The 71,588-nt window shown below is 38.6% G+C and overlaps 7 protein-coding genes across 11 annotated transcripts in view; 6 read left to right on the top strand and 1 right to left on the bottom strand.

The window, feature by feature from the left end:
- Positions 1-1,124, top strand: part of LOC104238614 (plant-specific TFIIB-related protein 1) — a 4,218-nt gene extending 3,094 nt beyond the window's left edge. Inside the window, exons 3-4 of one of the 2 annotated variants that reach the window (XM_009793022.2) lie at positions 31-628; positions 734-1,124. In XM_009793022.2, coding sequence (XP_009791324.1) covers positions 31-603 — 573 coding nt within the window. In that variant the 3' untranslated portion in view covers positions 604-628; positions 734-1,124. Of the gene's footprint in view, positions 1-30 lie in introns of both variants that reach the window. The other variant, XM_009793020.2, reaches the window with a different exon arrangement.
- A 12,368-nt stretch (positions 1,125-13,492) lies between these two features.
- LOC104238612 (F-box protein At5g49610-like) lies at positions 13,493-16,163 on the top strand. 3 transcript variants are annotated; one of them, XM_009793019.2, is made up of 2 exons: positions 13,493-13,537; positions 14,829-16,163. In XM_009793019.2, exon 2 carries the CDS (start codon positions 14,843-14,845, stop codon positions 15,923-15,925), a length of 1,083 nt encoding a protein of 360 aa, XP_009791321.1. In that variant the 5' UTR covers positions 13,493-13,537; positions 14,829-14,842; the 3' UTR covers positions 15,926-16,163. The 3 variants fall into 3 exon arrangements, with proteins under 3 accessions (XP_009791321.1, XP_009791315.1, XP_009791318.1); XM_009793013.2 differs by lacking the exon at positions 13,493-13,537 and adding an exon at positions 13,550-13,897; XM_009793016.2 differs by lacking the exon at positions 13,493-13,537 and adding an exon at positions 13,551-14,324.
- Positions 16,164-32,018: 15,855 nt separating this feature from the next.
- On the bottom strand, positions 32,019-35,279 carry LOC138885208 (uncharacterized). Its single transcript, XM_070166118.1, has 3 exons — positions 34,766-35,279; positions 33,127-34,162; positions 32,019-32,505 (listed from the first exon to the last, which is right to left on the bottom strand). Exons 1-3 carry the CDS (start codon positions 35,277-35,279, stop codon positions 32,019-32,021), a joined length of 2,037 nt encoding a protein of 678 aa, XP_070022219.1.
- A 3,637-nt stretch (positions 35,280-38,916) lies between these two features.
- On the top strand, positions 38,917-42,693 carry LOC104245614 (F-box protein At5g49610-like). 2 transcript variants are annotated; one of them, XM_009801234.2, is made up of 3 exons: positions 38,917-39,038; positions 40,602-40,743; positions 41,403-42,693. In XM_009801234.2, exons 2-3 carry the CDS (start codon positions 40,606-40,608, stop codon positions 42,564-42,566), a joined length of 1,302 nt encoding a protein of 433 aa, XP_009799536.1. In that variant the 5' UTR covers positions 38,917-39,038; positions 40,602-40,605; the 3' UTR covers positions 42,567-42,693. The 2 variants fall into 2 exon arrangements, with proteins under 2 accessions (XP_009799536.1, XP_070023539.1); XM_070167438.1 differs by lacking the exon at positions 38,917-39,038 and having other exon boundaries at positions 40,623-40,739.
- A 621-nt stretch (positions 42,694-43,314) lies between these two features.
- LOC104245615 (proline-rich receptor-like protein kinase PERK5) lies at positions 43,315-47,966 on the top strand. Its single transcript, XM_009801235.2, has 9 exons — positions 43,315-43,495; positions 43,725-44,507; positions 44,959-45,408; positions 45,759-45,845; positions 45,926-45,996; positions 46,089-46,165; positions 46,906-47,050; positions 47,172-47,330; positions 47,523-47,966. Exons 2-9 carry the CDS (start codon positions 43,808-43,810, stop codon positions 47,772-47,774), a joined length of 1,941 nt encoding a protein of 646 aa, XP_009799537.1. The 5' UTR covers positions 43,315-43,495; positions 43,725-43,807; the 3' UTR covers positions 47,775-47,966.
- Positions 47,967-49,922: 1,956 nt separating this feature from the next.
- LOC104245616 (uncharacterized) lies at positions 49,923-50,834 on the top strand. The gene is made up of 2 exons (XM_009801236.2): positions 49,923-50,147; positions 50,238-50,834. Exons 1-2 carry the CDS (start codon positions 49,923-49,925, stop codon positions 50,832-50,834), a joined length of 822 nt encoding a protein of 273 aa, XP_009799538.1.
- A 324-nt stretch (positions 50,835-51,158) lies between these two features.
- On the top strand, positions 51,159-51,875 carry LOC138885207 (uncharacterized). Its single transcript, XM_070166117.1, has 2 exons — positions 51,159-51,635; positions 51,723-51,875. Exons 1-2 carry the CDS (start codon positions 51,159-51,161, stop codon positions 51,873-51,875), a joined length of 630 nt encoding a protein of 209 aa, XP_070022218.1.
- Positions 51,876-71,588: the final 19,713 nt, after the last annotated feature.

Raw genomic sequence — 71,588 nt, 5'->3', positions numbered from 1 at the left:
TGGCTTCATCTTGCACGACAATTGCCTTAGGAGCTGGCAACTCACATTGGTGAGGTAATCATCAATAAATGCTTTTGCACACGAAGGAATCCTATTAGCATCTCCGCTGCTGCTATATATTTGGCCTGTCAACTGGAAGACAAGCGGAAAACCCAGGCTGAAATATGTAAAGTGACTGGACTCACTGAGGTTACTCTTCGTAAGGTTTACAAGGAGCTTTTGGAGAACTGGGATGATCTCCTACCATCAAGCTATAAACCTGTCGTTCCACCAGAGAAGGCTTTTCCTACAGCTACCATTGCTACAGGCCGTTCATCGACACCTAGAGTTGATTTAGTTGAAGGAACTTCGTCTGAGAGGGACAAGCCTGCTAAACTAGGCGATTCATTAGATATATCCCCCCAGATCAGAGGCATGGAGGACCCCCATAGCAAAGATAATGTCCATACAACTCAAATATCTTGGCCACCACCATTTTGGAAGGCTCAAGTTCCTGTTGAAAGTGGCGTTACAACAGCTACAGAGAAGAGTCAAAGTGCTACTCAAGAAATGGAGATCGATTTATTATTCAAGTCTCAGGAAGATGCACCATTGCATCAGTAGAAAAAACTGCTTCTAGTTCTTTGAGGTTAGCCAGTTTTCTTGTCAGTTGCAGCTTCAGCCTTCAGTATCACCTGGCTTTAATCCAATGCTCAAGATGTACCATCACAAAAGGTTGCCTCTAACCCTGCAGATAGAGGAGCCACTAAGTCAGCATAAAGAGGCATATGTGGTCGGATAAACAGATAAGCAGCTGCTTTGGGAAGAGGACAAGAGGGAGGAATAAGGAATTGTTCATACAAAAATACCTCCGAGTAAATTTCAGTCGGTACTCTCCTGGAGCTTTGAGCGGCCAGTTCCTTAAAGGGGCATTTTTCTGCATACTCGACAAGTCTGATTTTGCCTTCTACTTATCGTAATCCTTTCTAATAAGCCACCGTTAGAATGATAATGACATTAGCATTCTACTCTGTTCCAATTTGTCGCTATTTAGTTGTAGACTGTGTGCACCCTATAGTAAGTAGTTAATGATTTAAGACTACCAAGTTAATGATCAATTAAAATGGCCAAGAAACTTTTTATTCTCTCACGCATTTGGCTTGGAATATTCTCTGGTACCCAAGTATCGACTGCAGCTGGTGATATTTTCTTTCATCTTTACGTATGCTTCTTCATTCATGGTATAAAAGTGGAGAAAGGAAATCTTAGATACTCCCTTTACATGATTTTATTTGCCATATTGGACCTTAGGTAAGAAATTCGCTTGCTTTGAAAGTTTCTAAGAAACACAGTAAGGGGAAAGGAAAGATTTGGTGATACTTCAATGTGATACAAGATTGTTTGGTTTTAAGGACACGTGATTTCACCTAATATCAATTGACGATATGAAAATCAATGATAGAAATTAACAATGAGATAAAGCAAACCAGTGTTGAAACGTAATTTAGCCCTCGAGCTTGAATGCCCTCAAACTGGTCGGTGCCCGAATAATTAAGAAATAAGCAAGCTGATGAACAAGAATATAAGCTAGACAGACAATATTGTATTGCTTTGAAATGCGTGAATGTAAAGTGATTACAAAATGATTAGAACCCTCTTTATATAGTAGAGGAATCCTATCTATGGTACAATTCTAATTGCGGAAGTAAATCCCATGATTAGCCTAAACAACCGCCCTTGATTTGATCAGTTCCGAGATTACCGCCATGATCTTCGACCAGTCATGGATATCTCGCCTTTCCGTTATTATGCAGTCATCGATCTTGCCCGCTGTCTGTCCCATTTGGCCTCGATCTCAACAAGCATCTCGAATCCCGAACTCGGTACCCAGTCTTCGTGGCTTGGTGCCTAGTCTTCGATCCTTCACCCCGGTCCCGATAAATCAGTAAAATCAGATGGGCCCGATTTTAGCCGTATACAAATAGTCCTCTCGTTTTTTGGAGTGTAATGACAAGAAATGAATTGAGGCTTCGAATTTGCCCTCGATTTACCATGAGGTAAGCATCGTGACGTAAGCGGCAGAGGCGACCGAAACGTCCCGTTGGTTCGTATATCGAGGCATTAAATGCATGTCAGTTACTGTCGGCCATTATCGATTCTGAACCGTCATCTTCATCCTACAAATGCACTTTCCTTCTCTTTGCCCAAACTTTACTCTTAATCTTTGCTCTCATTTTCAAAGCTTTTTACATCCTTTAAGTTTTTCCGTTCTGCATAATCTCCAGGTTTTGTTATCAATTTTCTCTCAAAACACCAAGTATTATTCTCTTCTTCTTTCTTTAAACTCAAACCCAAAATGGCGAAAACATCCAAAACTGTGCCGTAGAAAGAAAAAGCTTCCCCGTCTTAGCCGACCGACGAACAACCAGCGGCAGAGCCACTCCCTGGAGAATTTTTTCCTCCGCCGTGTATCCTTGACTCCAATTTCAAAGTTGAAAAGACCTCCTCGGTTCTGGGCCGATGTGAGCCGATGTCGAGGTACATATGCACAATCATCGGTGGCCTTTTAAAGCAAGTTAAAAAGGACTGTAACTAGGTAGACAAGCACGTGGTGGTGCCCTCGCCCGAAGAGTCAATCACTACGCATGCAAAGGGTTTTCAGTGTTTACACCTACCCTTTCACATTTGGTCCCCCTAGATCCAATCAATGTGGACTTCTGCAAGAGGTACGAGGTCACCCTCGGCCAGATTCATCCTTCTTTTTGGAGGATAGTGACACTACTTCGATTTTTTGTGAGCAAAGTCGAGGGGCTTCCTTTCACCCTCAATCATCCCATTCGTCTGTATAGCCCCTGACTTTATCGAGGTGGGCTAACAAAACTTCAACGTCGGTCTACGAAGGCGGTCTTCTTGAGCACGGATGAGGACAAAGACCGGGGTTGGATGGGCCGATTTGTCCGAGTGAAGACCTCGGACCTGATCCTAGCCGAGAGCATATAAAACGTGAGTATAATTCCACCTTTTAACTTCTGTTTATTATCTTCTCTTTTTTCATCCTTTCTTACCGGTGTTTTACTTGGTGCAACTGTTGCTTGGATGTCGGGTGCTACTCCCAATCTAGAGAATTGGGTCAGGAACTTGGTATCAACGTCTACACATGCTGAGCGTGTATGGCGTGAATTGTCGAAGGGCCGATGGGAGGACCAAAACCATGGTAAGTTGTCACATATCTCGACAACCTTGATCGTTCTCTGAATTTCTCCTCATACTTGTTTTTCTTTTACAGGTCTCGGGAAGGATGTGCCGATGAGGCCTCCATTTGGCAAGGAGGAGACTTTGCCCCCGGTACCGAAACCGGTGAAGTATAAGAAGAGAAAAAGGGTCTCAACCTCCAAGGATCCAAAGCCCAAGAAAAATTTGGCTCATAAGCCAAAGAAAGACACCGTCACCCTGCCTGTAGAGGTAGTTCAACGACTAAGGGAGGAAGAAGAAGAAAATGAAGACGACAGCTCCGAGCTGGTGGGCCAAGTGAAGAGGAATACCGAGGCCCCAAAGACCTCTGAGTCGGTAAGGGTTGAAGAGATTCCGCCTCGAACCGAGGGGGTCTTGGAAGAGGACTCGGGCAAAGTCCCCAAGTTGTTGGAGACCGAAGATGTCTCCCACCAAAATAAGCAGTCGGCGGGTATGTCCGAAGGGGCTGGTTCCGAGGCCCTTCGAAATGAAGAGAACGCCCCAAGTGACTCACTTGGGACAATAGAAATCAGAGGCTCCCCGCCGCTTCCTTCACTCTCAGAAGGGGAAATTCGAGAGGCTCAGTTCATGAAGGCCCCTTAGGTAGAAGGCGCCCTCGGAGGGTAGGACCTTTTCGAAGTTTTTTTTGCTGGGGTAGACAATGTCGCTGGCTTGAATGACTTTAAAATACCGAGGAGGTTCTTGGGAGAATCTTCCTCGAGTTTCAGACTGACCAGCCAATTTTCGGCCCCCGGTGTCAATTCCGAGTGCAAATGGACTATTATTATTACGCTCCCGAAGGATGTACGAGTTTTTGCCCTTTAAGGTCTAGTCACCGAGGGACATGAAGCTCTGATAGATGAGGTGGGAGCACCGTGTCTCTTCAATGAGGCCCAGCAAGCTTTGAATCGGGTAAGCCCTAACTTTCTTTGTTAACATCGGTCTTCATACTTGTGTTTTTCTCTCCTTGACTAATTCTTTTCCTTCTGTTTGTGCAAGCCTCAGTACTTCATCATGAGGCTTTGTTTAAGTCTCGAAGAGAGTTGAGCCGATATGAGGCTGAAATTCAAGGGCTTACCGAGGAGAAAAATGCTCTCAGGCTTCTCGGTGAGCTAAAAGAAAAAGAAATAAAAGGCCTCCAAGCTGAGCTGGTCGTGGCCTAGAAAGAACAAAGTGAACTGACCGAACGGGTAAACAAAGTCTTAGACTCTTATGATCTCGATTTGGGAGTGATGGCTAATGATTCGATCTCACAGGTCCAGCGGCTGCATGAAACGATCATGCAACTCCGAGGAGAGGTAGATGAGGTGAAGGCGGAGACTACATTATGGAAGCAAAAGGTGGACCGCCTTGCCTCAGAAAAAGAGGCAGCTCGAGCTCAGTTATCCTCAACCGAAAGCCAACTCCAAGGCATGGAAGAGAAGAACTTAGAACAAGTCAAGAAAATTGAGGAGCTACAGGCTCGGTTGGACACAGAGATTGCAGCGGCGAAATCTAAGGCCGAGACGGCTAAGGCCGATGCTGAGGCAATCGTGGTTGTCTACCAATCTGACGCCAAGGCCGCTCAAACTCGAGCAAAAGAAGTTGTCGATGCTGCTCAGATTCGAGCATACTCGGTTGCCAAGCATGTCGGGTGCCAATCTCGAAGAGAGACTCTTGAGGAGATTCACGCTCGCGGCTTTGACCTTGCTATTGAGATCGAGAATGCAAAAGAGCTTAAGGCTGAAGCCAAAGCATTGCTCTCTTCTGGTGATGATGATTCCGGGAGTGGAGAAGGCTCTGAGGACAAAAATGCTGCTTCTGGAGAAGATTAAGTGTTTAGGGTATTTTTGGAAATTCCGATCGGGCCGTGTTGCCCTTGTAAATAACTTTTTGATATATAAAAGGTCTTTTCTTTCCGTTTCCTTTCTTCTTTACTCTATTTTATTTATGCCTTACGAAATTGCATTCATAGGTTAGAGGTTCAGGCGATTTGGGCCGAAACTAACTAATGTCGAGTCTTGCTCGAACTCGAAGTAGGATAACCTTTAGGTAGTAATTAAGTGAGGATGATCTCTCGAACTCAAAAATAACATGGCCCTTAGGCCTTTTGAATTAGGCTGGTGTGACCTTGAAAGAATGGCTTTTTTCCCTTGTTGGCTAAAAAAATTAACCATATAGAAATTTGTTATGCCTTAGCATGAAATAAGGTTGTTCGAACAGTCTGGTACCCTTTAGGGTTTACGAGGGTTGATGTTATCGAAACCCTTTATAATTTTGCTGAGGGTAGCCCTTTTAACCGGTTTTGTGAAGATATTAGAAAGCCTGTTTCATTACAGAATTCGGACGTCTCCGAACCGTGTTAGTTTGGCTGTAGCCTTTAACTTGGATTTTGCCTCTTGGGTTTGTTTCCCGATTACACTTCGAACTTGTTCGAACTGTCAGTCCCCGAGTGGGGTGGCCGTGGCCTATAAAAACAAGGGTTGCCTTTTTATGGTCTTATGATCTCGAGATTTTAGCAGTTCGATTACATTGATTTTTTGGACGGTAGTCCCCGAGTACAGGGTAAGTTGTTTGAACTTCAGTTGTGATCGGCCCTTAAGCCTGTTTCCACAACAGACCAAAAGTATGAAATTGTAAAGTAAAAATTTCTCTGATGCATGAAATATTTGGCAAGGAAAAATACTTCTCTCAATAGATTATACATGAGTACATGCTTGCCTTTAAGGCTCGAGTAATCTACATGGAATTGGTTCATTTGACCATTTGGCCCTTACAAAGCTTTACCTATCGATACCCTGTCGGTACGAAGTATCTTCCTAGTAACAAAGTCGGCATCCGAGGGTGATGCCCCTTCATTATTCGAGGTTGATTGTAATAAAGCCTCGGATACTGTTGAATTGCTCTAAATTAGCACGAACAATGGTTTCCTTATTAAAGAGTGCAACGCGTGCTTTCAAACCTAAGGACTTTGTGATGAAGAATCCCTTGATGTCTTCGGTTGAACACCTGCAATTGGTTATTATAAAATTTAGATGAAAATGGAGAAGGTCGTACCTTAGCAGTAGTATCGTTTGAGGAGTGATACGTTTCAATTGTTTGGTAATTGCTTGCTGTCCATCGTGCCAAGTTTGTAGGATCCCTTCCCGACGATGTCAAGGACCTGATACGGTCCCTCCCATTTTGGGCCAAGTTTCCCTTTGTTTGGGTCTCGATTATTGAGGGTGACCTTTCTCAGAACTAAGTCCCCGGTTTTAAAGTGTCGAAGATTGGCTCTTCGGTTGTAATACCTCTCGATCCGTTGTTTCTGTGCGGCCATTCGAACGAGGGTGGATTACCATTTTTCATCTAGTATTTCGTGGCTCATATTCATAGCCTCGTAATTTGACTCTTTCATTGCATACCAAAACCTGAAGCTAGGTTCCCCGACTTCGACCGGGATCAGAGCTTCGGCATCGTAGACTAAAGAGAACAGTGTTACCCCTGTACTGGATTTCGACATTGTTCGATATGCCCAAAAGACCTTGGGTAATATTTCTCTCCATTTTCCTTTAGCTTCGTTCAATCTTTTCTTCAGATTTTGGATGACGGTCTTGTTTGTTGATTAGGCCTGTCCGTTCCCACTAGGATGATACGGCGTTGATAGGATCCTTTTTATTTTGTGGTCTTCGAAAAACTTTGTCACTTTGCTACCGATGAATTGCTTTCCATTTTTGCATACGATCTCGATAGGCATTCCAAATCGGTATATAATGTGGTCCTAGATGAAATCTATGACTTTTTTTCTCTGACTTTCTCGAAGGCATGTGCTTCAATCCACTTAGAGAAATAGTCAGTCATAAACAGAATGAATTTTGCTTTACCTGGGGCAGATGGTAGAGGGCCGACGATATCTATCCCCCATTTTATGAATGTCCATAGGGATAGGACCGAGTAGAGTTGCTCTCCGGGCTGGTGGATCATCGGCGCATACCTTTGACACTAGTCGCACTTTCGAACAAATTCTTTAGTTTCCATTTCCATATCGGCCCAGTAGTATCCTGCTCTGATGACTTTGTGAACTAATGACTCGACACCAGAATGATTTCCACAAGTTCCCTCATGAATTTCCCGTAGAATGTAGTCGGTGTCTCCTGGTCCCAAATATTTTGCTAATGGTCCATTAAATGTTCTCCTATATAATGTTACATCATCGGCCAATGTGAACCGTGCGACCTTAGTGCGTAGAGTCCTCGATTCTTTAGGATCCGATGGAAACTTCCCGTTCTTTAGGTATTCGATGTACTTATTCCTCCAATTCTAGGTTAGACTTGTGGAGTTTATTTCGGCGTGTCCTTCTTCGATTACTAACCTCAAAAGTTGTACGACAGTCCCCGAGCTAAGTTCATTATCTTAGATCGATGACCCCAAATTTAAAAGGGCATCGGCCTCACTATTTTGTTCTCGAGGTATGTGTTATAGGGTCCATTCTTTAAATCGATTTAGAGACACTTGCAGTTTTTCCAAGTACCTCTGCATTCGATCTTCTCGAACCTCGAAAGTTCTATTGACTTGATTTACCACAAGTTGGGAGTCGTACTTGGCCTCGATGACCTTCGCTCCCAAGCTCTTAGCTAACTCTAGACCTGCAATCATGGCCTCATACTCAACCTCATTGTTAATTAATTTCGAAGTTTTGATAGACTGTCTAATTGTATTACCTGTGGGTGGCTTTAAAATAATGCCTAGCCCGGAATCCTTCACGTTCAAAGCGTCGTCCGTGAAGAGTGTCCATACCCCTGATGATGTACCCGATTTTAATAATAGTTCCTTTTCAACCTTTGGTACGAGGGCTGGCGTAAAGTCAGCCACGAAATCCGCCAACATTTGAGTCTTGATGGTCGTTCGGGGTTGATACTCGATATCATACCCGCTGATCTCGACGGCCCATTTGGCCAATCGACCCAAGAGTTCGGGCTTATGTAAAATGTTGCGAAGGGGGTAGGTGGTTAAAACAAAAATTGGGTGACATTGAAAATATGGTTTTAATTTTCTAGAGGTGCTTATTAAAGCAAGCGCTAATTTTTCTAAGTGTAGGTATCGAGTCTCGACTTCACCTAGGGTTCGACTAGCATAATAAATAGGAAATTGTGTACCTTGCTCTTCTCGAACTAAGACCCCACTTACCTCTATCTCTGAGACTGCCAAGTATAAGTAAAGTTGCTCGTCAGCCTTTAGGGTGTGAAGCAATGGTGGGCTCGACGGGTATCGTTTGAGTTTCTCCAAGGCCTGTTGACATTTTGGGGTCTATGTGAAATTGCTCTTTTACTTAAGCAATGAGAAGAACCAGTGGCTCCTATCTGAGGACCTCGAAATAAATCGACTCAGGGCGACTATGCGTCCTGTTAACCTTTGTACAACCTTGACATTATCAACAACTATGATGTTTTCGATTGCCTTGATTTTATCAGGGTTGATTTCGATTCCCTGATTCGATACCATAAAGCCGAGGAACTTGCCCGAACCAACCCCGAATGCGCATTTCTCCTGGTTAAGCTTCATGTTGTACTTTCTCCGTATGTCGAAGGTCTCCTACAAATATTTCAAATGGTCCTCTGCTCACAGGGACTTAACTAGCATATCATCAATATAAACCTCCATTGATTTATCTATTTGTTCTTCGAACATTCGATTTACTAGGCGTTGATAAATAGCACCAGCATTTTTTAGTCCGAACGACATTATATTATAGCAAGAAGTGCCGTATTTAGTGATGAATGAAGTCTTTTCCTGATCCTCCGGGTTCATTTGTATTTGATTGTACTCGGAGTAGGCATCAAGAAAACTAAGGATCTCGTGGCCGGCCGTGGCATCGATCATGCGATCGATATTCGACAAAGGAAAAGAATCTTTAGGGCATGCCTTGTTTAAATCCTTATAGTCTACGCACATTCTTAGTTTATTTCCTTTTTTAGGGACTACGACTACATTTGCTAGTCATTCGGGATACTTTACCTCCTGAATGGACCATATTTTGAGAAGTTTGGTTACTTCGTCCTTGATGAAAGCATGTTTAACCTCGGACTGGGGTCCCTTTTTTTGCTTTACCGTTGACTTTGTTGCATCAGAATCGTTATGGATTATGAAGTTTCGAGGTAACATATAATCATCATCCTCGAAAGTTTCCTGCTCCTCCGATTGGGCCGAGGCTGGCGACTGTGGTTGCTATTTGACTTCTTGTTTTCCCTTTGACTCCGATTTCTTTGTTGATGAAAGCACCGATACTGGTACTACTTCATCGATTCCAAACATTTCTTTAGCGAGGGTTGTTTACCGTACACCGTTTTGATTCCTTCTGATGTTGGGAACTTCAGGACCTGATGAAGCGTCGAGGATACTGCCCTCATGTTATGGATCCAAGCCCTTCTGAGCAACGCATTGTACCTCATGTCGCCTTCGATCACATGGAACTTTGTTTCTCGGATGGTCCCAGCTACATTTACTGGCAAAATGATTTCCCCTTTCGTGGTTTCACTTGCCATGTTGAAGCCGTTAAGTACCCGAGCTGCGGGCACGATTTGATCTTGGGAGGCCAAGTTTATCTATGACCCTTGATATAATAATATTTTCTGATCTACCTGGATCAATTAACACACATTTAACTTGAATTTTATTTATAAGGATAAATATTACCAGTGCCATTGTGAGGTTGTTCGATCCCTCTTGCATCATCGTTGTTGAAAGACAAGGTTTCTTCTGGCAAGTAGTACCGAGTTCGCTTCTCCCTCGTGATTGTCACCTTGGTGCGTTTAAATATTGGTCCTTGAGGGATATCGACCCCACCAATGATCATGTGAATTACATGCTAAGCCTCTTCCTGCTCATTCTGTTTGTTTGAATCTCTATTTTTGAAGTGGTTCTTGGCTCGATCTCTTAGGAATTCTCGAATGTGACACTCGTTGAATAAATGAGCTACCTCTTCCCTCAGCTGTCTACAATCTTCGGTTTTGTGACCATGGGTACCATGGTATTTGGATATTTGATTCGGGTTCCTTTGAGCTGGGTCAGTCTGTAGGGGCCTGGGCCATCTAGTATTCTTGATCTGTCCAATGGCCGATACACTACCCGATGCATCGATGCTGAAGTTATATTTTGATAGTTGCGGCGCTTCTGTGGGCTCGACATGTTTATTGAAGCCACTTTTACTCATGAGCCCCCGGGAGCTCTGTCCTCGATCATTGCTTCAATCATTTCGAACGAGGTTATGTCCTGGGCCGTCGCTTCTACGATCTGCGATGTATGGTTGATACCGATCTCTGTTCGATCGGGGTTCTCTGTCGATGTCCGTTTGAATTCTGCCGACGGGCCTATTTGGTAAACGGAACTGGAAGGGATTCCCAATTGATCATCCTCGACCTTGCTCTTCGATTGGTATCGATTATATACATCGGCACAGGTTACAACTGGATATTCAATTAAATTTTGCTTTAGTTATCGTGATGCTATCGAGCTTCGTTCGTTCAAACCTTGAGTTAAAGCTTGAACAACCCAATAATTTATACATGGGTGTAGGTCCATGAATTCCATATGGAACCGAGATACGAATTCCCTTAGCATTTCGTTGTCCTCTTGTCTCACTTTGAAGAGGTCCGACTTCCTAGTCGTTACATTTACTGCTCCGGCGTGTGCCTTTACGAACGAATCTGCAAGCATGGCGAAGGAATCGATGGAATTGGGCGGCAGATTGTGGTACCATATCATCGCTCATTTCGATAAAGTCTCTATAAACTTTTTCAACAAAAACAGATTCAATCTCATCGTCTTCTGAGTCATTCCCCTTCATTGCGCAGGTACAAGAAGTAACATGCTCATTAGGGTCAATGGTCCCATTGTATTTTGGAAATTTTTGGCATGCAGAATTTTTTCGGGATGGGCTTCAGAGCGCACTTGGAGGGAAAGGTTTCTGCACGAACTTCTTTGAATCCAAACCCTTTAGAATCGGTGGCACCTCTGGTATTTGATCGACCCAAGAGTTGTATGTTTCTACCTTTTTATCATTTGCCTCGATTTTCTTTTCTCCTGATTCAATCCGTTTAGTGAGCTCCTCGAGCATCTTCATAATAGCGGGGTTAGTCCCCGATTCAATGGCGTTCGATTTCTCTGGTACAAGTTCGGCTCTATGAACAACTTCTTGTGATGTCTCGAGCTCAATTCTGCTTGGTGCTCGATTCTAATTTTGGAGTTGCACTATCGCAGCTTGTTGAGTCTGTAGCATTTCGAATATCATTCGAAGGCTAATTCCGCCCTCTTCGCCGCTTTGTGCATTCTGATCGACTGCTCGGGCATCTCTGCGGACACTATTTCCAAGGTCGACGCCCAAATTCCCATTAATGGCAATATGGGAGCTGACATCGACTGGGTTTACGGCAGGTGGTCCGTCGAGTTTGACTAGAGGTACTCCATTTCCCGAGCCGACTATGTTTTCATTCTCGCCATGAAGACCAAGGTCGTTGTCTGTGTGAGTGGGTGCTACTTGAGAGTTTGACATGTTGATTCTTGAAATCAAAGACACTTATGAGAACAAGCGTAAAGCAGTGTGTGGTGTGGGAATTAATACCAGGCAATCACTATTATCCTTAGCCTCACGATGGGCGCCAAACTGTTTACCCTTAAAATTGGATAACAATTAAACTTATAATGTGGTTTTTAAGGACACGTGATTTCACCTAATACCAATTAACGAATATTGAAATCAATGATAGAAATTAACAATGAGATAAAGCAAACCAGTGTTGAAACGTAATTCATCCCTCGAGCTTGAATGCCCTCACACTGGTCGGTGCCCGAATACTTAAGAAATAAGCAAGCTGACGAACAAGAATATAAGCTAGAAAATATTGTATTACTTTGATATGCGTGAATGTAAAGTGATTACAAAATGATTAGAACCCTCTTTATATAATAGAGGAATCATATCTATGGTACAATTCTAATTGCGGAAGTAAATCCTATGGTTAGCCTAAATAACCGCCCTTGATTTGATCAGTTTGAGATTACCGCTATGCTCTTCGACCAGTCAAGGACATCTCACCTTTCCGTTATTATGCAGACATCGATCTTGCCCGTTGTCTGTCCCATTTGGCCTCGATCATTACTGGCATCGATCTCAACAGGCATCTCGAATCCCGAACTCGGTATCCAGTCTTCGTGCCTCAATGCCCAGTCTTCGATCCTTCACCCCGGTCCCGGTAAATCAGTAAAATCGGGTGGGCCCGATTTTAGCCGTATACAAAGATAATTGGTTGCTCTATCTATGAGTAATCATTTAATGCTTTGCGAAGAGAATTTTCAGTTGTTAAAAACTTCTATCGTGCTCCCGTTTTTTTCGCTACCATCTTCCGTGGATGCGCCCTTCACTTTCCCCTCAAAATTAGCCCAACAATTCTTATCAAAATTGACGCCAATTTAATTGGGCGAAGTGCACAAGTTTTTTAAGCCTACTATTTAAAATATATTCGCAATTTGTAATATATTTAAAAAATTATCCAATTCACCAAACTTCAGTATCATGAATTTTTGAGTTGCTAATTTTAGGACTTAGTGTCCTAAATTTTTGAGCTACTAATTTGAAATTCAAGATTAGGCGTTCAATATTTCTGAACTGCTAATTTAAAATTCAAGACATAAGATTCAAATTTCTGGACAGGACACGGTGTCCTGAAATTTGAACCTTGAGGTTTAAACTTTAGGACGTCGTGTCTTGAAGTTTAAGCGAATGGCTAATCTTTAAATATAATGTAAACTGTGGATATATTTTAAAGTTTAAACAACTTTATAGCCTGTTTGGCCAAGCTTTTTTTGGGCCAAAAGCACTATTGGCCAAATATTGAGGTGTTTGGCCAAGCTTTTGGAAAGAAAAAAATGCTTTTGAGGAGAAGCAGAAACAGTTTTTGAGAAACAGAAAAAAGTAGCTTATCTCCGAAAGTACTTTTCTGAGAAGTACTTTTGAGAAAAATACACTTAAAAATAGTTTTTAAAAGCTTGGCCAAACACTAATTACTGCTCAAAAGTGTTTTTCAAATTAATTAGCCAAACACAAACTACTTCTCACCAAAAGTACTTTTAAAAAAAATACTTTTCAAAATAAGTTGATTTTAGAAGCTTGGTCAAACAGGCTATAAAGGTAGGCTATAAAGTAGTTACCTGGTGTCATTTTCACAATTTAATTGATGAGGAAAATTCAATTTTGGAGAAAAGAAAAAAAAGGAAAATGAAAAAAGAACTCGAAGAGTCAACTCTAGTCTTCTTCAAAAGCCAATATAAAGAGTCCACAGGGTAGAAGTACCGACGCGATAGCAGAATTATTAAGGTATATTTTCTTCTTATCGCTCTCTTTTCCCGTTGATTTACTTTAATTGCACGTTTATCATTAATCGTAATCTTCAATAATGATCATTCAACTGTTCGCTCAATGTATATCAGTACTAAGAATCTAGGGTTTTATATGCTTATACGTAATTTGGGGTTTTCGTTTCGATCAGCTATTATATGGTTGTTTTGATTTGCTCGTAAGAGAGTTTGCTGTAACTTCATAATTGATTGATCCTATCTTATTCTGCGAAATTGGGGTTCGGGTTTTGTATACTCTAATTTTCGCAACTTGTCTGCTCCTTTTCGTGGAGTAGTCATATTTGTCTTTATTGCTGAATTATTTATGAATATATGTCAGGTAATTGTTAAGATTTAATAATTTATGCGCTGAGTTTCGCTAACAGAAGGCATTAAATGAAATTCTTTAAGAAAGAAATGGTCGTTTGGGCAATTAACTGTTATCCCTTCTTGTTTGATTTTTCCAAGACTGCTTTTTTCTTTTCTCCATCATTTGTTATTCTGCTAGCATATATTTTTCATTTTAAGTCCTGATTTAAAGAAAGGTTTACGGCTATAATCCTATTATACATAGTTTTCTCCATCTTTTATTGTTATCTTGGCTGAGTTGTTTGGAGTTGGTAGGATTAAGAATGTATTCTACAACTTTGGTTTAGAAACCCAGCAGGAAGAGTTGGAGGCATTGTGGTTATCATTAGTGATAGGAGATTGGGAAAAACTAAAAGAAGACTGATGTTGCATTGTCCTAACCTTTCAGTGACTAAACTGTAATTCCTGCTTTTTTTTTTCTGGATGCTTCTTATGACTTTGTGGTGAAATTTGATAATTCTTTAGTATTTTTGTCCCCCCTGTAGTACTGTGTAGGTTTTGTCTTAGCATTTGCTGTACCAGAAAACGTATGCTTCTATGGTATAAGTTTCTGCATCTGAATAGGAAACAATTTTACTGCCTGAGATAGGGTCTGTTCCAGGTAAAACTAAACAAGAAGAAACATGTAAACTGGTTGTTGTATCTAGAAAAAGAACATGTTAAAGATTCTTTGTGGGAGATTTCATTTGCTTAATAGAAAAATAAGAGCACAACTGTAAATCTCCCAAAAAGAATCTTTAACATGTTTTTTTTAATTCTTATAAAAAAAGGAACATGTTAAAGATTCTTTGTGGGAGATTTCATTTGCTTAATAGAAAAATGAAACTAGTAGTTGCAAACTTTCTGAAGTGATTATTCGAATAATGTGTTCTATCATTAATTTGAGTATTGCTGTTTGACAGTGGAGCGTGCAATAATGGATCGTGGAAAAAGGCCAGGCCGGTCGCTTGCTGCACGGAATAATCAGATTTATATGGATCTTAAGGACATTGTCAGGGAACATGCCCTTCCCTTCCTGCCTGCCAAATCACTTTTCAGATTCACCACTGTTTGTAGGGACTGGAGACTCCAGATTTCCTCTCCATTTTTCGCCCACAATCAGTCACTTTCCTGTCGCAGTACATCAGGCCTCTTTCTCCAGACTCCTGGTGGTTCTCCTTCTCTCTTACCCATCGGCGCAAACTTTTGTGGGGTTCCAGATCCATTCCTTAGGTTTTTGCCTGAGCCTGTCGACATCAGGTCCTCCTCTAATGGACTGCTTTGCTGCCAAGGTCATGGAGCTGACAAGGCCTATTACATATGTAATCCCGTTACTCAGCAGTGGAAGAAACTTCCAAAATCAAATGCTAATCATGGATCAGATCCAGCAGTTGTGCTCTTATTTGATCCATCGTTGCTCAACTTTGTCGTAGAGTACAAAATTATCTGTGCATTTCCATCCACAGATTTTGGTGAGGCAACTGAGTTTGAAATATATTCCTCCAAAGAGGGTTCCTGGGAAATTGCCGGTGAGATCTGTTTTGGAGCTAGGAGGGTTATACCAAAATCGGGGGTTCATGTTAATGGTGTTGTTTACTGGATGACAACTGGTAGTATTCTTGCTTTTGATCTAACCAAAGAGAGGTCACAGCTCCTTCAAGACTATGTCGCTCGTGGGATTTTGGGGGCTTTTAGTGGAAAGCTCTGTAAGGCTAATGTCTCTGGTAATTCAATCATTGTATACGTTTTGGCTAATGCCCATTCAAATACGATGCAAATGGGAAGCAATACCAGAATGTGGTCAGAGAAACAGCGGATTGTTCTTGACAGTAAAATTGTTGGGGATGTAGCAAGGGACTACTCGGTCTTACATGTTGACGGTGATATAATGGTGGTTCATAGCAGGGAAAGAGTGTATTCATATGACTTCAAGTCCCGTGCAACAGAAGTTATGAGCAATGTATCCGACATTTATAATATGCGATGCTTGCCCTATGTGAACAACCTAGTCTCTCTCTAATCTGCCTTGGCTGCTATAGAAGGTTCTCTTTGTTTGGAGCTGCAACCAGCCTATTGGGGAACACAAGCTGTCTTTTCAGAAGAATGCTTGTCCTGAGGGAATAATATTTTTGATGTTGTGTTGCAGTCTCTTATATACAGCATTGGCCCTTCTCTATTTATTAGACTAGTTTTCTTATTAGTAACTTATTAGAATTACAGTTTGTGGACTATTATCTTAGTGGAAGATCTTGTTCGAACTCCGTGACTACTACTTTCTTGTCTCTGCAAACTTTTATGCTCTCTAACTCCCAAGTGTTTTGTGCAGTTTAAACATATTCATGTTGTAGAATTACAGCTTGTGGAGTAGTGGATTGAGATAGGTGTTCGTCCTTCCGGTTACAACTTACTTGTAAAGGTAATGGACATAATTAATGGCAAGGCCTAAAATGACTTTCTACACGTATAATTATCGTTACACAATCATTTACCGTGCAAAACACACTGTCACACCCATATTCTTATTCCCTTTTTACTTACGATTTTACGAAGGACCAATTATTTTTCCAACTCACGTAATTGTGGCACCATCAAAGAGAGAACAAGTAGAAGAAAAATGAAAACGGCCCTCTATCGAGGAAACACAAAAAGAAATATAAGCAACTCGTAAGGTAAAAGTTGAAGGATCCATGTGTACGTTTCATGATTTTATAAATACATCTCACGTAATCTGATTTTTTTTTTGTCTTAATTAACCCTTCCCCAAAATATGTTTCTCAAATTTTAAATTGGCCTTCCTACGTATTCCTTTATATAGTTTATATTAATGTGACCCTATACTTTTCCTGTCACTAGTTTAGGTTGCATAAACTAGGGGTGTACAAAGAAAATCGATAAACCGCATAAAATCGATAATTCGAATCAAACCGAAAATAAAACGACGTGGTTTGATTTGGTTTGGTATTGGGCAAAAAAACCCTGACCATAATTGGTTTGGTTTTAACTAAAAAAAGTCAAATCGAAACTAAACCAACCCGACATTACATTTATATATTTTTAAAAAATATTTTATACATATAAATATTTATTGTAATGTAATTTATAAATATTTCTTAAACTTTTTCACAATTTTATCTTTTACTGTGTTATTTCGAACTTGGACTTAACATTGAGCAAAATTCATTTATAGCCACTCGGACCAAACTTATAACACCCGGCAGGTAAAAATTGCACGAGGCGCCCTATTTAGTCGCCCCCATTTAACCTATACCCATTTTTTAAAAAAGTTTTAACTTGTACCCACTTTTTAAACAACTTCAGCCCCCTTTCTCCTCCCCCTTCTCCTATTTCGTTTTCTTCTTCTTCTTCTTCTTCTTCTTCTTCTTCTTCTTCTTCTTCTTCTTCTTCTTCTTCTTTCTTCTGCTGCTGTTGGTGCTGCTATGAAACTTCAGTTCATGGGATGATTGCCATAAGTATGTTTATCAGATTATTTAAAAATAAATTATAAATAATTATGTAAGTTAGTAGATAATAATTTGTGAATATTTTCACGTAATTCTGTTCTTTTCACATTTATTATTTCCAAAATTTATGATTTAGATACGGTTGGCAATCTGATTATTTTATAGTAGTAATACACTATGAAAGAATAACGTGATTATTTATCTAGTATGTTAGAAAACTTTTTCAAAAACTTTAGCTTATATAGTGCTGAAGTTTTTACAAATGAACTAAATAACTTCAGCATCTTCTGCTGAAGTTTTTGAAAAAGCTTATCCAGGACAAAAAAACTTCAGCTTATTTAGTGCTGAAGTTTTTATAAATGAACTAAATAATTTCAGCATCTTCTGCTGAAGTTTTTGAAAAAGCTTAATGACAAAACTAATGAATCCAGGACAAAAAAAATTTCAGCTTATTTAGTGCAATTGCGAACAAAAACTTCAGCTACTATGCTTAAGTTCAGCAATTACAAACAAAAATTTCAGCAAATAGAGAACAAAATTTCAGCTACTATGCTTAAATTCAGCAATTACAAACAAAAATTTCAGCACACTTGCTACTTCAGGCCCGTCTACTAGAATGTTGAAGTTTTGCGTGATTGCCTTTGCTACTTCAGCCCCGTATGCTGAAGTTACGCGAAAAAGTGGGTACGCTTGCAATTTTTTTTGCAAAGCGAACACAATTTAAAACGTGACCCAAAAAGCGAATATAGATACAAATGCTCCTGTCGCCACAAAATGGCCACATACAAGTCATAGCCTAAAAACAATGGAATTTATCTATTTTGATAACTTTTCCGCTCACCGCAGGTAACCTTTCTCTGGAATTCCTATAATGAAATTTGCCTTATGGTTGAGGTTAGCATCTAACTTTGTTTCTTCTGTGTATGGATTAGCACAATCCACTTAAATGGTTTTTGGCCATTGTTTAACTCTAAAATGCAAAATCATTTTTTGCACAACGTTTTTCATGATTATTCTTTCTTGGATGTAACTTGAATTTCACAGAAATGCCACAACCACACAATGCAATAACTATTAACTGCATGCAAAAGCAGCAATATGAAGGCAAATAGTTTTATTTCCTTGTTAAATTCCATTATGCGCTTCCCTTTTTCTCTTTTCTCTTTTACTTTAGTCCTTACACCCCAAAAAAGAAGAAGTTGGAGAGCAAAATTGGAAAGAAAGCTTATCGATGATTGTTCTAATTGGATTTATCTTTTTGAATTCTAGAAGTTTTATGATTGCTTTTTCTGAGATAATTATGCATAACGTTGAAATATATACTAAATAGACTGTCACTATACAATTTATATACAATAAACTGTCACTATACAATTTATATACAATAGATTGTCACTATACAAAATATATACAAAATAGATTGTCACTATATAATAGACTGTCACTATACAAAAAAATATATAAAATAGACTGTTACTATACAATTTATATACAATAGACTGTCACCATACAAAATATATACAAAAAGACAATCACTAAACAAAAAATATACAAAATAGACTATCACTATACAACAAATATATAAAATAGACCGTCACTATACAATATATGGATAATGACATTTCGAGCTATTAGATGTAATATGTTTCGGCCGGAAGGACATTTCGTGTCAATGGGGAAAAACATAGGCTATTAAAAATTTGAGAAATTTTCATAAAGCACTATCTTTTAGTGGTAATTAGCTATCAATAGATACCATTTGCTATATTACGGATTGTAGATACGTTTTTGTTGTTATAAGATGTATTAGATGTATTTAAGCTACTGTATTCATGAATACAATAGCAAAAATAGGCGTGAATCAGGGAAGTCCAGCTAATCAGTTGTTGTATTCGAGTGTATTCGACTATATTCATGACGTGAAACATGAGATTACAGCTGGACAGATTATTGTATTCGACTGTATTCACGGCGTAAAACAGGAGATTACACTGTTTTTAAACGGAAAGTGAATCAATTAACATAATAGACTCCTAATATAACTCAACAAACTCAATTATAACACACAAAATTTGTATTTCCAGTTATAAAAAAGATTCTCAATCGAAAAATACCCCAAAAATATAGCAATCTTCAGAGAAATTATATAATACATTTGAATACATAAATTTTACTCCCTCCATTCCAATTTATGTGAATCTGTTTGACTGGACACGGAGTTTAAGAAAAAAATGAAGATTTTTGAAATTTGTGGTCTCAAACAAGCCAAAAAAGGGCCCAGAGTATTTGTGTAGTTATAAAAACTTCTCATTAAGGTTAGAATTGTAAGTTTAAGCTAAATTAATACCAAATTTAGAAAGGAGTCATTCTTTTTGGAACAGATCAAAAGAGAAATAGGTTCACATAAACTGGAACAGAGGGAGTATTAATTAAAAAAACATATGAATACATTCATAGCATATAGCGAGACAATGAATACAATGAAATACATAGAATACATCGGGATACATTGAAATATAATGGAAAAAAGAGAATGAATACAATGAAATACGTGGAATACAACGAGATATATTGAATTACAATGAAAAAAAAGATAATCAATACAATGAAATACAACGTGATACGTTGAAAAAACATTGAAATATATTAACAGAAAATCAAGTTGCTCAGCCCCAAACTCCGTCGTCTTTGTTCAAGAACAAACCCTAATTTCCAGCGAATCCGTTGTCGAGCAAAAACCCTGAATCTCACTGTTCCCACGCATCCTGTAAAGTAACCGATCAAAAATCATGGCAAGACAATAATGAATTCTGGTGACAGAATAAGGACTCTGTTAAAGCTTGAATCTTATATTGAAGATGACGGAAGTTGAGAAAGTTTCGTGGGTTTGCTGTGTTGTGCGTGCCGATCGGAGGCTTCATCTCCTTTGGATTCAATTTCGGTTGCAGAAATTACTAACACTGCTTTTGAGCCGTCGTCTATGATGGTCAAGTGCGACCCACGTCATGGGAAGTACGTGGCATGTTGTTTGATGTACAGAGGTGATGTTGTGCCTAAGGATGTGAATGCTGCTGTTGCCACAATTAAGACAAAGAGAAAGTCAGAGATGTCTTCGTGGTATACCAGGCAAAATCACCGTTTGTGACTAATGGTAGGTGATGTGGGTGAGAGGAATTTTGAGATTGAGTATCGTGTTTTCAGGGAATGGGGGAAGAGAATGACATGTATCAAAATAGAGAGAGAAAGAAAATAGTGTAACCGAATAGCGTATTTAGTGGTTTAGGGGTAAGAGGTAACCAAAATTAGATATTTTGCTATAAACATTAAAAGGTTCTATAGAATATAATTTTTTTAAATGGTATTTATTTAAAATAAATAAGGTGTTAACCTTTGCTATAGGAGGTAAAAATTCCTTAAAATTTTGAGGGGCTATAGAGGGTCATTTTCTCCTTAACATTCTTGAATGCTCCAATAAGTTTTATAGCCCATAAATGTAGTAACTCAAATAAAGTTTAAATCAATACTAGTGCTAACAAAATAACTTTAATTCAACACTAGAACAAATGACAATAGTGTTGGATATCTATTTTTACTTTTTAGTTTTGCATTAATTTATAATGAAAATGCATAACTTAATTTATCTTTAATACTTAGTCATGTAATTAATAGTAGTTATTAGATGTACTTAATTTAGCATGACTTATATAGTATTTTTGGATTATATTCATTTTTATTATGGCTTATTAATTAGCAATATTTGTTTTATGCGACTTTATTATCTTTGTTATTGAATATTTTAATACAATGCTATGACTCATCTCATATTATTGTGTTATTTTCTTGAAAATTAATTATATAGTTGTGTCCTACTAGGACTAAAGAAATATTTGGAGCACAAATTACATATTTTGTTCTATGAAGACTTTATCGAAAAAAATTCGAAAACCCCGAAAAAATCAAGATTAAAAAAATCGACTTTGTTGGTTTGATTGGTTTATGGATTTAAAAATCTGACACAATTAGTTTAGCTTGGTAATTAAAAAATCCAAATAAACGACAACCTTTCAAGCATAAGGAAGTTATCGGTTTTCACCCCCTCCCCCAAACCCCCACCTCCCACACAGGAGACGGGGAGGGGGGGGGGGGTTGGGGAACGAAGATAGTGGGTTTTCTCTTTAATACATGAATATGTTGATGTACTCTAAAAAAGATATCTTTAGGTAATTGTTGTAATTAAGTTACCTAAGACCACTAACTTTTTCAGCACGCTACTCCTCTTGCTGGTTTAATTGATAAGAATGAAGCAGAAGAAAGGACCTTAGAGAATAACAAACAAAGAAAAACATTTTTAAGATACACATTCACTCTTTGCAGAGATTTATTAATTTATAATAAAGCATATAGTTTGACCAATACTTTTACTAGGTTATCTTTAATGATATTTTCTAATTTACAAAATATTTTTCCCAAAATAATTTTTCTAACTTCTTTTTCATTCCATATTCGTTGTTCATCTTTTTCTTTACAATTTTTTTTTTAATTTATAATCTTTTGTAAAGTTTTTAAAGATATTTTAGTCATTTTAATGAAAGAACAACTTATGATCACTTTTGTACCAAACACATCAACGGACTATTATCGCATGCCTATCCAAGCACGTAAATGATTATTTTAAAAAATTAATTTCAACACTTGAAAAAATACTTTTCAATATTTCATACTTATCAACTATTTACGATCAACTAATTCAAACGGGCTTAAAGTCAAGAGTTACATTAATTGCGAAGGGAAATGGCTTATAGGAAATTAGTTTGTTCCTTAGTTGGAGGAAAATGTATTTTCTGCTAACCAAACACCACAAAGTAACCGGGTTTAAGAAATCTGAGGGGTTTGGGATTCCCTTAGATTGCGTTAGACGGTTGCTATTTTATGTTTATCACCAAAAAATATTTAAAAGGAGAGATAAGTTTATTTATTTACTTGTTAGTATTATTTTAATATTTATGTAATAATGAATTTTACCAATCAGGTCGAAAGTTTCAGTATCCTGACAAAGCAATCATTATTCGCTTGATATGATACAATCATATCAAATTCAATCAACTGCCTAAACAAAAATTTGAAATCAGATTTGGTAATCACACGAAGATTTAGAGCCCGTTTGGACATAAGAATCTTTTCATTTTTTTTTCAAAATATTTTACTTTTTTCGAAATTAGTGTTTGACCATAAAATTCTCAATTTTCACTTGAAGATGAATTTTGAAATTTTTCGAAAATTTGAAAATCTCCAAAAACTGTTTTTCAAAATTTTCACTCAGATCACTTACAAAACTTCAAAAACAACTCAAAATGATATTCATGTCCAAACACAACTCTAATTTTTAAATATCATTTTAACTTAGAAAAAAAATTCACTTTTTTTTTTGGAATTTTACAATTCTTATGTCCAAATGCCCACTTAACTTCTATGTGAAGTAATTTTACATTATTAGTATAATTTAACATATTTTAATAAGCTACTTACGTTATTTTTCAACTAATCCATGCTTAGTATCAGTAGTTACTTTTACTTGAATTTTAAGCGATAGAATGATGTAAAATGTTAATATATTGTATATCTATATTATTATAAAAGCGTGAATACAATGTCGAATTACAAAAATAACCTTATAATATTAAGAATATAATTTATAATAAAAGAACATAATCGGAATTTTAAATATTAGCCTTATAATCCGATTAATTTTAGGATATAATACTACACGTTAAGAATCCTACACGATAAAGTTCCAATTTAATATTTACGAATACAATGTTAGTGAACCAAAATATCCTTAAGATATCTTTCGCTAAACAACTCTACGTTAGATAAAATGTCAAAAGTTAAAATTTTAGAATTTAAAATTAACTGAGATTTCAAGTCTAAAACAAAGTGTGGTTGGGGAATTATCGTTTGCACAGGAAATCGTTCGCTAATGTCTCAACTTGAATAGTGATGATAGGGTATAATTACGTATTTTAGTCACTTATTACACTCAAATTTATTGCACTTTAATTATGTTTGAGCTTTAATCACTAGTGTCTTACACTAATTGTATGTTTTATGTTTTGTAGGAGTGATTCCGAGCTATGTAGATGTTATGAAATAAATTTAAGTGATTTGGAGCTTTGAAGTCTGAGTAAAAGCTCGAGGAATTAAGCCGGGATCGTGTTCGGGGGTCAACGGATGATAGTTAGAACAAACGAAGAATCGAGTAGGCATATTGTGAATTGTCTAGTAAAATGCACGTAACTATTTGCTCAGAACTCCATTTGGGCTCCACAATATATGGTTGGAAAGCTAACTCAAAAAGCTACAACTTTCATATTTTACGTTTTTCCAAATTCCAAACGAAACCGGGTGAAAAGTGCGCGTAAATAGCGCGGACGCGCTCGTCAGGCAGAATACTGGGCAATATGCGCGGTCACGAGCGCGGCCGCGCTAGGCAAACCCAGGAAAAGTGTTTTTTTTCGTCTAGGAGAATGTATAATTGTTTGGGCCCGCCCCTACTTGGTATATATACATGGAAAAACGGTATTTTGACTAGGTTGGACATACTTTTGACATAATTTAGACCTAAGGAGGCTAAGGAGACCGAGGATTCGACCTAAGGAGGCAAGAACACATTAGGAGCAAGGCGGACAATTCTTCCACAAGTTTCTCACTTCCTTCTTCCTATTTCCATTATTGGTTATGACTTTTAGTATTGTATTTAATTTTGCATACTATTATGAATAGCTAATTTGTTATCTAGGGTTTTGATGGAACTTTTTGCAAGATAAATTCTTGTTATGTTTTTATATAATTGAGCCGTAGTATTTTCTCTATTTATTCAACTATATTATTCTTGTGGTTGATTGAAGGGGCCTCAATTAGCTGTGCCTATTTAGTATGTATTACTCGGGAGAAAGTGCATATTTAGATAGTTGTTGAACAACATCACTCCCGACGTATGTGAGGAATCAATAACCAAAGGTTTAAAGGTGGGATTAGGGATAACGAAACCTTGAGTGCGATCTAAGTGAGCTGTAATTAAAGCCAGCTAGCCTAACTCGGGAGAGTGCGTCTAGTGAATTATCGTAATTACTCGGGAGAGAATTACAACACGCAGAACGTTCATGATCGGTAGAGAATACTTAGGCGAAATTATAGAAGACATAGCGGGGAGGATTCCGACAATTGGGGAAATCATAACTTTAGACCTTCTTAATCTTTTCTCCAACCTATAGTATCTTTCGTGTTAATTTACTATTTTAATTTGTTAGTTAATTAGTTAAACACAAGAATCTTAATATCTATAAGTTAGGAACTGTTCAAGCTTGTCTTCTTGGTGATAGTGAACAACTGTAGCTAGGCCTTAGTTCTCTATGGGATTCGACTCCGGACTTATAAACCGGATTATATTTGCAACGACCGCTTAATCCTTTTTATAAGGCATAGTTGGGCGTGACTGTTGCGACCAAAACACTCACGCAAGTGTACGCGATCTTCAAGTAATATAGTAATGAGTAGAGTATCGTTCCCACGAGGACTTGTTATTAATCTTAACGACTGATGCAAACTCAAACAATTATCGATTCAAGCTAATTCATCACAAAATACATAAATAATCAATTTACAATTTAACTAGTAGACAAACAACAATACAACGCAAAGTTACTACGCCACTTATGAATTTTTCTTTTAACAATTAATAAAGGAGATATCCCGGGGTTATGGGCTTGCTAGAGATCATACTACGTTTTTAGCTTAAAAATAATTTATTGAATTATCTGGGTTATTGATTATAGGGTTAATAATACCCATAAGAATCTGTCGATTTCTTATGCGCCTATTCAAGTTAAATTAATACCTATATTTCTATGGTATTAATATTAACTCAAATGCATTTACAAATCCTATTTCTCAACCAAACAAGACAATTAAGTATAGTTCTATCTTAATCGCGAATCTTTCACCCGATGCCCAGGATCCAGATCTTGCTCTATTTGATTCTATATGCAATCAAGAATTTCCTTTTTCAAGTTTAACTCAAGATTCGTAAATAGTATTTCACTGTTAGCTACGCAGTAAAATAATTAACAGCAGAATCAAATAAACAACCCTTAACGATAAATTCAAGATCATCAATCTAAGCTTCAAACAACATAATCATCTAACACCCATAACCCCAGAATATTTGAGTTCTTAGCTACTCATAATTATACAAACAACAACAATAAAAATCTTAAACATAATATAAATAAATACTAGGAGAAGGTTTAGAAAAACTCTTTCAATCCTTGCTCCAAGTTGATGTTCCTCCTTGATTTTCTTCTCCAAGATGAATCTCCTTCTTCCTCTCTCTCTAAAAACAGGTCTCTCCAATAATGGCACTGCTTTTTTTCCTCTTAAAGTCGTCTCCCAAGGGGCTTTGACAAGTATGCCCTTTTTAGTCCGAAATAGAATAATTTTGTGATTTTTACACACCCGCGGCGTCCCGGGCGACGCGTACATGGATTGGACACAACAGAATACAATTTAACGGAGCAAAACAATTCAAGCGCAGAATTTTGCCCTGCCGCGGCGCCCCACGGGGTGCACCCCGCGGCGCGACAGGGCAAATATTTGTGCTGCTTCGTTTTTTTATTTGTTTTGCTATCCGGGCTTGCTTTGCGACCCTCGAATACGATCCCGACTTGATTTATTTAGCTTTTACTCAGACTTCAAAGCCCCAATTTAATCAAATTCATCCCAACGTTAATTCTTAAGTCGGATTAGCTTCCTGCAAGGCATAAAGCATGAATTTAGTACAATTCATTATCATTAATCTCAAACCTTTGTAAAATGCAATAATTAAAGTGTTGTTACAACGACTAAAACACGAGTTTTTAGCCTATGATCAACACCCCACACTTAGACCATTGCTCGTCCTCGAGCAATTAACATACATTTCACATAAGGACGACCCCTTTTTTTTTTATCAAACAACTTCTCTAACAACACATGCCAACACTTAAGTACCAATTCAAAATAGTTCAATCCTCAAGACATGACTCACAAGTGCCACGTATTTTCATAACTTGCTCACTTACTCTAACACAAAGGTCAAAACGTTTCCTTGCTTTCACAAATCATGTGCCCTCCCACAACTAATATAGACTAGTTCCTCTCAACATAATATTCACAAATATTTAGGAACTCAAAATAGGAAGAATTAACTCACTCTCAGAATTGAAATTCATGTGCAACAGATGACATACCATATGCTTGCCCCTAGTGTAATACTCTACTAATTGAAATTATTCAATCAAGGATCAAATAGGACTTTAATTGGTTGTAATGCAGGCTAAGGAAGGGTGTGATAAATATAGAAGGTAGTATCTACATCTCTTTGAGCACTTCATACGTACACCATTTCATTTCACAATTTCAGCATAACTCCTACGTTAAACCATCTCCAACCTTTTTGAGATTTTTCATACTAACAACAAATCCCATTCTCTTTAAGCACCATAAGTTAGGAATGTTACTAATGAAAATTCATCCTATATATATATATATATATACACACACACACACACACATATATATACAAATATGAATTACTCTTCACTTGTCCTTTTTTTTATTTTTTATAAACAACCAATCTTTTCTCAACTTCTTCAATCATTAAAACAACATTAAGTGCTCATGAGAGATAGAGGTTCAAACAACTGATATATTTACATAAATTGGTAAGGTTTATAGTGTAGATGCCAAAGAAATAGGATTAACGATTCAAAAGGTTTAACTAAGATATATACAATTAGGTGGAGATAATTATCAAACTGGTTCAACAAAGAAATGCCTATATCATCTCCTAAACTGAATAATGCTACTATTTCGCTTGGTAAACACTTGGGGGCAAGTTCTAGATATCAACTATTATACACAGAATATTTCAGCAATCCTTACTCGCACATTGGCACACAACTCACTCAAGCTTGGATCTTTCTCGACTCTCTAGTCAAAGCAGTTAAACATAGTTATAAATACACAATTTAAGGCACTTACTTTAAAATCAAGAACTGAGATTTGAACATCACAAATAAGGTACATATAACATCTAAAGCATGTGCATTTGAGGAGATCAACTCTGTAAGTTAGGAACTTTTTATTCAATTGAAATAAAAAATTACACTATACCCGATTCAAGACCCTTGGAAAAGAACCGTGGTGTAAAGAAAAACCAAGGGGAAAGTTTTAATTTAAACCAAAACTAGCATACACTAAACTGAAAATAAAACAAAATTGCAAACTCAATAATTTCGAATTTTTCTGATGGATTTTTTTTTTATTTTTTTTAGGCTAAAGCTTTTTTTTTTCAACAAGAAGATCTAGGAGGGATCTATACCGAAATTAGGATTACTTACTATCTATCAACACTATATTCTAACAAAACAAACTAAAAGCAATTTTAACAAACTAAACAAAATCAAACTAAATAACTAAGCTCAATCAAACAAAATACGAAAAATATAAAAGTAAGTACATTACAATAGGGGCAAACCACCCCACACTTTAAAAAAATTGCATTGTCCCTAATACAAAAAGATTAAAAATAAAGCAGAAAAGACTCCCTGAGGCCATTGGCCTAAGCATCATCATCCTCAAAGGTGCGCAAATATTCCTCATCATCTGAGGGAATAGAGTTTACATCTTCATCCGGTGGGATTTGTCCATGCTGTGCCATTCCTAACCATTGTTGTGTGAAAGGAGATAGAGGGTGATTTTGTTGTAACTCTTCCAAGTTCACTTCCCCTCTAGATGCGCGAAGGCGCATGTCAACAAATAATATCTGCAAAGTCTCTTCCACCCGGACAATCCTTTGATCGGGATTAAGTGCAGCTGCAGGCGGATCTATCACAGTTGTGACATCAAGCGCCCTGATAGGATATGTTACTTCTATCCGCCGATCATAGTGATACTCTTCTTCATTAAAGTGCATCCGCAATAACCGAGTAATCATACTCGGATAGTGTAGGCGGCGTCCTCGAAAAGGTCTCACCTTTGACATGTGTTCCAGCATGATTTTCCCAAGATCCACCTGCATTCCTATTAAAAATGCATAAATCAAGCAAACCTTTAGTTTTTATACGTCTGTATCACTTTGTGTTGGCATGATTTTGGCATTTATTATCTTCAAAACGACTCGTGCAGGCCGCTGGAATGTTCCTTTTTTCATTTCCTTGTGACACTCATTTGTATCTCTAGTCCACACGGCAAAGGAATCTTCACCACATAGCTGTCTGCAGATGTCTGGGTAATCTGGTCTACGCACGAACCTCTGGAACAGCTTATGTGAATGTTCAGTGAAACCCATTATTTGATTTATGACCTTTGACGAAAATGGGATCACTCTATTTCTGACCCTGACTTGATAGCTGGCATCTAAATCACCGCCCGGTTGCCAATTGGCATAAAATTCTTTTACCAAGTCGATGTTCACACTATCACCTTGGCGAGACAACCCTTCAAAACCCAAAGCTCTAATGTTAGTATATATGGAATTATACTTACGGGCAAGCTTTGCTTCATCTATGGCAACTTTTGAGGTTGGTGGCACAGCAGGGACGAAGGATTGGAACCATTGTATTGTATGGGTTGGAATAGCCCTGATGCCATATTTACACTCTGGCACCTCATCTGCATCAGGGTCAAAGTGTTCCTCTTCCTCCTCCACTGGTGCCGGAGGTGGTGCCCTTCTACCTCCACGTCGGCTAGTAGATGCAGCCTCAGTTAGGCCAACGTTTGATCTTTTGCTTGGGCGTTGAGACATTTTACCTACATAACATGATATATTAGTTAAAGATACACAAAATTCTTTTAAGAGCAAGTGGAGTAAATACCCCACACTTATGTTATATCATGTTGACACTTAGGATGTATAACAGGGATTCAGATTACCCTATTCTTCAATTAGAATGATATAATGCTTAGTGGCCTACTCGATCATTAAAGAGACTTGCAACAATTAAAAATAAAATAAAAATCAAAAACTAAGCTAGATTTTACAAGCTAAATTAATATTAAACATAAACATAAAAAGAAATTTGTCTATTTTACAAGATTCAAAATTTATATACAAAATATACTACATAGGCACATTAGCACGAATCTTACATCTCATTTTTACATAAAGAAAGCGAAAAAAATCGCGGCTTGGCCTAATGTTATAGTTGTTATCAAGAATAACATCTCACAATGCAATTTGTTTCTCAATTTGCAACATTATTCAATTTTATGTCACTTAGACATTTTAACAAACACATTGTAAGCATGTCTCTTTTTCTTAAAATTTCAACTTCAAAAGAGGCCTATCACCATATCAACAACACCAATATGCCTCTCATCACAACTATAACATCACCACATCTTCACAATAATATTCAATACACAATTTTTCACTCTTTTTTTCATATGCATTTTCGGATTAGTACACTCCTTAACAATCTTCAACAAGAAACTCAACTCATTTCACCTCAACACACCTTCAAATCCTCCATAACCCCATAAAGAATATACAAGCTAAGTTTCTAATACTATTTTTAACAATATTAACAAAAGAAACTAAATGAAGATTATGAACACAATTCTTGCTAGGGTTTATACAAATATTCTTGAAAATAAGAAAGAAATACAAAATGAAATACTATTAGTTTGAAGGAAAAGATAGAAGAGAATACTTACCTTGCAAGAAGAAGAAGGATTTGTGGATGAATCCTTGAATGAAATTGTTTGGTTGGGGTGCTTGAGTTTGGTGATAGAGAAGAAGAGAGTTTGGGGAGTGAAATAATGAAATAGAGGGAGGGGGTTTCAGATTTAAGTAAATTTTTTTTTCTTTTTTTAATAAAATTGGCCTGCCGCGGCGCCCCACGCGGTGCACCCTGCGGCGCGGTAGGCCACTTTTTTAGCTGCTCCAAAAATTTTGTATTCTGCCTCATCTGTGCAATTTTGCCTGGCGCGGTGTGTGGCACGACGCCCCATGCGACGCGGTAGCCCAATTTTTCACAGAGTTAGCATATTTTTTGATTGTTTAGCTCACCATTCACCCCCTACATCATTGTACACTGATGTTATGCCAAATTCATGCTTGCACCTGACTAAAAACATTATACATATAAAATCTAATAATTCTAAACTACAATTAAGCGTTAGTGATGTTAGTCATTGGGTTGCCTCCCAACAAGCGCCTAATTTAACGTCGCGTCACGACTCAACACGTCATTACGCATCAACCAAATCTATCGAGGTCTTGTGACGTTTAATATCACCACCCCAATAGTGTTTTACTCGCTTCCCATTCACCAAGAATGTACCACTTGAATTTATGTCCCACAATTCAACTGTTCCATGAGGAGTTACACTTACTACAATGAAAGGGCCTGCCCAACGGGACTTAAGCTTTCCAGGAAAAAGCTTTAGCCTTGAATTAAACAAGAGAACTTCTTGACCCGGCTCAAACTCGTGATGTTGGATGTGCTTGTCATGCCACCTCTTGGTATTTTCTTTATATAACTTGGCATTTTCATAAGCATGCAACCGAAACTCATCAAGTTCATTGAGTTGTAGCAGCCCTTTTTCACCGGCTAAGTCCATATCCATATTTAACTTTTTGATTGCCCAATAAGCTTTGTGTTCTAGCTCAACAAGCAAATGACATGCCTTTCCATAAACCAACCAGTATGGAGAAGTACCTATTGGAGTCTTGTATGTAGTTCGGTAAGCCCACAATGCATCTTCTAACTTACCGGACCAATCTTTCCTATTTGCACTCACAGTTTTCTCCAAAATCTGTTTTACCTCCTTGTTTGACACTTCAACTTGACCACTCGTTTGAGGGTGGTATGCAGTAGTAACCTTGTGTCTTACTCCATATTTTGCTAGAACATTTTTCAACAATTTGTTGCAAAAGTGTGTTCCTCCATCACTTATCAACACCCTTAGAGTTTCAAAGCGTGTGAAAATGTGCTTCTTTACGAAACTTACCACTACCTTCGCATCATTAGTAGGAAGAGCAATGGCCTCAACCCACTTAGACACATAATCAACTGCAACCAAAATATATCTGTGCCCATTAGAATATGGAAATGGTCCCATGAAATCAATTCCCCAGACATCAAAGAGCTCTGCCAAAATATTTTGCAAAGGCATCTCGTTCCTCTTCGTGATTGTACCTGTTCTTTGACACCTGTCACAATTTTTAACAAAATCATGTGCATCTTTAAACAATTTTGGCCAGTAAAAACCTGATTGCAAAACCTTTTGTGCAGTTCTGTCTCCACCATGATGACCTCCATAAAGAGAAGAATGACAGTCATGCAATATTGCATTCATCTCCTCATCAGGGACACACCTTCTTACCAATTGATCTGCGCATTGCTTGTATAGAAAAAGCTCGTCCCACATGTAGAATCTCATGTCATGTAAGAATCTTCTTCTATGATCAACTGTAAATTCTGGTGGAGTCACCCTACTTGCAATGAAATTCACATAATCAGCATACCACGGGGTTTCATCCGAAGTGATGGCTAGCAAATGTTCGTCAGGAAATGTTTCTTTGATTGATTCTCCTTCAGTGACATGGCCTCAATTTTCCAGCCTGGATAACTGATCTGCAATTTGATTCTCTGTCCCTTTTCGATCTCGAATCTCCAAATCAAATTCCTGCAAAAGAAGAACCCATTGAATTAACCTTGGCTTGGCATCTTTCTTTGCAAATAAATACCTGATAGTTGAGTGATCTGTGTAAACTATGACTTTGGTTCCCACTAGATAGGACCTGAAATTATCAAATGCCCATAATACTGTGAGCAACTCTTTTTCAGTAACAATGTAATTCATTTGAGCTGGATTAAGAGTTCTGCTCGTATAGTGAAATGAATAAAAGATTTTCTCCTTCCGCTGCCCCAAAACAGCTCCAATGGCTATATCACTTGCATCACACATCAACTCAAATGGAAGTTTCCAATCTGGAGCAATGATAATTGATGCAGTAACTAATCTTCTTTTTAGCTCATCAAATGCTTTCAGACAAGCATCATCAAACTTGAAGGATGTATCTTTCTCAAGAAACCTGCACAAAGGAGACGAAATTTTTGAAAAATCTTTAATGAAACGACGATAAAAACCTGCATGGCCCAAGAAACTGCGAATGCCTCTAACTGATGTCGGTGGAGGTAATTTTTCAATTGCTTCCACCTTTGCTTTATCCACCTGCAATCCATTCTTGGACACTTTATGCCCTAGGACTATGCCTTCTCGTACCATGAAATGACATTTTTCCCAATTTAGTACCAAATTTGTTTCTTCACACCTAGCAAGTACCTTGTCAAGATTCATTAAACATTCATCAAAAGAACATCCAAATACAGAAAAATCATCCATAAACACTTCCACAAATCTTTTAACCATATCAGTAAAAATAGCCATCATACACCTTTGAAAAGTCGCAGGTGCGTTGCAAAGACCAAATGGCATTCTTTTAAATGCATATGTCCCATAGGGACATGTAAATGTGGTCTTCTCTTGGTCCTCTGGGGCTATAACAATCTGATTATATCCCGAGTAACCATCCAAAAAATAGTAGTATTCTTGCCCAGCTAATCTATCAAGCATTTGGTCAATAAAAGGGAGAGGAAAATGGTCTTTTCGGGTGGCATTATTCAATTTTCTATAATCTATGCAAATCCTCCACCCATTAACAGTTCTAATAGGAATCAGATCATTGTTTTCATTTGTCACTACGGTCATTCCTCCTTTCTTTGGAACACATTGGACTGGACTTACCCATTTGCTATCAGAGATTAGAAATACAATACCTGCATCAAGCCATTTAATCACTTCTTTTCTTACCACCTCTTTCATGTTGGGATTTAGGCGGCATTGTTGTTCTATGCTCGGCTTGTGTCCTTCCTCCATGAGAATTTTATGCATGTAAAAAGCTGGACTAATACCTCTTATGTCAGACATTGTCCACCCAATTGCTCTTTTATGCTCACGTAGTACTCTCAGCAATTTTTCCTCCTGCAATTCAGACAAGTCAGAAGAAATAATAACAGGTAACGTATCAGAACTACCCAAATAAGCATAATGAAGGTGAGAAGGTAAAGGCTTTAGTTCCAATTTTGGAGCTTCTTCAATTGATGGCTTCGGGGGAGGACCATTTGGCCTGTTCAAAGGTTCAAAGGGATGTAAACCTTTCATATATTCACATGATGCATTCAAAATATGCTTCATCTCTTCAACCTCATCATTAATCTCCAAACTCTCGAACAACACAATTGTTTTCTCTAAAGAATCCTTCAAATATACACTTGGGGCAATAAGTTGCTCATCCATCTCCATGACAGATATCATAGACAATTCTTCATAATGGCGAGAAAGTTGAATTGCTTTGTATACATTAAAAACAACTTCCTCGTTGTCAACTCTCATGATCATTTTTCCCTCTCTTACTTTAATTATAGCATAAACTGTAGCCAAGAGTGGTCTTCTCAATATAATAGGAACTTTTTCATCAGCTTCAAAATCTAAGATAATGAAATCAACCGGGAAAATGAATTTCCCAATTTTCAGCAGCACATCTTCAATCACCCCTTCCGGGTAAGCTATGGACATATCTGCTAGTTGCAACATCACAGTGGTGGGTTTTGGAGCTCCCAAACCCAATTTTTTATACAAGGACAATGACATCAAATTTATGCTTGCTCCCAAATCACAAAGTGCATGGCCTACATCAACATTGCCTATTCTCACAGGGATAGTAAAGCTGCCAGGATCCTTAAGCTTTTGAGGAAGCTTATTTTGGACCCTTGAAGTGCACTCCTCAGTAAGTGCAACTGTTTCAAATTTAGTCAATCTCCTCTTGTTAGCCACAATATCTTTTATGTACTTGGCATACTTTGGAATATCACGAATCGCATCTACCAACGGAATATTCAATTGAATCTGACTCAACATAGAGAGAAATTTGTTGAACATGCGATCATCATTCTTTTTCTGCAATCTTTGTGGAAAAGGTGGTGGTGGCCTTGGAACATTCACAGGCGCTGAAACTGTATCATCTTTCTTTGCTTCCTGTGTTGCTTTGGGAATCAATTCACCCTCAGGTATAGATTTGTCTTTTCTCTTCTTTGGAACTTCTTCTAATTCCCTTTCAGTTCTAAGTGTAATTGCACTAACTTGCGGATTTTTTTCTGTATCACTTGGTAGAGCACTTGCAGGTCTAGTGTTTTGATTTGCAGCTAGCTGTCCCATTTGCCTTTCCAGATTTTTGAAATCAGTTCTGAGTTGTTGATTGTCATGCAACAATTTCTTCAACAAATCATTTGTACTTTCTTCTACCTGTTGGGGTGGCCTTTGAGGTTGATTAAAATTTCCTTGGGGTCTATATTGATTCTGATTTGATTGATTTTCACCCCAAGAGAAATTAGGATGATTTCTCCAATTTGCATTGTAAGTGTTCCCATATTGTGCCTGTTGGTTCATCGGACCTCTGCTTTGTTGTCCCACATAATAAATAGATTCAGGATTCGTTGGGCACATGTCACTTGTGTGATTGTCACCACACATTTCACAACAAATCAACATTTGTTGAACATGTTGCAATTGTTGTGTCTGGTTCATTGTCATTCTATTCATTTGATTTGCCAATTTTGCTATATCTGCTCTCATGGATGAAAAATCATCCAGTTCAAGTACCCCTGCTGCTTTCTGTTTGATTGCTCTCCTTGGTTCTCCCTCACCTTGCCAATTATGATCATTAGCAGTGATGTTGTTTAGTAGAAGTTGTATTTCACTATATGGTCTCGCCATGCAACTATCTCCACAAGCTGAATCAAGATTCATCTTTGAAGTCTCATCTAATCCATCAACAAAAGTATGGCCCAATACCTCATCAGTTTGACAATGATGTGGACAATCTCAGAGTAGTTTCTTGTATCTTTCCCAAGCTTGGCGAAGAGTTTCACCATCCCGTTGTTGAAACCCAAGAATCTGGCTCCGCAAAGACTTTGTCTTTTTAGTGGGAAAAAACTTGATTAAGAATTTCTTTGCTAAATCATCTCAAGTATGGATTGAATTAGCAGGCTCCTTCTGCAACCATTCTTTAGCTTCCCCCAACAATGAAAAAGGAAACAAGGTTATCCTGACATAGTCCTTGGAAACATTTGGATAGTTGTAAGTATCCGTGATTTCCAAAAAATTCTAAATGTGCCTCTGCGGGTCTTCTTGAGATAGACCTACATATTGCCTAGTGGACTGAATCAGCTGTACCATGTACTGTTTAAGCTCAAAGTGACCAGTGATTTCAGGCTTGACAATAGTCCGGGTCATATTAGCAAGATTTGGCCATGCAGCTTCTATCACCGGATGCCCTCCATTAACTGCCATCACTGTTGGCCGTGGTTGAACTAAAATGTCCAACTCTCTTTCTGTTTTGTATCTAGCTTCCAACTCCTTCCTCGCTCAATGAAGTGTTCTTTCAATTTCAGGATCAAGAGGGAAGAGATTGCCTGTGCTTCTACTCCTCCGCATTCAAGAGAAGAGCCTGCGTGACACAAACAAAGTGAACTGAAAATTAATACTTAAACCAATAGCTGATAAAAGTTTAACTTAGTCAAGTAGCTAATTTCCAAGTCCCCAACAACGGCGCCAAAAACATGTTACGACCAAAACACTCACGCAAGTGTACGCGATCTTCAAGTAATATAGTAATAAGTAGAGCATCGTTCCCATGAGGACTTGTTATTAATCTTAACGACTGATGCAAACTCAAACAATTATCGATTCAAGCTAATTCATCACAAAATACATAAATAACCAATTTACAATTTAACTAGTAGACAAACAACAATACAACGCAAAGTTACTACGCCACTTATGAATTTTTCTTTTAACAATTAATAAAGGAGATATCCCGGGGTTATGGGCTTGCTAGAGATCATACTACGTTTTTAGCTTAAAAATAATTTATTGAATTATCTGGGTTATTGATTATAGGGTTAATAATACCCATAAGAATCTGTCGATTTCTTATGCGCCTATTCAAGTTAAATTAATAACTATATTTCTATGGTATTAATATTAACTCAAATGCATTTACAAATCCTATTTCTCAACCAAACAAGACAATTAAGTATAGTTCTATCTTAATCGCGAATCTTTCACCCGATGCCCAGGATCCAGATCTTGCTCTATTTGATTCTATATGCAATCCAGAATTTCCTTTTTCAAGTTTAACTCAAGATTCGTAAATAGTATTTCATTGTTAGCTACGCAGTAAAATAATTAACAACAGAATCAAATAACAACCCTTAACGATAAATTCAAGATCATCAATCTAAGCTTCAAACAACATAATCATCTAACACCCATAACCCCAGAATATTTGAGTTCTTAGCTACTCATAATTATACAAATAACAACAATAAAAATCTTAAACATAATATAAATAAATACTAGGAGAAGGTTTAGAAAAACTTTTTCAATCCTTGCTCCAAGTTGATGTTCCTCCTTGATTTTCTTCTCCAAGATGAATCTCCTTCTTCCTCTCTCTCTAAAAACAGGTCTCTCCAATAATGGCACTGCTTTTTTTCCTCTTAAAGTCGTCTCCCAAGTGATTTTGACAAGTATCCCCTTTTTAGTCCGAAATAGAATAATTTTGTGATTTTTACACACCCGCGGTGCGCCCCGCGGAGTCCCGGACGATGCGTACATGGATTGGACACAGCAGAATACAATTTTACGGAGTAAAACAATTCAAGCGCAGAATTTTGCCCTGCCGCGTCGCACCCCGCGGCGCGACAGGGCAAATATTTGCGCTGCTTCATTTTTTCATTTGTTTTGCTATCCGGGCTTGCTTTGCGACCCCCGAACACGATGCCGACTTGATTTATTTAGCTTTTACTCAGACTTCAAAGCCCCAATTTAATCAAATTCATCCCAACGTTAATTCTTAAGCCGGATTAGCTTCCTGCAAGGCATAAAGCATGAATTTAGTACAATTCATTATCATTTAAGCTCAAACCTTTGTAAAATGCAATAATTAAAGTGTTGTTACAACGACTAAAACACGAGTTTTTAGCCTATGATCAGTGACCAAATAGGAGTTCATGTCATTATCTTTTATTCTTTTTCTATATTTTATGAAACACTATTCCCATAAACTCTTCAAAATACCTAGATGCAGAAAGCATATAATTGCTTCTGGTTATAGACATATAATACTGCATGTTAGCATGTAAACACAATACCTTTAGGAACACGTTACATCCCTATTAATATAATTACTTTCGCGATTGAAACATATTTTTAGCCGTGTAATCCTATTACTTTTAGGATATACTTCTTAAAAATTTCTATTACTAACTTAATTTGAAAATATTGTATTGTCCTATCACTAATTTAATTTGAGAATGTATTATATTGTCCAAATTCGTTTAGAAAAAAGAGAGCCTATATATTATAAAAGCACAAATACATATTGATAGACCAAAATAGCCCTAAAATATTAAACAGAAGAACTCATAGGAAAAGGACTAACAATAATAACTTATTTTTTAGATTAATTACCTTTTACGTTAGTTTTTTTATTATTTAAGATTTTGAAATTAATAAAATTTTATCTATTAAATTCTTATTAAAATATGTAGGAAGGTTTAATAAAATCAAATTCACAAGAATCATTTGTATTAGCAATACATAACTGCTCCGTAATGTCCAAATGAAGAAAAAATAAAAGTAATGTTAAATAGACTACATAAACTGTTAAATTGGGGAAAAGATAATATATTTTTATATTATATTTGAACTGCTTTTCTTCTCAAATAATATTTTTTTTAATCAATTTTTGTGAGTAATATTTAAAAATATACCAAATATTTAAAGAACAAGTAAGAAAATATTTAAGAATATAAATGTGTGAGAAAGAGAAAGAAAAAAAGTTGGTAAGAGTCAATACCACTAATGATTCTACAACCATAAATATTTAAAAGTGGAATGTCAGATCGATCTTTTTACTCTTTAAAAATAAAAATTCGGTGGATAAAATTATATTATGATTAAATATTCAAAACAAGAGATGAACTAATATTAAGAATCTGAATCAACATAAAATAAATTATTTTTTTGTTAAGATCAAATAATTAAATCTTTCAATTAATTATTTAGCAAAAGAATGCAATTTTAAAATTTATATATTAACAACCACGCACGCTTATAGATACTAGTAAAATTTTAAAATCTATATATATTGGTGTATCTTTGGTTTTATTAGACAACCAGGACTCTCGCTGTTACTTGGGAGGAAAGTTAAACGAAAGATTATTTACTTAGTAATAAAATCTTTAAACTATTAATCTGTATTGATAATTAGGTAAAAATAATGAATAACCTGCTATTATATTGACATGTCAAATATATATCCGCCCTCAAATTCTTCCTTAAAGCCAAAGATTCTCTCTTCTCCTCAAAACTAAAACTCATTCACTACAGTTTCGAACTGTCTTGTCTCCGCACGGTTTTCTCTCCTCTCCGTCATTAGGGTTTTACGGCGGCTTTTTTCCATTCTTTCCGGCAAATCTATTCAACTGCGCGCATTGCACTTCTGTGAGTTCTTTTATTCCCTAATTCTTGGTATATTGTTTACTGGTGAAGTGATCATTGCATATTTGTATCTTATTTGTATTTTCCATTTATGAATTAAAAAAACCTCTGCTTCTTTGAATCTATCGTTTCGCATGAAAACCTATGACATTTTTGGTCGTTGCATGGTTCCAATTTTATTTTTTATTTTTTATGCGAGTATTCATGTGAGTCCATTACTCATATGATCAACCAACTATCCAAAATTATGAACTAAAGTCACTTTTTTTTTTTCCGTTCGGAATTGTTCATTGGAAAAATGTGACTTTTTATATTTTTGGACCAAATAAAATAATTAACACTCAAACAAAACATAAAAAATTTACTCATATACCAACCCGACCGATTAAAAATAAAAATCCACCCCTAAATAAAACCAAACACTAAAATGCATCATGTTGTAAATGCATCTCTCTTCTTGTAAAAAGCAGTCTTCTTTTTTCATAGTTTTACTCTAGTTTTATACAATAATAATTGGTACGAGGTTAAGGACTAAAGACTAAAGTGACTTGTGTTATTTTTTTTTCTCAATAACCTGTATTCTTCCTTTTTCTATTTTTCATCTACTTTTTTTTAATAAAATAATAATGGGTACAAGATTAAGGACTAGAGTGAAACAATGAAGAAAAAAAGGTTTCTCTTTATAAGAAGAAGAGAGATGCATGTGTAATAGGGATGCGTTTTAGCGTTTGATTTTATTTAACGGGTGAATTTTTATTTTTAGCAAGTCAGGTTGGGTGTATTGGTGAATTTTCTATATTTTATTAGGGTGTTAATTATTTTAATTTCGTCCAAAAATATTTAAAAAATTCATATGGACTGCCACGTCACATTTTTTCCACCAGAGAGTTTGATAATTCCGGTTGATTGACCATTTGTGTGCAAGTAGGTATAGTTGAGTGATTTTCCCTTGCAAATGAAAGAAATGTGACTTTAGTATATAATTTTGGATAGTTGGGTGATCATATGAGAAATGAATTTGTATTCATCATGACATGTAACTATATTTTGATTATGTGCGACTAGTTGTATAGAAGAATATTCACGTTATAGTTTATAAGGACCATCGGATTTACTAAGATCTCTGATATGGTGCTCTCTCAATGTGCGATCGACTTATTTCATCACCTTTTGATTCTTTGCTCTTTTTCCCTGATGTCTCCTTGACCAATATTTTTGTAATGGAAACGTACTATTTTCGTGATTTTTCATTTTTACTAGAGTGGAATTTCTTGATCAAACCCAAGTGACCAAGGTTATAGAAATGCTGCTAATAGGTGATAAGGAGATTACTTTTAAAATCCTTATCTTTCAATATTCTGAGTTTTTTGTTGTTTTTCTTTAGTTAAGAGAATATAGGCTCTGATTACTTGATTTATGGAGTAGAGTGTATTTCATGCCCTTCTATGCGTTTGCAATTTCTCATTTACTGATACAATTTGCTAGAGTACTCTCTCTTTTAGTGGGGGATTCTTTTGAGTGTTCATTAGTGATACTTTGAGGGTTTATAACCAGCTTTTAATGCAGAAAAATGGCATTTTCGGAGGACGACGGCGTCGACATGGCTGATAGCTCTGAAGAAAATTGGGATGACGATGATGACGCTATTGACACCACTGAATCTGATCAGGACTTCTATTTAGCTATCAAACCTCAGTCTAGTCAGTCGGTATTTGTTTCTCCCTCTCTTTATTTTTTTCTTTGATGAATGTATTGTGCTGAACATGGTGTTTTATTGATGATAAATATACTAACTTTCTGGCACTATTCTTCTATTGATTCTTAGTCTTTCTTAGTGAACACGTTGGCATATTAGAGAAGCAGATAAAACCAGTGTTATCAAAGGCAAAAAGCGCCAAAAAGCTCTAAGGTCCGTTGGGGCTTTAAGCGCAAAGCGCAAAGCGCAAATAAAGCGTTAGATTTAATGAAAAAAGGCGCACCCGAAGAAAAATAAAAAGTATGTGTATGTAGTCCAAGACTAATAATTACAAGCATGAATAACAAATATATGCACAAAGAAACTAAATTTTTTTTACGATAAAGTGAAATATCAATTGTTTGATATTGCCTTTTTCAGGATTATACTCATTAGCAATGAAAAATATGCTTTAGAGCCTTGATGTGACACTAAAGCGCCCACAAAGCGAGGCGAAGCGCTCAACATGTTTAGAGCCTCGCTTCAGGGCTTAAGTGCGCTTTAAGCGCGCCTTTGATAACACTGGATACAACTAGTAAGAGATTTGTGCATAGTTAGTAATTAGTATATTTCTCTTGCTTCTGATTACCATATATACCTTTTTTAACAAAGTCTTTTGTCTTGGATTGTAGTTCTGCGAGTATGATTTTAAGACTGCCCCTTATCACAATGGAGAGATGAAAGCTTCTGAATTTCCTAAAGACATCTTAAGGAAAGTGGACATGAAGATCAAAGATGTGGCAAAGAGTCATGTACTTCCTATCCTCCCCGCTAAATCATTAATGAAGTTTCGAGCAGTGTCTAAAGAATGGAATCAGTGGATTGCTAGTCCATTATTAGCATACCAGCAAAGCTTTTCATTCCAGAAACTTTCAGGCTACTTTTTCCAAAGGGTGGATGATCAATTTGATCCTAATCCTTCCATTGGTTTCATGTCTCTGGATCGTTCTGCTAATGGAGTCCCCAGTCCTTCCCTTGATTTCTTGCCCGAAAGGGTCAAGGTCCTAAGCTGTAGCAGCGGGTTGCTCCTTTGTCAAGGGTGGGACAGTTATTATGTTTGCAATCCTGCAACCAAAGACTGGAAAATGCTCCCTCCTCCTCAATATTACCATGGATCTGATCCAGCAGTTGTTCTTGCATTTGATCCTCAGTGTAATATTGAATCATTTTATCAAGTTATCGCTGCTGTCCCTCTTCTTGGTAATCCAGTTGTCTGCTTTGAGATTTACTCTTCTGAATCAGATTCTTGGAGTTGCTCTTCTTCAGACTGTCTTGAGTTGGAAAATAGCACAAGTCTTGAGGGTGGAGGATCTTATATCAAAGGGGTGGCTTACTGGAATACGTCATCAAATGAAGTGCTAGCATTCGATGTGAAAAATGAGATCCCGGCAGTTCTGAATATGCCTGACCAATCTGAGGGAGAGGGTGGTGCCTTAACGCTAATAGGAGACGAGGTATGCTATGTTACTGCTTATAATGACAGTGGAGATGTTTTCGTTATAGATATCTATGGAGGCATGGACATGAGCCTGAAGCGTAGTGTCAGTGTGAATCTTGGAAGTAAGAAGCCTCGTACTGATCAAGTGTGTCGGATTCCCAACGACCCTTGTTCTTTAGTGTGCTGTGAGATCCTTCCCTGTATTGACAGTGACACTGTGGTGATCCATACCGATGAAAAGATATATTTTTATCACTTGAAAGGGCAGAAGGTTGAGACTGTGGTGAGTCCAGGACCAGTGGATTACAATAAGAGGTTTTTACCCTACATAAACAGCCTCGCTATGGTACATGCATGAGCTGAAGAAGTAGTAGTGTCCTTTGATGATATTCTAGGGGTTGCTGTCTAGTAGAAGAATTGTTTCTTTCTTTGAAGCATAGGGAACTCTTTAATTAGAGATATTTATGTTTGAACTGATGTCATTTGGATGGTAGTATGCTTGTTTTTTTCCTTTATTCATTTTACATTCTGGCTGCAAATTTTTAGTTTCGGTTCCAGACTTCCAGTGGGTATTTTTCCATTGAGATTCCTGTCCTGAACCTGGATGCTGAGAGCCCTTCACTTTACTCAGGCTTCAGATCATAGCAATCCATTAGTTGGATTGACACTAGAAGATATTACCATGATGAAGATCAGGATAGTACACCAAACGAACACCTTTTAACATCACTGCACTGTCCAACTTAGCTCTATAGTAATAACTGCCATGCACTGTAGTTGATTTAGTTTGGTTTGAATATTTAGACAATCGACTTAATTGGTTTAGTGTGTGTTAAAAAATTGAACCAAATCGAACCACGAGCAATCTCAGTTCTTTTGAATGGGGCATGGTGTTCGAGTTTTATTATGGGGTATTTGCCTTTTGCAAACTAGAATTGGAGGGTGAAACATGTACTTTTTAGCCATACTAAATGTTTAGTTGTATGACTGGTTATATTTTTAACAGAAGTATTAAAGTACTAGTCTAAATATGAAATAAAGAAAAATAAATTAACAAGTAGGGAAATGGAGAGAACAATTATTTTCTTTGAGATGACTTCATTTTATTGAGGGAGAGAGCAAGAAAGAAAAAGTGTGTGCCTTTAAGAGAGAGAGCGAGAGAGGTCCTTCTTTGTAGGAGGCAACAGTTGGGGACAGAGGCGGGGGAAGGTGTAAACTTTCTTTGTACATCACAATTCACAATGCTAAGATTTCTCTTTCTTCCCTTTGATCTCATACATCATTCAGGTAAATTTCTTCTCTTTCGTCTAACATATGTTTCTATTTTTCTTCTTCTCCTGAAAATTTCATTTTTTCCCTGTCATCAATCTCCATGTCCAAATTGTTAGATTTAACAGAATGAGCCATGTTAGAGGAAAAGCAAAAAAAGAAAATATGATCAATCATGTAATATTGTGACATTATATAGTAAGATCTTCATAACATTTTTTTCCTTTTAACTTTCATGGCAATATAGGAAAATTGAAGATCTGTTGAGACGAAGCAGTTAACGGGAAAGGTTGAATTTCCAGCCTCTGGAAATTCACCTTTCTTGGAAAAATGCAATCACTTTCTAGTACTACTACGTCCAACAAAAATGGCACTAATTCTCTGACTCCTAATGGAACTCCCCCTCCTCCTCCTCCTCCTTCAACTAATTCTTCATCTTCACCACCCCCATCACCGCCGCCACAATCTCCTCCACCTTCCTCCCCACCCCCGCAACCACAATCTCCTTCTCTGCCTGAAAATTCTCCTCCTCCTTCATCACCACCACCAACCATAAAGGACTCTCCTCCTCCATCATCACCACCACCTCCGGCAGCTTCTGAGCCACCGCCAGCACTCTCACCTCCACCGCCATCCACTTCGGCACCACCACCTGCTTCTCCCGATACGCCTCCTCCCCCACCCACATTTTCTCCCCCGCCTCCTGTTTCCTCAGAACCACCTCCATCACCTGCTGCAAAGTTATCTCCTCCTCTACCGCCTTCAGAAAAACCAGCTGGTGGCGATCCACCTAATTCAGAAAAATCAGTCGGCGTACCCCATTCAGAAAAATCAGCAGCAGCTGGTTCTTCAGGAAGCAACAATGGCTCGCCACCGGCTGCTTCAGGTTCGTCGGATATGATTATAGTTGCAGGAATAGCGGTGGCAGGAGTACTGGTTCTTGCTATTATCATTGTTTGCATCGTGTACTGGAGAAGGAAGAAGAAAGAACCCTACTATACAGATCCTATTCCTGGACTTCCACCTAAAGGTTCGGTTACCTTTATCTCTGAATTCTTTTCGAGTTTAAGTTTCATATGTTACATTGTAAATAAAACTAATTCTTTTAACTTATATGCAATGACATTGCATAGATTTTTTACATCATCAGAATAAGCTGATGACATCCAGGTCGATTGTAAGTCTAATTTACTAATTTGATAGTAAGTCTAATTTGATAACTACAAAAATAGTGAATTAACTTACTATAGCATGTTAAGATGCACTCACATTCAAAATTGTTTACACAATCGGTGTATATAATTTAACGTGGAAAAGATTAAGCAATTTGCTATTATTTGTTAAAGTTTATCGATAGTGCAAAAATTTGTTGAGATATCAGTGTATATAATTAAATTTTCTTATTATTACTATTGTAGCCAAAAGGCATATCCAATTTCTGCTATAATTATTCAACTATACATTTGTCTTTTGAAGTGCAGGTAGTAATGATCCGTACTACAAAGGTCCTAAGCCCATGGAACACATTATTAAGGTTCCTTCCGCACCTAATCTAAGTAGCGATAACAGCTCTACCGTCTATGGCCAAGCTCTTGTGCCATCGCCAAGTTTTGGTGGGTTCTCACAAAGCCAGTTCACTTATGAGGAGCTAGCTATAGCAACTTCTGGATTTTCTAAGGCCAATATTTTAGGCCAAGGTGGTTTTGGGTATGTACACAAAGGTGTTTTGGTTAATGGAAGGGTGGTAGCTGTCAAGAGCTTGAAGTCGGGCAGTGGACAAGGTGAACGAGAATTTCAGGCAGAGGTTGAGATCATTAGCAGAGTTCATCATCGCCACCTTGTTTCTCTTGTTGGATATTGCATTGCTGATAGCCAGCGAATGTTGGTCTATGAGTATGTTCCGAACAAAACCTTGGATTTCCATCTTCATGGTACTTCCCCTGTTATTCATTACTCCCTTCTATGATACATCATGTACCACTTAAAATGACTTCCTAATTGAGTATAAAATTGTATTGTTGCAAAACTTTCTTAAAAGAGTTTATATACACTAGCAGTATTAAGAAATTTTACACCTTAAAGATAACTACAGGTAATTGTTCATAAAAAGTGGGATTACTATCATGAAAAATAAAGCAATTACATGCTACTACAGGTGAAAATACGTTGATAGTATAAAATTTCATTACGCTGACAGTGTATATAGTTAAATTCTTTTTAAAAGCGATTTGAACCGTTGAAAATGCTCTCCGCGCTAATGTTAAATCAAGTATGAATGCAGGGAAGGGACATCATGTTATGGATTGGGGAACAAGACTTAAAATTGCATTGGGATCAGCCAAAGGATTAGCTTATCTCCATGAAGATTGTATGACAATTTTCTTTCAACACTGCTCCCCTTTTCTTTCTCTTTGGTTTTCTATCTCATCCCTTGCTTTATATACACAGGCCATCCAAAAATTATCCACCGTGACATAAAGGCTGCAAACATTCTACTTGAGGACAACTTTGAAGCTAAGGTAAAAATATTAGTGGTCGTTATTGTCTCGTGTATTTTGGATGCGTCAAGAAACTTGGAAGGGTGGTTTTCAATATGATTGTGGTTTCTCAGGTGGCAGATTTTGGATTGGCTAAACTTTCTTCTGATAACTTCACTCATATTTCCACCCGTGTTATGGGAACTTTCGGGTGAGTCAAACATAACATTTCTCTACTCGTTGAGAGGTAAACGAAATATTTGGCGGAGGCTGGTGTTTAGCTTTAAAGGTGAACTAATCTATTCTCTTCAAGTGTTTCCATGACTTACTAAACGATCTTAATTAAACGAAATCCAATCATATGCCATGTTATCAATCAAAAAGGCTAGTAAATTTGTTAATTCTGAGCATTTCTTTAGAATGTCTTGAAAATCAGTTTGATTCTTTCTTTCCTATGTTCTTTTTTTTTTTTTTTTTTTTTGTGCATTTTTAAAGGTTTCTAATTTTTGAGAATGGTAACAGTATATTCATCAGCATTAAGGAAAAGCTGGGCACCATATATACAAAGTAGATTAAGCAAAAGGAGAACCTTGCTCTTCAATTAAAGGTTTCTAATTTTTGGAACACTTTTCATAAGCTCAGTAGTAGTAGCTTAGGCAAGAGATAGGCACAGTGCAAGATAGAAAAAAACAGCTTTTAGCATATATGAAAAATGTTTTGGAAGTCATTTTAGTTTTTTTCGACAGCTTGGTTAAAGTAATAAATGGGGGTCCTTGTTTTTGAGATTGAGCAAGTAGAAGGTAGTTAAGTATTTTAGCAACATTCTGTGTGAACAACTAGAAGAAATCAAGCCTCAGTAGTGAAAAAATCATCGTATCCTTCAAAGGATTTGCAAGTCGGGAACATGTTGCTAAGTAGGAATATTACCTTGTGAGTTGTGACATACTGCAGGTACTTGGCTCCTGAATATGCATCAAGTGGCAAGCTAACAGACAAATCAGATGTATTTTCATTTGGAGTTGTGCTTTTGGAACTCATAACTGGGAAGAAACCTGTTGATCCTAGCAATATGGTGGAAGACAGCTTAGTAGACTGGGTTCGTTCTTGATCTCAAGTTCCCAAATTTCATGCATTGTCATAAACATGCCTACATTTTAAAGTGCACTTAGACTTTAATCTTTGGATTCCCTAGTTGACATAACGTATGAAATGAACAGGCTAAGCCCCGTCTTAAAAGAGCCTTAGAAGAGGGAAATTATGATGAACTTGTAGGTGCTCCCCTTGAAGGAAACTTTCCAGATGAGTTGCATCGGTTAGTTGCCTGTGCTGCTGCTAGCACTCGTCATTCTGCTAGAAGACGCCCAAAGATGAGTCAGGTATGTTGTCTTCTCGATTAGAACTATCCTCCTATGTTAATTCCGGTTAATACATGATTCTGTCGTTTACCTTGGACATATCTATTTCTTTAAAACTTATATCCCACACCATTTGCAATTAGGCTTATTGGATATGCTCCTTTTCTCTTCTACTTTCGCGAGAAAAATAATGATACACATTCTAATGAGCAGATTGTACGAGCCTTGGATGGCGATTCATCTTTGGAAGACTTGAGCGATCGTTCAAAGCCAAGTGGGAGCTCTGTGTCCTATGATACTGGTGCATGCAATGCTGACATGATCAAGTTTAGGAAAATGGTGATACCAAGCCAAGAATTCGATAGCAGTGAATATGGAGCGACAAGTGAGTATGGACTCAACCCTTCCTCTTCGTCAAGCAGTGACTCCGGAGAGTTTGGTTATCATAAGGGGGGTAGAAGATGAATCGCTCAATAATAGCTAAATCCTGAAGCTTGAGAGTCTTTGAACAAAAAGACCACTTTGATTTCTTCCTTATAACAGATCCAATGAATGGAGCTTACTCTTTCTTAATTTTTGTCAAATACTGAACTGCATGTAAAAACTAGAGTTCATAACAGTGAAATATGCTTTATGTACTACTCTTTTTTGTCTCAATATTGTACAATAGGTTCCAACACTCAAGAGAAAAACACTGAAGCCTTATACAGTTGTAATTATTGTCAATACAACAATAATAACAAATCCAGTATAATCCACTTGTGTGGTCTGGGGAAGGTAGTTTGTACGCAGACAGACCTTACCTCCACCTTGTGAAGGTAGAGAGGTTGTTTCCATAGACCCTCATAAATTATTGTCAATATATTAGTTTATTATATAGTTATCTCTTGTGGTTTTCAAACGCTTTTATTTCACCTTAATCTGCCAAAGGCCTGTCTGCTATTAATGACTTCTTCTTCTTCTTTGTTTGTTTTATGGTATTTGCTGTCAACGATTCTCAACAAAGATTTTACCCCGATGGTAGACATATATTTGTATACATAAAAAATTTACTGGATTTTAAGTCCGGCATCCAGAAGACGAGCTCAATTCATGATCTTCAACCCCAAAGGTGTTTCAAAGATTTATTGGATACTATTCTTCCCTAAACCCTAACGGATACCTATAAAGGGGTACATATTCTCTCAAAGAGACATCTCGAAATTTTATAAATTCATGGAATATTCACAAACTGATCAAAGATCTCAAATATTATTTTTATCAAAGTCACTAAAGTGATAAAAAGATCTTCCTTTTCACGAAGATCAAGTACATCCCAAGGAAGTCTACATCATTCTATATTCGAAAAAATAGAGAGAAGAATCAAGGGAGCAAATAGAGTTGTACCCTCAAAAATTAAACAATAGAATTTTTTATATATATTTTTAGGATTGCAGGTCATTTTTCGCATCTCGCAAATTTGTTGCAAACAATATTATCTAGTTATCCCGTTAGATAATGAAGATGTAAGTTACTCCTTTTTGGTAAGGGAATATGTAATTCCTCTAATCTTTTTGCACCCTACTTATCCAATAAATTCATATTCATATTCATATTTATATTCATGTTGTGAGGGCCATTAAGCAAAGCGGGGGATTTCTCCTTAAGAGTCTGTTTCCAAAGCTACACAAGAATTGAAATTGGATGTAATTGAGTGTAATTACACATTTTGGCATATTTGTTTGACCAAGTTATTATTTAGTTAGTGTGGAATTGGGTGTAATTATTACACTCTCCAATTCCATGGGGGAGTAAAGAATTGGGTGTAATTACATGATGCAATTACAAGGCAACCTTTCCAATTCCTTTTTTTCCCTCTTTCAATATTATATTATTGGAAAAAAGATGATAGAAAAACCAAAACATCTCTACTTTACTTTTTCAGTTCTAGCACCGTCTCTGCTCCAGGTAACCTTTTTTTTTTCCCCTTTTGTATTTCATATTTTCTAAATAGTTGATTCCTATTGAACTATTCTCTAAATAGTTGATTCCTAGTGTTGGAATCTTTACCTTTCAATTTTAGAAGGGTGAAATCTGGGTATAACAATAATTTTAAATTTGGGCAAAAACTTCACAACTAATGCATACAAATACTATTCTTGTCATATTCAGTTTCTATATTGTGTAGTGTATTATATTGGAAAGAGAAAAAAAATATATTTGTATAAAAAAAGTGGTACTATTTGTGTGTGGAAAGAAATCTTTGTGTTTTCCGTGATTTATACCATTAAGTTTTTCCTGATTTATGCCACTAAAATAAAAATGGAGAACCTTAATATATTAGAATATTCACTTTAAAGTAAGTTGCTCATCAGCTCTTGGATAATCAATTATAAATTTTTGTGCAATTATAGATGAGCTTTGTTCATATTCTGCCACGTATATTTTTTACGTCTTGTTCGACTTGATTATGCATATATGAATCTCATAAACATATTGCAGATCATATAATTATATTTATGTAGGATGTTAACTAACCAAACACCTAAGGTTGGAAAACCATACATCAAATGGAGTGAAGTTCAAGACAAACATTTCATCTATTTTATCGCAGAATAAGTTACGTTAGGAAGAATGCAACAAGGAGGCTTAACAACCGAGGGATGGGATGGTGTAGAAAGAGAAATGAATAAGTTATATGGGGACAAATTAGATAAGACGAAAATGAAAAATAGGATGAGAACCTTGAAGAAAACTTATGCTACTATGAAGAGAACGGCGCAACATAGTGGATTTGGGTGGAATGAAGAAACTCGAAAGTTTGATGCTGAAGATGATGTTTGGGAGCAGTACCTTGCAGTGAGGCATACTATTCTTTTTTCCTTTTATAGCTAAAATTTGAGTATAAGTTATTTGTTTCTCTACTTAAGAACATTGGTTATGTTATAGGCTCACCCAAAAGATGCTAAATATAAGACGAAGAAGTTGCTAGATTATAATACGTTGGCTTTGATTTTTGGAGACACTGTCTCTGATGGTAGGAATGGATATGAAGTTAATGATACAGAGGATTTTCAAAATAAATTTTCTGCTGAGGAGATAACCGAGGAAAAAATTACTACACCTGCTTCTGAAGATGCGCAGTCTATTGATCATGTATATCTTGATCAAAACATAAGCTTCACGAGTACTGAAACAACTCAATCAACTGGTCAAGATAAGAGAATAGGAAAAGGACGTTTAGCTGAGGAACAAACTTTGGCATCTCATTCCAAAAGAATTAGGAACTCTATTGAGATTAGTTTGGCTAAATCTGTTGATAGATGGACAACCATAGCTGAAGAACAAATAAGGCTACAACATGAACCAAAAAATACTTCTGTGAAGAAATTAATGCCTTTGATAATGGAACTAGAATTGCACGGCGCATGGAATATTCGAGTTATTGATCTCCTTACAAATGAGAGAAATGCTGAATTCTTTGCTGCTATGGCTCCTTCGCTTAGAAAGAAATGGGTTATGCACAAACTTGAATTATATGATTGATGCAGTTAGTGTTGTGTTTTTGTTATTCGGATAAAGTTATAAACTAGTATCTTATTATTTTTTTTGGATTATGTTAACTGTTAGCTGCAGACATGAGCATCTTCTACTTTTGCTTATGCTTTATATATTTTATGTGAAAATCATGGATTTTAGTCCATCAATGGACCATCAATGCTTTATATAGCTTCTTCTTATTTTGTTCTTTTTCATTAATTGCTACAATGAGCTCCGTGAACCTACACTTATCTTATTTATTTTTGAAAGCATTATGTTTTCTCTTATACTATTACAGTTGTAAATTTTAATTTTTTCTTGTCATATAGGATGGCAAATGAAGATAAATTCATGATGTTTCTTGCAAAATGTGTGCTTTTAATTAGAATTATTAGAAAATATTTAGGTATTGGACCAAAAGAAAGAGTGCACCGCTCAATTTTAACTGAAGCAAAGTTTATTAAAGATTTGATTGAAGGACATTCCCGTGAATGCTATGACCTATTATGTATGAATGTCGGATGTTTCTTACAACTTGCAGATGAGATGAAAACAAGAGGTCTATTAATTGATTCAAGAACGGTTAGAGTTGAGGAACAATTGGCCATATTTTTGTTTACATTAGCTCATAATAAAAGGAATAGAGTCATACAAAATCGTTTTCAACATTCAGGAGAAACCATTAGCCATTATTTTAACAAGTGTTTGAAAGTTTGTCTACGATTAGAAAAATACTATGTCAAGCAAGCAGGAAAAGATGTCCCGCAAGAGATATCGTCTAATCCACTTTTCTATCCTTGGTTCAAGGTTAATATTTAGTATTACAGTCTACAATTATTAACAATATTATTAATTATTTGTGCAATATCTTAAAACTATTATAAGTTTTTGAAGGATTGTATTGGAGCTATCGATGAAACTCATATTCCTGTACTTGTTTCTATGGAAGATCAATCAAGATATAGAAATCGTAAAGGAATTCTTTCTCAAAATGTCCTTGTTGTGGTAGATTTTAATATGAATTTTCAATATGTGCTTGCTGGTTGAGAAGGCTCTACTTCAGATTCTAGAAAATTAAGAAATGTCGTTTGGGAGAGATCATCAAATAAGTTGAAAATTCCAACTGATAATTTACAAATAATTCATATTACCTATTCATTTTTATTATCTTTTTTAAAATATTTAACTTGTACTTGTAATTTTGTAGGAAAATATTATATAGTTGATGCAGGCTATGCAAATACAAAAAGCTTTTTAGCACCTTATCGTGCAGTACAATATCATTTGAGAGAATGGAGCCAAACACAAGCTCCACAAAATGCTCGCGAGCTTTTTAACTTAAGACATTCAAAACTTCGAAATGTGGTGGAGAGGACATTTGTTGTTTTAAAAAAAAGGTTTCCTATATTGATGACTCCTCCTCCTTATACTATCAAAAAATAAGGCTGGATTGTGCTAGCATTTTGTATACTTCACAATTTTATTCGTAAGTGGAACTGGGAAGATGCATATTTTGAAGAGCACATGGGAGAGGAAATAGAAGATTCCCATAATTTGAATGATATTGATTCAGATTCAGATGATGACGAACTTGGACGAGGCCCGAATAATGTTGACAAACAATATATGTGCAATCTAAGAGGAGGAATAACTCATCAGATATGGAATGCTAGATCAATTAGATAAAATTTTATATACATCATTGTTATGAGAATTTTGTATGAGGAAGACTTGCGAAAAAACAATTTATATTTTACTAATTTTATTTTCTAATCAATAACGTAAATATTAACTATGATTTTTTTTTTGTATAAGCTCATATCTATCTTTTTTTTTATTCAAATGAGTTGCTGAAGAATTTTGATTTGTTATTGAAATTTCCATTGTTCTCTTTTAAGTTACAATATTGTTCATATGGAAGATACCAATTATTTTTATAATACTACGTATTACTTTATAATTATTTAATATATTTTCTTATAAAAGAATATACATTTTTAATATATAATAATTTAATATCTATTATACATATAAATATTTATCATACAATGAAAATTATTTATATATTAATTTGAAAAAATATTTATTTATCTATGTAATTACACTTGTACAACCAAACATGACACATGTAATTATACTGTAATCACATCATGAGAAACAAACATGCCATTGTAATTATAATAATATGTAATTACCAGGCTGTGTAATTACTACCCTAGTAATTACACAGCCAAGTAATTACACAGGGCTTTCCAAACAGAGATGTAGATCCAATTGATCCCACCACACCCCTGGGGTGTGGACATCAATTCTCTCTAGCTATAATAACTCTGATTTTTAAAAAATAAAAAAATAAACCAAATTAATTAAATCATTTTTTTTAAAAATGTCACGACCCTAAACCGGACCCGGTCGTGATGACGTCTATTGTGAAACAAGGCCAGCCGACACAAACCCCCAAACCAATTAAACAGTTATAATAATTTATTTTTAAGTCATTAATAAGCCATAAATCCCAAAACATAGAGTAGAATAGAACAATGCGGAAACAAACACAGCCCGACATCGGAGTGTCACCAGTCATGAGCATCTAAACATCCGTCTAAGAGTATGAAGAGACTACATAGTCTAATACAAAGCAAGTACAAAGAAAAATAAGTATAGGAAGGAGAAGCGCTGGGCTGCGAAACGCCAAGCAGCTACCTAGTCAACTCCGAACAAGCCTGTGATAGAAGCAAATCAGCCCTCGCTAGTGTGACCCGAGACTCTTGGATCTGTACACAGGGTGCAGGAAGTAATGTGAGTACGCCAACTCAGTAAGTAATAAAAGTAAATGCAACTGAGCGATAAGAAAACACGTAAAACACAACAAAATGCTACAACGAGGCAGTATAAAACTAGAAATGCAATAAAACAGTAAGAGCTCGTAGAAACACCTTAGTTCAGTAAAAACCTCTTTAAAACATCTTTTAACAGTTCAAACGAGTGAATGAAAATTGGGGAGGGGGGAAGATAGAAACATAAATCAGCCCCTCGGGCAAAATACCAACAGAACAAGCCTCTCAGGCTATCTCATAATCACTCGTATCAGCCCCTCGGGCAATAACATGGAACAACATCAGCCCCTCGGGCTATATCACATCTCATACTGGGTACCCGCACTCACTGGAGGTGTACAGGAGGGGCTCCTTACAACCCAAGTACAATAACAAGCCATCTCGTGGCATAATCAAACAGGCTCTCGGTCTCATATCAAGCCACCTCGTGGCGTAACAAATCAGGCCCTCAGCCTCATAATCATGAATCAGTATAACACTGCTACGACGCGCAACCCGATCCCATAGTATCCTCACAAGGCACTCGAGCAACAGTAAAACATGATGCTCAGCCCAAAATATCATTTAAATTATCAAAAACGAGTAAAGATGGCTGAGTTATGAAAACAGTAGAATATAGCATGACTAAGTACAAATACGAAGTCAAAATAGTGAGAAATAGTAGTAAAAATCCTCTAAGGGTCCAAAACAATTGGCACGAGGCCCAAATATGGCATTCAGCCCAAAACAGGATATTACTTTCCAAAATCCAATGATAGCAAATTGTTTTCAATCAAATACGCAGTTAAACAGTCATACGGGACGGACTAAGTCACAGTCCCCAACGGTGCACGACCCCACGCTCGTCATCTAGCGTGTGCGTCACCTCAAAGTAGCGCAACAGTGTGAAATCCGGGGTTTCATACCCTCAGGACAACATGTACAATCATTACTTACCTCTATCCTGTCCAAACTCTAGCCAGTGATGCCTTTGCCTCTCTAATCGGCTTCCGGATGCTCAAAGTCTATCCAAAAATATATGTATACCATCAAAATATGCTAAGGGAACAAAGCCTACTCAAAAATAACTAATTTACATCAAAATCCCGAAATTGGCCAAACCCGACTCCCGGGCCCACATTTTGGATTCCGACAAAAATCACAAAACTAGAATCCTTACTTTCTCACGAGTTCATACATATCAAATACATCAAAATCCGACCACAAATGACCCCTCAAATCCCTAGATTTAGGTCTCCAATTTCCAAGCCCTAACTTCTAATTAGGCTTTAGATTCCACAAATTTCATGGTTAATTAGGTAGAAATCACATTAGAATCGAGTATTAAGTCCATAAATCTTACCTCCAAGTGTTTTCCCTTGATTCCCTCTTCAATCCTCCTCAAAAAGCTCCAAAATCGCTCAACAATGGCAAAACTTAGACCCAAAATCGCAGAAATGGTCTTTTAAATATTCTACCCACCTTTTAAAATTTCTTCACCGCGATCGCGGAAAATGCCTCGCGATCGCGAAGCACAAAAGCCGACTGACCTCATTTAACTTACGCGATCGCGAAGCTATACCACACAGACCCACGTGATCGCAACCTGCCTCACGCGATCGTGTAGAGCAACTCTACCTCTGCCCCCAGATAAGCCTACGCGATTGCGGCCCCTTATACACGATCGCGAAGAACAAAATGTCTACAACATGCCTAAAGAAAATCTGCAACTTCTCAACATGCAATTTGATCCGTTTAACTACCCGAAACTCACCTGAGGCCCTCGGGACCTCAACCAAACATGCCAACATATCCCATAACATTATTCAAACTTGTTCTAACCTTCGGAACACTCAAAACAACATCAAAACACCAAATTTACATCGGATTCAAGCCAAAGAATTCCAAAAACTTCCAAATTCCACTTTCGATAAAAAAGTCCATCAAACCCTGTCTGAATGACCTGAAATTTTGCACACACATCACAAATGACACAATAGACCTATTCCAACTTTCGGAATTCCATTCCGACCCCTATATCAAAATCTCACCTGTCAACAGGAAAATGCTAAAATTCTAATTTCGTTAATTTAAGCCTAAATCTACTCCGGACCTCCAAAACACATTCCGATCATGCTCCTAAGTCCCAAATAACCTCCCAAAGTTATCCGAACCATCAAAATTCACATACAATCTCTTTTTCACATAAGTCAACATCCGATTGACTTTTCCAACTTAAGCTTACTCAAAAGATAAGTGTCTCAAACCTTACCAAAATCTCTCCGAACCCGAGCCAACCAACCCGATAACATATGATACAGTTGAACAAGACAATAAGGAGCATAAATAGGGGAAACAGAGCGGTAACTCATGAAACGACCGGCCGGGTCGTTACATCCTCCCCCTTTTAAACAAATGTTTGTCCTCGAACGAGTTAAGAAACATACCTGAAGCCTCGAATAGGTGAGGATATCTGCTCCACATATCTCGCTCGGTCTCCCAGGTAGCCTCCTCTACGGGCCAACCTCTCCACTGCACTTTTACTGAAGCTATATCCTTTGACCTCAACTTTCAAACCCGACGCTCCAAAATAGCTATTGGCTCCACATCATAAGTCAAATCATCATCTAACTAAACCGTGCTGAAGTCCAAAACATGAGACAGATTGCCAATATACTTCTAGAGCATAGAAACATGAAATACCAGATGCACGCTTGATAAGCTGGGTGGCAAAGCAAGCTCATAAGCCACCTATCCAATCCTTCGAAGCACCTCAAAAGGCCCAATGAACCGAGCACTCAATGTACCTTTCTTCCCAAATCTCATAACACCCTTCATGGGTGAAACCTTCAAAATAGAACCTTCTCACCAACCATGTAGGACACATCTCGAACCTTGTTGTTAGCATAACTCTTTTGTCTCAACTACGCTGTACAAAGCCTCTCCTGAATCACATTCACCTTGTCTAAAGCATCCTGCACCAAGTCTGTACCCAATAGCCTAGCCTCACCCGTCTCAAACCAACCAACTAGAGATCTATACCGCCTCCCATACAAAACCTCATATGGAGCCATCTGAATACTCGACTAGTAACTATTGTTATAAGCAAACTCTGCGAGCGATAGAAACTAATCCCATGACCCTCTGAAATCAATGACACAAACGCGCAACATGTCCTCTAATATCTGAATAGTGCGCTCAGACTGCCCGCCCGTCTGAGGGTGAAAAGTTGTGCTCAACTCAACATGAATACCCAACTCTCGCTGCACAGACCTCCAAAACTGTGAAATAAACTGAGTGCCCCTATCTGAAATGATGGAAACTGGGACACCATGCAAACGAAAAATCTCCCGGATATAGATCTTTGCCAACTGCTCTGAAGAATAGGTAGTACACATAGGAATGAAGTGCGCAGACTTGGTCAGCCGATCCACAATCACCCAAATAGCATCGAACTTCTTCAAAGTCTGCGGGAGCCCAACTACAAAGTCCATGATGATCCGCTCCCACTTCCACTCTGGCATATCCATATGCTGAAGCAATCCAGCCGGTCTCTGATGCTCATATTTCACCTACTGACAATTGAGATACCAAGCTACAAATCCCATAATGTCCTTCTTTATTCTCCTCCACCAATAATGCTGTCTCAGATCCTGATACATCTTCGCGACACCCGGATGAATAGAATACCGCGAGTTGTGAGCCTCCTCTAGAATCAACTCCCGAAGTCCATCTACATTGGGCATGCATATCTGGCCCTGAATCCTCAACATCCCATCATCATCAATAGTCACATCTCTGGCATCGTCGTGCTGAACCCTGTCCTTAAGGAAAAGCAAATGAGGATCATCATATTGGCACTCTCTGATGCGATCAAATAAGGAAGACCGAGAAATCACCCAAGCCAATACCCGACTGGGCTCCGAAATATCTAACCTCACAAACCGATTGGCCAAGGCCTGAACATCAACTGCAAGAGGTCTCTCCCCAACTGGAATATATGCCAAACTCCCCATACTCACCGCCTTCCTACTCAAAGCATCAGCCACCACATTGGCCTTCCCTGGATGGTACAAAATAGTAATATCATAGTCCTTTAGCAGCTACAACCATCTCTGCTGCCTCAAATTGAGATCCTTCTACTTGAACAAGTGTTGGAGGCTATGATGATCAGTAAACACCTCACAAGATACACCATAAAAATAATGCCTCCAAATCTTTTACGCGTGAACAATGGCAGCCAACTCCAAATCATGAACATGGTAGTTCTTCTCATGAGGCTTCAACTGACGAGAAGCATAAGCAATAACACTACCCTCCTGCATCAACATACACCCAATACCAATTCTCGAAGCATCACAATACACGGTATATAAACCTGAAGCTGATGACAAAACTAACACTGAAGCTATGGTCAAGGCAGTCTTGAGCTTCTGAAAGCTCTCCTCACACTCATCCGACCACTTGAATGGAGCACCCTTTTGAGTCAACTTGGTCAAGGGTGATACGATAGATGAAAATCCATGAACAAACCGGCGGTAATAACCCACTAAACCAAGAAAGCTGCGAATCTCTATGGCTGAGGACGACCTGAGCCAACTCTGAACCACCTCTATCTTCTTCGGATCAACCTGAATACCCTCACTGGACACCACGTGCCCCAAGAATGCCACTGATTTGAGCCAAAACTCACACTTAGAGAACTTTGCATAAAACTTCTCCTCCCTCAATCTCTGCAACACAACTCTCAAATGCTCTGCGTGCTTCTCCTGACTACGGGAATACACCAGAATATCATCAATAAAAACTATAACAAACAAGTCGAGATAAGGCTGAAACACGATGTTCATCAAATACATGAATGTTGCTGGGGCATTGGTCAGCCTAAAAGACATCACCAGGAACTCATAATGACCATATCGGGTCCTGAAAGTTGTCTTAAGAATATCCGAGTCCCTGATCTTCAACTGGTGATAACCTGAACGGAGATCAATCTTGGAGAACACTCTCGCTCCCTAAAGCCAGTCAAATAAATCATCGATACGAGGAAAAGGATACTTGTTCTTGATTGTAACTTTGTTCAATTACCTGTAATCAATGCACATCCTCATCGTGCCATCCTTCTTCTTCACAAATAGAACAAGCGCACCCCAAAGTGACACATTAGGCCGAATAAACCCCTTATCAAGGAGTTCCTGAAGCTGCTCCTTCAACTCCTTCAACTTTGCTAGTGCCATATGATACGGTGGAATAGAAATGGGCTGAGTGCCCGGCACCAAATCAATACCAAAATCAATATCCCTGTCCGGTGGCATGCCCGGCAGGGCTGCAGGAAACACATCGGGAAAGTCCCTCACATTAGGAACAGAATCAATACTAGGAGTCTCTGCACCGAAATCCCTCACAAAAGCTAAGTATGAAAGACAGCCTTTCCCAATCATCCGCTGGGCCTTCAAGAACGAAATCACCCTACTGGGGACAAAATCAATCGAACCTCGCCACTCAATCTGTGGTACACCCGGCATAGCTAACGTCATTGTCTTAGCATGACAGTCCAAAATAGCACGACACGGAGATAGCCAATCCATGCCCAATATCATATCAAAGTCCACCATACCAAGCAATAGCAGGTCCACTCAGGTCTCCAGACCCCCAATAGTCACCACACCCGACCGGTACACACAATCCACAACAATAGTATTGCCTACCGGAGTAAATACACGAATAGATGAAACAAGAGACTCATGGGGCATATTCAAATAACTAGATATAATGACACATATGAAAAAGTGAAACCGGGATCAAATAACACAGAGGCATCTCTGTGGTTGACTAAGACAATACTTGTAATCACATCATCTAAAGCAATAACATCGGGTCTAGCTGGGAGTGCATAGAAATGGGCCTGACCACTACCTGATCGACCTCCCCCTCTGGGGAGACCCCTAGCTGACTGACCTCTTCCCCTAGCTGGGTGGGTGGGTGGTGGTGAAATAACTAGCGCTAAAGCTGATGGTTGACTCCTTTGTTGAGATAAACCCCCAAGACGATGAGGATACTGCCTCCATATATGACCCAACTCTCCATACTAATAGAAACTCCGGAGTGCTGGAGACGGGGACTAAAGAGAACCCCTAGCACCAGAATGATGAGTAGATGCACCTGTCATAGAAGAACCCTAAACTAATAGAGCACAGGACGAACTCTAGGCTGGAAGGGCACTAAGTGATGAATGGCCCTGATGAGAACTGTGAGAACCATGACCCGATGACACCCCATGATAACCTGCGCGAGCTGACTGAGCATGTCTGAATGGACGGCCTCTGTCATGCTGAAACTAACCTCTCGAAAGAGCTCCACTATAACTACTAGATCTCTGAGGCCTCTTGGCCTTCCTCTTATCTCGCTCCTGGTGACGAACTGACTCAATCTCACGAGCAATGTCAACAACCTCCTCAAAAGTATCACCAGACACCCTCTCCCTGGTCATGAGAATCTGAAGCTAATACATGAGGCCATCAACGAACCTCCTAATCCTATCTCTCTCCGTAGGAACCAACCAAACAGCATGACGAGCTAACTCCGAGAACCTCATCTCATACTGCATCACAATCGTATCTCCCTGACACAACTGCTCAAACTGCATGTGCAGCTCCTCTCTACGAGACTGCGGCACATATTTCTCCAAAACGATAACAGAGAACTTCTGCCAGGTAAGGGGTTCTGCACCAACAGGCCTACGCCTCTCATAAGCCTTCCACCAAGTGAAGGCAGCTCTAGAAAACTAAAAAGTGGTAAATGCGACCCCGCTGGTCTCCAAAATACCCGCTGTACGAAGAATCCTCTAACACTTGTCCAAGAAACCTTGGGCATCCTCGCCCTTTGTACCACTGAAAGTCGGAGGCTGACGTCTACCAAACTTCTCCAACCTGCGCTGCTCGTCCTCTAGCATAGCAGGAGCTATATAGTCTTGAATAGCTGCAACCGGATGGGATGGAGGTGCCCCCGGTGTCTGAAGTCCCTGCATGACCTGCTCAGGTGTGCAAGCGACGGGAGTCTGAGTGCCTCCCCTATACTGAGAAGTAGCTGTGGCTGTAGTAACTGAGACCGCCTGAGCTAGGCCAGTGCATACTAATCAAATCTGGGCCAAGGCCTCCTGACGACCTGGAATCACAATGGGCACAGCTGGTGCCTGAGCTGGTGCTGCTAGAGCGTCCACAACTGGGACCTGATCATGAACTAGGGCGGCTGGTGGATCTGTAGGTGCTGCCATAGCTACTGTACGAGCCACACCCCTGCCCCTACCACGACCTCGACCACGTCCTCGACCTCTAGTGGTCCCATCTAGTGGTACTGGTGGTCGTCCATCCTGACCGGTAGCACGTGTCCTCACCATCTGTGAGAGAATAGAATAACAGAAGTTTAGTACTCGGATCAACAGATTCGCATGATAAGAATTTCAAGAATACGAAGTTTTCCTAAAGGTTCTAGAGCCTCCCGAGGATAAATACAAATGTCTCCGTACCGATCCGCGAGACTCTACTAAACCTGCTCATGACTCGAGAGACCTATGTAACCTAGGCTCTGATACCAACTTGTCACGACCCTAAACTGGACCCGGTCGTGATGACGCCTATCGTGAAACAAGTCTAGCCAACACAAACCCCCAAACCAATTAAAAAGTTATAATAATTCATTTTTAAGTCATTAATAAGCCGTAAATCCCAAAAAATAGAGTAGAATAAAACAATACGAAAATAAACACAACCCGACATCGGGGTGTCACTAGTCATGAGCATCTAAACATCCATCTAAGAGTATGAAGAGACTACATAGTCTAATACAAAGCTAGTACAAAGGAAAATAAAGATAGGAAGGAGAATCACTGGGCTGCGAAACACCAAGCAACTACCTAGTCAACTCCGAACAAGCCTACGGTGAAAGCAAATCAGCCCTCGCTAGTATGAACCAAGACTCCCATATCTACACACAGGGTGTAGGGAGTAATGTGAGTACGCCAACTCATTAAGTAATAAAATTAAAGGCAACTGAGCGATAAGAAAACATGTAAAACACAACAAAATGCTACAACGAGGCAGTACAAAACCAGAACAATGCAATAAAATAGTAAGAGCTCGTAGAAACACCTAAGTTCAGTAAAAACGTCTTTAAAACATCTTTTAGCAGTTCAAACAAGTGAATGAAAATAAGGGGGAAAAGATAGAAACATAAATCAGCCCTTCGGGCAAAATACCAACAGAACTAGCCCCTTAGGCTATCTCACAATCACTCGTATTAGCCCCTCGGGCAATAATATGGAACAACATCATCCCCTTGGGCTATATCACATCTCACACTAGGTACTCGCACTCACTGGGGGTGTACAGGAGGGGCTCCTTACAGCCCAAGCGCGATAACAAGCCATCTCGTGGCATAATCAAACAGGTTCTCGGCCTCATATCAAGCCACCTCATGACGTAACAAATCAGGCCCTCAGCCTCATAATCATAAATTAGTATAACACTATTGTGGTGCGCAACCCGATCCTATAGTATCCTCAAAACACATGCCCTCGACCTCACTCAGTCAAAAATCTCACAAGCCACTCGGGCAACAGTAAAACATGATGCTCAACCCAAAATATCATTTAAATTGTCAAAAATGAGTAGAGATGGCTGAGTTATGAAAACAATAGAATATAGCATGACTGAGTACAAATACAAAGTCAAAATAGTGAGGAATAGTAGTAAAAATCCTCTAAGGGTCCAAAACAATTGGCACGAGGCCCAAATATGGCATTCAGCCCAAAACAGGATATTACTTTCCAAAACACAATGATAACAAACAGTTTTCAATCAAATACGTGGTTAAACAGTCATACGGGACGGACTAAGTCACATTCCCCAACGGTGCACGACCCCACGCTCGTCATCTAGCATGTGCGTCATCTCAAAGTAGCGCAACGATGTAAATCCGGGGTTTCATACCCTCAGACAATATTTACAATCATTACTTACCTCTATCCGGTCCAAACTCTAGCCCGCGATGCCTTTGCTTCTCGAATCGGCCTTCGGATGCTCCAAATTTATCCAAAAATAGATGTATACCATCAAATTATGTTAAGGGATCAAAGCCTACTCAAAAATAATCAATTTACATGAAAATCTCGAAATTGGCCAAACCCGACACCTGGGCCCACATCTCGGATTCTGACAAAAATCACAAAACTAGAATCCTTACTCTCTCACGAGTTCATATATATCAAATACATCAAAATCCGACAAAAAATGACCCCTCAAATCCCTAGATTTAGGTCTCCAATTTCCAAGCCCTAACTTCCAATTTTAGGCTTTAGATTCAACAAATTCCATGTTTAATTAGGTAGAAATCACATTAGAATCGAGTATTAAGTTCATAAATCTTACCTCCAAATGTTTCCCCTTGATTCCCTCTTCAATCCTCCTCAAAACGCTCAACAATACTTAGACCCAAAATTGTGGAAATGGTCTTTTAAACATTCTACCCACCTTTTAAAATTCCTTCACCGCGATCGCGGAAAATGCCTCGCGATGCACACAAGCCGACAGACCTCATTTAACCTTATGCGATCGCAACAAACTCCACGCGATCTCGAAACTATACTATACAGACCCACGCGATCGCAACCTACCTCACGTGATCACGTAGAGCAACTCTACCTCTGCCCCCAGATAAGCCTACGCGATCGCGAAGAACAAAATTTCATCAACAAACCTGAAAAAAATCTGCAACTTTTCAACATGCAATTTGATCCGTTTAACTACCAGAAACTTACCCGAGGCCCTCGTAACCTCAACCAAACATGCCAACATATCCCATAACATCATTCAAACTTGTTCTAACCTTCAGAACACTCAAAAGAACATCAAAATACCAAATTTACATCGGATTCAAGCCTAAGAATTCCAAAAACTTCCAAATTCCGCTTTCGATTAAAAAGTCCATCAAACCCTATCTGAATGACTTGAAATTTTGCACACACATCACAAATGACACAACGGACCCACTCCAACTTCTGGAATTCCATTCTTACCCCTATATCAAAATTTCACCTATCAACCGAAAAACGCCAAAATTCCAATTTCGCCAATTCAAGCCTAAATCTACTCTAGACCTCCAAAACACATTTTGATCACGCTCCTAAGTCCGAAATCACCTCACGAAGCTATCCGAACCATTGGAATTCACATCCAAGCCTTTTTTCACATAAGTCAACACCCGATTAACTTTTCCAACTTAAGCTTAATCAAAAGAGACTAAGTATCTCAAACCTTACCAAACCTTTCCGAACCCGAGCCAACCAATCCGATAACACATGATACAACTGAATAAGACAATAAGGAGCATAAATGAGAGAAACAAAGTGGTAACTCATGAAACGATCGGCCGAGTCGTTACAAAAAAACCAAATCAAACTATTGAGGTTATTTTTTCATTAGTTCAGCTTTTTTAGAGTTTGCCAATTTTTTGGAAAAAATATGTGACATATGATGCCAAACATATATTCAAATTACTCTTTAAAAAAAGAAGAAACTAAAATGTGTAATGAAGTTATACATCCAATTTCAGCTAGAAATGCATTGTCTAATTTTCACAAAGAAATTTAATAAAACTTGGTACAATAAGTTTCTTTCTTTCTTTCTTTTATTTATTTTGGTGAAATAATTGAAGAGTTATCATTTACCTGTGACGATTCGGCCAGTCGTCTCATGAGTTACCACTCCGTTTTCCCTATTTCTGCTTTTTATGCTTTGTTTATCCATGTTATGTGGTATCGGGTTGGTCAGATCGAATCCGGAATGGTTTTGGTAAGGTTTGAGACACTTAGTCTCTTTTGAGGAAGCTTAAGTTGGAAAAGTCAACCGAATATTTAGTTATGTGTTAGAGGGATCGGTTGTGAGTTCCGATGGTTCGGTTAGCTTCGAGAGGTGATTTGGGACTTAGGAGCACGATCGAAATGAGTTTTGGAGGTTTGGAGTAGATTTAGGCTTGAATTGGCGAAGTTGATATTTTGGCAATTTCTGGTTGGTAGGTGAGATTTTGAAATAGGGGTCGGAATGGAATTTCGAGAGCTGAAGTAGCTCAATTGTGTCATTTGGGATGTATGTGCAAAATTTCAGGTTATTCGGACGTGGTTTTGTTGGTTTTTTTTTATCAAAAGCGTAATTTAGAAGATTTTGGAATTCTTTGGCTTGAATCCGATGCGAATTTGGTGTTTCGATGTTGTTTTGAGCTCTTCGAAGGTTAGAACAAGTTTGAATGAGGTTATGGGATATTTTGGCGTGTTTAGTTGAGGTCCCAGGGGTCTCGAGTGAGTTTCGGGTGGTCAATCGGACCATTTCATGAAGTTTAGAATTGTAGAAATCTGTTGCTCAGTTTTGGCAGACAAATGCTCTTCGCGTTCGTGAGAGGGGAGCCGCGATCGCGAAGGGTTAGCTGGAGAAGGCTGAGACTTTGGCTTTCGCGTTTGCGATGGAGTCTTTGCATTCGCGAAGCGCTGGGAAATGATGCATCGCGTTTGCGAGGTCTGCTCCGCATTCGCATAGAAGAAATTGTCCTGTTGGGTTTTGAGATATTTTGTTCATCGCATTCGCGGGCGAGGGAGCGCGTTTGCGAAGGTCTGTCGGGGTAAAGCATCACGTTCGTGATGGGGTGGTCACTATCGCGAAGAAGAATCTTGGTCAATGGAATTTTTGTGCTTTGCGAACACGAGGCTTTGACCACATTCGCGAAGAAGGAAATTTAGGCCTGGACAGAATGTTTAAGTACTCGTCTTGTCCGCAATTTTGGGGTTTATTTCTTCCACTGTTGGTCGTTTTTGGAGCTTTTTAAAGGGGATTGAAGAGGGATTCAAGGGGAATCCCTTAGAGGTAAGATTCTTGGACTTAAAACTCGATTCTAATGTGAATTCCACCTAAATAATCATGGCAATTTAGCTAAAAATTGAAGAACTAGGGCTTGAAAATTTAAACCTTTGATTGAGGATTTGAAGGACCAATTGAGGTCGGATTTCAGAACTTTTAATATGTATGAATTCGTGGGGAGATAAGGAATCTATTGATGTAAAAATTATCGAATTCCGAGATGTGGGCCCGGGGGTCGAGTTTTTGTAATTTCGGGATTTATGTTGTAAATTGATTATTTTTGCTTGGGTTTTATTCCCTTAGCATATTTTGACATCCTCGTTATGATTTTGGATAGATTCGACGCGAGTGGAGGCCGATTCGAGGGGCAAAGGCGTTGCGAGCTAGAGATTTGACCGGTTCGATGTGAGTAATGATTGTAAATGATGTTCTGAGTGTTTGAAACCCCAGAATGTACATTGTTGTGCTATATTAAGGTGACACACACGCTTGATGATGAGCGTGGGGTTGGGAACCGTTGGGGATTGTGACTTAGTCTGTCCCGAATGACTATTTTACCGCGTATTTGATTGAAATCTATTTACTATCATCATGATTTGGGCTGAATGCCATATTTGGTCCTTGTGCAAACTATTTGAACCCTTCGGGAATTTTTATTGATATTTCCTCACTGTTTTGACTTTATACTTGAGCTCAGTCATGATATATTTCATTGTTTCGTACTCAGCCATGTTTACTATGTTTTAAATACTTAAATGATCTTTTAAATGATAATTGGGCTGAGAATCACTGTTTTACTGTTGCCTGAGGGGCTTGTGAGGATTTTGATTGAGTAAGGCCGAGGGCCTGAGACATGTACGCCACGAGGTGGCTTGATTGATATAAGGCCGAGGGCCTAGTGATGATACCACGAGGTGGCTTGATAATGTGCTTAGGCCGTAAGGGGCCCCTCCAGGAGTCTTTACACCCCCAATGAGCGTGAGTACCCATTGTGATATGAGATTGAGCCTGAGGGGCTGGTACTATCCTATATGATTGCCCGAGGGGCTGGTATTGTTCTGAGATGTTGCCCAAGGGGCGGAATTGTGGATATTGTGCCCGAAGGGCGAACCTTTATGTGTTTATTTTCTTAATTAACTGTCCATTACCTGCTTAATTGTTGAAAAAGGCTTTTCATGAAATTACATTTGATATAAAGGATTTTGGCCTATCTTTCACTGATTCACTGATTTTTAATTTGTTTTACTGCTTCATTATAGAATGCTTTGTGTTTTACGTGATTTCTTGCTTTCAGTCTTTATTTACATATGTTACTCACTGAGTTGGAGTACTCACTTTACTCCCTATACCCCCTGTGCAGATTCAGGCATTGCGGATCCTGCCAATGCGAGTTGAGAGCTCCCGGCAGATATCGGAGTCCACAAGGTAGCTGTTTGACGTCCGCAGTCTCGTGTTTCTCCCTCTTTATCATTTCTATCTCTTATCAAACATTTGTAATAGTTTGTAGACTTTTCAGACGTGTATTAGGTTTTATAGATGCTTATGACTAGTGACACCCCGATATTGGGCTGTATTCCGTATATTATACTATCATTTGCTTAAACTTTGGTTTATTTATTCATGTTTAGATTGTTTCTAAATGCTTAATTGTTAATAAATTGGAGAATGGGAAGTGTCGGCTGGTCTTGTATTCAGGAGAGGTGCCATCACGACCGGGTCCGGGTTAGGGTCGTGACAAGTTGGTATCAGAGCCTAGGTTACATAGGTCTCACGAGTCATGAGCAGGTTTAGTAGAGTTTCGCGGATCGGTACAGAGACGTTTGTATTTATCCTCGAGAGGCTGCAAAACCTTTAAGAAAAACTTCATATTCTTGAAATTCTTGTCGTGCGAATTTGTTGATTCGAGTACTAAACTTCTGTTGTTCTATTCTCTCACAGATGGTGAGGACACGCGCTACCGTTTAGGATGGACGACCACCAGTACCACCAGCTGTGGCCACTAGAGGCTAAGGACGTGGTCATGGTCGTGGTAGGGGCAGAGCAACTAGGGAAGCACCTAAAGATTCACCAGCTGCCCTAGTTCAGGATAAGGTCCCAGTTATGGACACTCCAGCAGCACCAGCTCGGGCACCAGCTGTGCCTGTTGTGATTCCGAGTCTTTAGGAGGCCTTGGCTCAGATCTTATCAGTTTGCACTGGCCTAGCTCAGGCGGTTTTAACTACTACAGCTGCAACTACTTCTTAGGCCGGGGGAGGCAATCAGACTCCTGCTGCTCGCACACCTGAGCAGGCCGTGCAGGGACTTCAGACGTCGGGGGCACATCCAGCCTAGAGTTGCAGCTGCTCAGGACTATGTAGTTCTTTCTATACCGGAGGATGAGCAGCGTAGGTTGGAGAGGTTTGGTAGACTGCAGCCTCCGACCTTCAGTGGTGAAAGGGCGAGGATGCCTAGGGTTTCTTAGATAAGTGCTAGAGGATGTTTCGTACTGGGAGTATTCTGGAGACTAGCGGGGTCGCTTTCACTACTTATCAGTTTTCTGGAGCTGCCTTCACTTGATGGGAGGCTTTTGAGAGGCGCAAGCCTATTGGTGTAGCACTCCTTACCTGGCAACAGTTCTCCATTCTATTTCTGGAGAAGTGTGTTCCGTAGTCCCGTAGAGAGGAGCTGCGTAGGGAGTTTCAGTGGTTGCGTCAGGGAGAGATGACTGTGACACAGTACGAGATGAGGTTCTCCGAGTTAGCTCGTCATGCTATTTGGATGGTTCCGATAGATAGAGAGAGGATTAGGAGGTTTGTTTATGGCCTCACTTATCGGCTTCGTATTCTCATGACTAGGGAGAGGGTGATTGTCGCTACCTTTGAGGAGGTTGTAGACATTTCTCGAGAGATTTAGTCTGTCCGTCGCTAGGAGCGCGAGGAGAGGGAGGCCAAGAGGCCTCGAGGATGTGGTAGTTATAGCGGTACTCCTTCGAGAGGTTAGTTTTAGCACGATAGAGGCTGCTCGTTCTAGCATGCTCAGCCAGCTCGCCCAGGTTATCATGGGGCGTCATCGGGTCATGGTTCTCACAGTTCTGATCAGGGCCAGTCATCACTTAGTGCCCTTCCAGCTCAGAGTTCGTCCTGTGCACCATCAGTTTAGGGCTCTTCTATGCTGAGTGCATCTGCTAGTCACTCCGATGTGAGGGGTTCCCTTCAGTCCCCTTCTCCAGCACTTGGGAGTTGTTATGAGTGTGGTGAGATGGGTCATATGTGGAGGCAGTGCCCTCATCATTTTATGAGTTTATCTCAGCAGAGGGGTCAGTCATCGGCTTCAGCACCAGTTACTTCACCACCACTCGCCCAGCCAGCGAGGGGTAGAGGTCAGTCAGCTAGGGGTCACCCTAGAAGGGTGGTTGATCAGGTGGCGGTCATGCCTATTCCTATGCACTTCTAGGCAGACCCAATGCTATTGCTTCAGATGTTGTTATTACAGGTATTGTTTCAGTCTGCCACAGAGATGCCTCTGTATTATTTGATCCCGGTTCCACCTTTTCTTATGTATCATCATACTTTGTTCGTTATTTGGGTACGCCCCGTAAGTTTTTTGCTTTACCTGTTCATATATCTACCCAGTGGGCAATACTGTTGTTGTATATCGTGTGTACCGGTCATGTGTGGTGACTATTGGGGGTCTAGAGACCCGTGTGGATCTTTTATTATTGTGTATGGTGGATTTCGATGTCATTTTGGGCATGGATTGACTATCTTCGTGTCGTGCTATTTTGGACTGTCATGCTAAGACAGCCACATTGGCTATGCCGCGTGTGCTACGGATCGAGTGGCGAGGTATGCCCGATTATGTTCCCAGTAGAGTGATCTAATTATTGAAAGCCCAGCCTATGGTTCAGAAGGGTTGTCTTTCATATCTAGCCTTTGTGAGGGATGTCGGTGCTGAGACTCCCAGTATTTATTCTGTTCCAATTGTGAGGGATTTTCCCGGTGTGTTTCTTGTAGACCTGCCGGGTATGCCATCGAACATGGATATTGATTTTGTTATTGACATGGTGCCGGGAACTCAACCTATTTCTATTCTACCGTATTGTATGACACCAGCAGAGTTGAAGGAATTAAAGGTGCGGCTTCAAAAACTCATTGATAAGGGGTTCATTCAGCCTAGTGTATCACCTTGGGGTGCGCTGATTCTATTCGTGAAGTAGAAGGATGGCACTATGATGATGTGCATTGATTATAGGCATTGAACAAGGTAACAACTAAGAACAAGTATCATTTGCCTCGTATTGATGATTTATTCGACCAGCTTCAGGGAGTGAGAGTGTTCTCCAAGATTGATCTCCGTTCAGGTTATCACCTGTTGAAGATCAGGGACTCGGATATTCTTAAGACAGCTTTTAGGACCTGATATAGTCATTATGAGTTCTTGGTGATGTCTTTTGGGCTGACCAATGCCCTAGGAACGTTCATGCATTTGATGAACAATGTGTTCCGGCCTTATCTTGACTCGTTTGTCATAGTCTTCATTGATGATATTCTAGTATATTCGCGTAGTCAGAAGGATCACGCGGAGCATTTGAGAGTTGTGCTTCAAAGATTGAGAGAGGAGAAGCATTATGCAAAATTCTCCAAATGTGAGTTTTGGCTCAGTTTAGTGGCTTTCTTGGGGCACGTGGTGTCCAACGAGGGTATTCAGGTCGATCCGAAGAAGATAGAGGCAGTTCAGAGTTGGCCCAGACCGTCCTCAGCCATAGAGATTCGCAGCTTCCTTGGTTTGGCGGGTTATTATCGCCGGTTTATTTAGGTATTCTCATCTACCGCATCGCCCTTACCCAAGTTGACTCAGAAGGGTGCTTCATTTGTATGGTCGGACGAGTGTGAGGAAAACTTTCAAAAGCTCAAGATAGCTTTGACCACAACTCCAGTGTTAGTTTTGCCATCAGCTTCAGGTTCATATACCGTATATTGTGATGTTTCGAGAGTTGGCATTGGTTGTATATTGATGCAGAAGGGTAGAGTTATTGCTTATGCTTCTCGTCAGTTGAAGCCCCATGAGAAAAACTACCCCGTCCATGATTTAGAGTTGGCTGCCATAGTTCACGCGTTGAAGATTTGGAGGCATTACTTGTATGGTGTGTCTTGTGAGGTGTTTACTGATCACCGTAGCCTCCAGCACTTGTTCAAACAGAAGGATCTCAATTTGAGGCAGCGGAGGTGGTTGGAGTTGCTTAAGTATTATGATATCACTATATTGTACCATCCGGGAAAGGCCAATGTGGTGGCCGATGCCTTGAGCCGAAAGGCGGTGAGTATGGGGAGTTTGGCATATATTCCAGTTGGGGAGAGACCTCTTGCAGTTGATGTTCAGGCCTTGGCCAATCGGTTCGTAAGGTTAGATATTTCGGAGCCTAGTCGGGTATTGGCTTGTGTGGTTTCTCGGTCTTCCTTATATGATCGCATTAGATAGCGCCAGTATGATAATCCGCATTTGCTTGTCCCTAAGGACAGAGTTCAGCATGATGATGCCAGAGATGTGACCATTGGTGATGATGGGGTGTTGGGCCGAATTTGTGTGCCCAATGTGGATGGGTTTCGGGATTGATTCAAGAGGAGGCCCATTGCTCGTGGTATTCAATTCATTCGAGTGCCGCGAATATGTATCAGGATTTGAGGCAACATTATTGGTGGAGAAGAATGAAGAAAGACATTATGGAATTTGTAGCTTGGTGTCTCAATTGTTAGCAGGTGAAATATAAGCATCAGAGACCGGGTGGCTTGCTTTAGCAGATGGATATTCCCGAGTGGAAGTGGGAGAGGATCACTATGGACTTTGTTGTTAGACTTCCACAGACTCTAAGGAAGTTCGATGCTATTTGGGTGATTGTGGATCGGCTGACCAAGTCTGCACACTTCATTCCTATGTGTGCTACCTATTCTTCAGAGCGATTGGCAGAGATTTATATCCGGGAGATTGTTCATTTGCACGGTATCCCAGTTTCCATCATTTCAGATAGGGGCACTCAGTTTACATTGCAGTTTTGGAGGTCTGTG

This window comes from Nicotiana sylvestris, chromosome 2, assembly GCF_000393655.2.
Source record: "Nicotiana sylvestris chromosome 2, ASM39365v2, whole genome shotgun sequence".
In the NCBI taxonomy this organism is placed as follows: domain Eukaryota; kingdom Viridiplantae; phylum Streptophyta; class Magnoliopsida; order Solanales; family Solanaceae; genus Nicotiana; species Nicotiana sylvestris.
This window is presented reverse-complemented; position numbering and strand designations above follow the sequence as displayed.

Coding starts and splice junctions, on each gene's coding strand:
- LOC138885208 (XM_070166118.1), bottom strand. CDS start 35,279: ATGAATCTTGATTCAGCTTGTGGAGATAGTTGCATGGCGAGACCATAT. Junction 34,163..34,765: donor ACCCCAACAGGTAGAAGAAA/GTACAAATGATT, acceptor ATGTTGATGTAG/GCCATGCACTTTGTGATTTG. Junction 32,506..33,126: donor CCTATTAGAACTGTTAATGG/GTGGAGGATTTG, acceptor TCCTTTGTGCAG/GTTTCTTGAGAAAGATACAT.
- LOC104245614 (XM_009801234.2), top strand. CDS start 40,606: ATGGCATTTTCGGAGGACGACGGCGTCGACATGGCTGATAGCTCTGAA. Junction 40,744..41,402: donor AACCTCAGTCTAGTCAGTCG/GTATTTGTTTCT, acceptor CTTGGATTGTAG/TTCTGCGAGTATGATTTTAA.
- LOC104245615 (XM_009801235.2), top strand. CDS start 43,808: ATGCAATCACTTTCTAGTACTACTACGTCCAACAAAAATGGCACTAAT. Junction 45,997..46,088: donor AGGACAACTTTGAAGCTAAG/GTAAAAATATTA, acceptor GTGGTTTCTCAG/GTGGCAGATTTTGGATTGGC. Junction 46,166..46,905: donor CGTGTTATGGGAACTTTCGG/GTGAGTCAAACA, acceptor GACATACTGCAG/GTACTTGGCTCCTGAATATG.
- LOC104245616 (XM_009801236.2), top strand. CDS start 49,923: ATGCAACAAGGAGGCTTAACAACCGAGGGATGGGATGGTGTAGAAAGA. Junction 50,148..50,237: donor TTTGGGAGCAGTACCTTGCA/GTGAGGCATACT, acceptor GTTATGTTATAG/GCTCACCCAAAAGATGCTAA.
- LOC138885207 (XM_070166117.1), top strand. CDS start 51,159: ATGGCAAATGAAGATAAATTCATGATGTTTCTTGCAAAATGTGTGCTT. Junction 51,636..51,722: donor TTTTCTATCCTTGGTTCAAG/GTTAATATTTAG, acceptor AAGTTTTTGAAG/GATTGTATTGGAGCTATCGA.